The sequence below is a fragment of the Pseudochaenichthys georgianus genome, chromosome 3 (genome assembly GCF_902827115.2).
Source record: "Pseudochaenichthys georgianus chromosome 3, fPseGeo1.2, whole genome shotgun sequence".
Lineage (NCBI taxonomy): Eukaryota > Metazoa > Chordata > Actinopteri > Perciformes > Channichthyidae > Pseudochaenichthys > Pseudochaenichthys georgianus.
The window spans coordinates 26735283-26806947 of NC_047505.1; the positions used below are offsets into that span (position 1 = coordinate 26735283).

Here is a 71665-nt window from a genome sequence, read left to right on the forward strand (position 1 = left end):
ATATTTTTATAGACAATGAATTTTACACTGGATTTACAGCAAATGAGATCAACCATTCTAGCTATCTGAATACCTGTGAAGTGGATGGTCACACAGAGCGTGTATGCAGAGATCTAAATGGTTAGGAAGGATGTGGATCACAGAGTTGTCTATCACTGTTTTTGAAGCAGTCTCCTAGAGGCCTGCTTGCATTGATTTTTTTGATCAAACATCATTATATTTTGGCCACTTGTCCAACATCCTTATGCACAGACCCAGGGAACAGCTTTTTGTTCAAGGCTGGCTTCAGATTAGGATACTAATATATGTAAAAGATTGTTGCTTATTAAAAAAATCCTCTTTAAACAGTATATTGATACCATAACAGCGAAGCAAATGATGGTTAATAGGAAGTTATTGACCATGGTTATGTTTGTGTCTCTCTTATGACAGAATTGTACTCTCAATCAGGGGATTTGTTTGTTCCTTCTGATTCACATGTTGGTCTGAAGGCACGGGAAAAAAATAGAAACTATTCAATGAAAAATAAAATAATGTCAATTATAAATTTGCAGTCTTTTTCTTGCAGTGACCCAACTTCTGTCCTCCTACTTATTTTATATTTCTCTGTTTATGTTTGCGTTTTTTCATTAGCCTACAAAAGCCTTATACATATATTTTGTATTTGCTCTGAGTTTGTCTAGTTATTTAACTATGTTCACTCACTTTACTTCCTGAAGGTTCCTTGTTTTACTTTAACTATCTCAATATATTGTAAAATATGAAATAACTATAGGGCACATATGTATCAATAATTAAAGGATTTCCATTTTTTTCAACGAGGGATTCATTTTAGTGGGTATAAAAAATGAACACAATTAAATGATGTAGGATTCTCTGAGATAGCACAATTAATACATTGGAATATTTTTATTTTCCGTTTCAACACTGTCTGTCTGTAAACAAATATGTTTTCTACAGTAAAGCACAGAAGACTGCTTATTGTTTAAATGGATCAAGGGTACGTTTAACTTCCTATAACTTTTCTTTTTATAAAACCCAACCTGATAACATTTGGGAAATTAATTCCTGGGAAACAAGTCAATAATTCACACTCCTCTGTGAAGAGTACAGTTTTCTGGTGGAGCTGTTTGGAACAGGAATATCCTGCTTGAATTAATTGATTGTATGCTATTCAGTTGAAATGGGTAAGAATACTACTAAGTGGAAGTGTTATGCAAACCTATCATTAACACAGTATGTAAATCATGCCCCCATGGGGTCTCCCAATCAAGAAATGACAGAAGAAAGGTCTTGATGACATTGTAAAGTAATGCGGAATCCAAAGTGTGGGGGTTGTTGTCTGTGAAAAAAATAACTACTATTGCCAATAACTCTATTGATTGTGACTCAGGAAGAAATCAAGTTCTCAGATAAGGTCACGTATAACATCTTTATTCTAACTTTCCCTTATTAGTTACAATTATGCAAAACCAACCAAAATAAATATGTATTTTTTTGGCATACCTTTTTTGATTAAGGATGTGTCATGAATTGTATCCAAAATAATGATTTAATAGAAGATGATTTAAGTTTTTTTGTATAGCTGTCATGTGACCGTGTGATTCCAAATCCAAACCAGATATGGTACTTCAAGACAATTAGGACATAGGCATATTTGATTGTAGTGCTTCTTCTATGCTATGAATATTGTTATGAATATTAAGCAGTTTCTTAATTGAAAAGTCTATTACATTTATTATGTAATAGTTTTCATGTCAGACTTTGAAAAGACTAGAGATTGTTACTGCCCTGCTGAATAAATAACAGCTTGGACCAGTTAAAGATTCAAGCTGGTTGAAGCTGGTCTGCCAGCATGGCCCATGGACTCATTAGCCCGGCCTGACCTATTATACATCCATGGCCTGACCAGACTGAGTCACGTAACATGAAAACAGCTCCACTTCCGCTAGTCACACTTTGCGACAAGTCGTCAGAAGAAATCGACAGCCAGTCGAGACCTATGGCTCCCGTCGCCCAGCGTCAACTGTATTAAAAACTGTTTTAATTATACTACACATTTATTGGAGTGGTGCTATGTCTTCGGGGCTGACGGGACGCACACCGTAAGTTTTTGTTTGCTTTTTTAAATATATTGTGCAACTTGAGTAACACGAGATAACGCCGCACTGCCTATGTGTAGCAGTAAGCTAGCCAGCCAAGCTAGCTGCGTTGTTGAGGCCTGCTGTTAGCACACGGGCTATCACTTATGGGCGTAAAACTCAATACGAGTTGACTCTCAGGGTGTATGTTACAAGGTTACTCGAGCTCTACTGGCTTGAATATATTTATTTTTATTGCAAAAGTCCAAATAAACAGGATCGTAACTTGCTAACTGAGGTAGCTCAACCTTAGCATTAGTATCAGTTACAGCTAGCTAACTTTGGCTGTTGCTGGCTTATCTGAAAATAAACTGTTAAAAACACGCAACGCATGTTCATCTGGCGCAAAACACACACTTTGCTTTTAGCTTAATCAAACCGACAATTGGTTTACCACCAGGCTCCTTAAAACTCCACTATTTCCTATTTACCTTCGTCTGGAACTTTGTACCGCTTCAACCGCTATCATCACGTTACCAGACCTATGTTTTATCTGAGTACTCTCAATGGTGTAGCTTATTACCACTTAAAGATCCATAAGATCTTAAAGATTTAAATGGCAAATACATGTTCTGCTGTCCCCTTTTTTATGTCGTTTCCCTAAAAGGTTAAAACCATGTATTAAACATTATTACAAATATGGTTATTTCATTTTTTGTCCGTTGTTTTTTGGTCTCAGGTGCCTAACAAGCCGATGGGATATGACAGCCCAACCTAAACAGAGAAGCAGTGAAAATGCAACCCACTCGCTGTCTTTATCAGGAGTCGTCGGCACTGCTGGTTCAAACAGCTCAGCTTCCCCGTCACAACAAGCGGGAGAGAAGCCGGTGCCTCAGGGAGGAGTTGAGATGGCAGCAGCCATGGCTGCTAAAATAAATGCCATGTTGATGGCAAAAGGAAAGCTGTTGACTCCTCCACCATTGCTTGCAAAGGTGCTCATGATTTAGACATCTGTAGTAAATAACTGTCTTGTTTATTGCATCATTAGAAGGCTAACAGCTTCCCTTCTCAATTCTTACTTCTTTTAGACGCTTCGAAATATCCATGTGCCAAACACTACGGAAGAAATGGTGGTCACAGAGGTCGACATAAACGATGTACCAATAAATTGCAGGGAACTTCTTACTAAAGGCAAAACACAGGAAGAGGTAACTAGACAAAGAGCCCATGGTAACTTTGCAGATGTCACACAAGATACATTCAAAAGAAAATGGACAGGCAAAACATTAAGAAACTATAAATCCCTCTTAAATCTTAATCAGATATTCTATTCACTTTTCCAGATCCGACAGTTCAGTGGATCAGTCGTCTCAACAAAAGGCCATTACATGTCTGACGGGGAAAAGGGAAAAGCAGGGTCTGTATTTAGACACAGGATTTTTCTGATCCCAATTTAGACTATTTTAATACTTTACACATTGAAAAAATGATGTTTTCAATGACATTTCTGATTTGCTTACTTTCAGACAAAGGCCTTTGTATTTGCATGTCCAGGGGAAGAGCCAAGATCAAGTCAATAGTAAGTAGCACTTTTTTTAAAAATGTGCTCTATTTGCTGATTCTGGCATACTCTTCTCATGTAATTCACAAATGTTGTAAGCATTTTAATGCCTGTGGGTTATGACTGATGTCCAACACTTTACTGCAACCCCAGAGGCTGTGCTGAGGATAAAAGAGATCATCTCTGAAGACCTATTGAGGGCCTCGGCGGCATCAGGAGGACATCAGGTTCCTATAATGCCTCCGCTCACACTCTACCCTCAGCCTCCTCGGCCCGTCATTTCCCCATCTGCACCACGGATGCCAAACACCAACTCAGTGCCAGGACATCGGCCTGCAGCTCCTCATTCAGGGGTAGGCATATTGGACATATAATACAATAATATATTTAAATGTGGCCCTTTACAAACAACAGGGAAACAAGCTCAGGTCTATTGTATTGAATATTGATTGTCTGTGTCGTGTCATAGTGTCAGTCAGAACTTTTCAAATGGAGGTTAAGAAAGTGAGGCAAATGAAGACCATGTTGCCTTCACTGATACCCACCTCCCAGATAAAGTAGCAGAGAGAACGTCCCTGGTCTAAAGGGAAAAGCCTTGGATTTCTGCGCCTGCTTACAAATCTTTCTTACAATTATTCAAGCTTTTTTTAGATGTTTATAAAAAAACAGAATATGCAGGGCACATTAATTTATCCCATATTTCCCCACATCATCAGAGTTTTGTGCACACAAAGATTTTTGTGGGTCTGGACCAGGCGTGTCCCTCGTTCAACGTGAATGAAAAGGTGGAGGGTCCGGGAGGATCGTACCTGAGTCACATCCAGGCAGAGACGGGGGCTCGGGTCTTTCTCAGGGGGAAAAGTTCTGGCTACATCGAACAAGCATCCAAACGAGAGTCTTTTGAGCCTCTTTATGTCTACATCAGGTATGTTCTCACTATTCAAGCTAAAAGAAACAAGACCATGTTTATTCTGAAGGAAACCACACATAGATTAATTTAGTTTACTAACTTAAACATTTTCACTCAATAACAGACCATGACTTGACATCTTTGCTGAATTAAGAGATCAACCCACATTAAATCCATTATTTGTGTTTTACAGCCACCCAAATTCATCTGGATTGGAGTCAGCGAAGAAACTTACGGAGAGTCTGCTGGAAACTGTAAGTTCCTGATACTGTTGACACAAACAAAGGTGTGAGTTTAACTGAATGAGTGCCTAATGGGAGGTTAAAGAAGGTGAAACTATTAAAGCATATAGTTCTTACTGATACCCACCTCCTAAAGTAAAAGTGGTAGTGAGAACCACCTGATCTCCAGAGATAGATTACGAGTGCTCTGCACCTACCCACAATGCAACTGTTGAAATCAATCAATGCAGCCTTTGTTGATTGTTATCTCCCTCCTTCAATATATTTGTCTCTCTCTCTCCAGGTGAGACAGGAAAATGCCCGTATGGCGTCGATGTACAGCGCCACCAGTTCAACACAACGTGAGTATTCCTTTATTCCTCGTAACTAATTCCAACAGGGTGACCCAATGTCAGGTACTAGCTGCCTGCATCCATCTTGTTAATAATCATCGTGTGACATCTGTAGTGGCTGAATAAGTTAAAAATAGAACGTAACTGTCAAGAACACCGTTATTGGTTCATGTTATATATGCTATTAACTCCACGTTCTATACTTTCATTTCAGCATACGCACATGGATTTCAACCTAATAGCAATTACTCTAGCCAGGGGTCCTGGTATAACTACCCAGCAAATGGGTATGCTGGCGGCTATTCAGCGTACTCAGGAGCCAGTGGTTATTGGAGTAATGCAAATGGTCCCCCAAGTCATTCTAACATGTCGACAAACCCTCCATCTTCTCAGGCAATGGTTCAGTATCCTGTGTGTCCTAGGAAACCAAATCCCTATCTCGACCAGGTAATTGCTAAGGCTTCAGCAGCTGTGTATTTCTATATATTTTTGTATTATTTAACCTATAAAATGCTTGACTTTAAACCTGTACAGCCTTGAAAGGGTTGAATGCGTACTCAGGAGCCTCTATACCGTTGTGCACAGTTTTTTAAATCCTGTCACTGCAGCCGTGTGTATGTGTTGGTTTTTTCTCTACTGAAGGATGCTGGCAGCAGTGAGACAGTGGAGCCTGGAGGATCTTTAGATAACCCCCCCAACTCCGGAAGTCCCAGACGTCATTTCCAGGAGGGGGCTAAGGAGGAACAGGTTAGCTGATGAGTTACACCTCTACACATCGCTGACAGATGACATAAAATACAAAGACATAAAATGACACACTATTACGTTCCATGAAAAGTATCAATCACAGTTGGGTTATCCTACATGCACTCAGTCTCTGTTACTATGTTTTTCAGACTAGCTAAGTAGTGAGTCACATTATTGTTTCGTAAACATCCAACCACCGTTCCTAATACTGGCTGACTAACAAAGCTGAGCAGTGTGTTTTGAACACAGACATGGGATTAAGCTGCATCAATGTTAAACTCCTGGAAATTTCCAACATCCTCTATCAACCCTTACCCCCTAAACGCACCAGGAGCGGCTGCGACCTCCTCCTGCGACCTAACACACCAGGCGCGTTTCAAAACGTTGCGGAAGCGGAGCGTCGTGTGTGCAGCCTCGCAGTTGTTGTTGATTTTGGAATATTTCCTGGACATTTGTACTTCTACAAGTAGTAGGCTACGTAGTTAAATGGTTTATGTTTGTGTCTGTTTAAATCGGGTTTATTGTTGTTATTTCCTATGTTGTTGTGTTGTAGACTACAGACACAGTTAATAATAATTGTAATATTCCAGTTATAAATGACATGAATCAAAGATGTGTTGCTGTATTTTAGTGGTAAAAAAAATATGCATTCATCATCATAATTATTGTATATATATAATTGACAGTGCCTGTAAACCGGAGGAGAACGCTGGCATGTATTCTCCTACTTGAAAGACGGTGGGGGGGAGGAGAAGGAGCCGGTTTTGGGTGCACCCCCTCAACCACTTTTTACTTGGTCAATACATCGCGACCCAACATTTTGAAGCACTCAAATCTATTCAACAAAAAATCGTGCTGTAATATATACACTGTAGTACAGTGAAGTATAGTGCATATATCCCTTCACAGAACTAAAGTATGCTTTTAAAAAAGGTTTATGAGTTGATGGAATCAACGCTGAACTATATAAAAAGGCACACGTGCTGAAAACCCAACCCCAGCAGGGGGGGATTCTCCCCCAGGAGATTTTTTAGAAATACTAACATAAACTATGCATTCTGGTACACTCTGAGAAGAAAATAAATAGATGTATTACAACCCGACATATTAATAATATTTTATGCCATTGTTTGTTTTTCACTTTGTTCTGACATCTTGCTGCGAGAAGAGTAAAGAGGAGATAGTCTGTGTGACTTACTTTAAATTGTGGATAAGGGTAGATAGCTCCCATTGTTCTGTGACCTGTCAATCATCAAACCGGGGGTCATATTTCATTATGTGTTCATTTGTATCTGAAGTTGTACCCATGGATGTATAAAGAATAGTTCTACCGCAAAGTTATTCTCCGTGGGGACTTCCGGCAACAATCTTGATTCTGATTGGCCAGAAGACTCGAAAAAACATCAGCAAAGATGTTTTATTGAGTGGATGATCACTACGTGACAGAAGTTTTCAAAGCAGTTTATGGTCTCCGGTGCTTCCAGCCCAACGCCGACTGCATGCACAGCGTTAGAAAATCGGGCCTTAAAAATTAAAGTTTGACCCACCCCAAAAAAAAATTCCAATTTTTTCTTCTTCACTCACACATCCGCGACCCACTTGAAACGGGTCCCACCAGTTGAGCACCACTGCCTTAGAGCACTTCAGGCTCTCTCCAACCATTTCCCTGCCTGTCATGAGATGTATATCAAAGGTTCAAATTACCATCCGAATCAGGCCGTGGCCTTTTTATTCAGCTTCTCTGCCTTTCAAAGTACATTTTTCAAATAAGTGAGAAGGTTAAGTTTTGAAAAGGTTTTCATGTGTTGAACGATGTTTTTCCAACACTCTCTTATGTTTGTTTAGCCTTCCAGCAGATCTCCAGAGGGTCCTGTGAACCAAGAGGCGGCCCTTCCTGCCCCCAGTGTTGGAAAGGAGAAAGTAGTAGAAAGGTAGGTTAATTGATTACCTTTTCCTTGTTAAATTATTCTTCATGAACTTTGTGAGGTGTAGATATTGATGTCTTTCTCTCGACAGGATTCTGATGCCCCCTCCCCCACCTCTGTTTGTGGCCCCTGCCCCTGTTGCACGCAAAAGGCCGAGAGACACAGAAGACCCAGTCAGTCTGCCTGGCATCACCGCGTCTATGGGTATGCATTTCTTCATCTCAAATATCCTGAGGGTGATACCTCGGACATGTCTGTTGCATGTAGCTGCATCTCCCCCCATGGAGGAGTGGTGGAGGAGTGGAGACCTGTGTGACGCTCCCCACTGGCAGAACCCACTAACGCACTTCTCCTGTATATGTCTTTTGTCTTTCCCTCGTTTTCTCTCTCAACATGTGACCCTGGACGGCCTGTTATGGATGTGTGCTCTGCTGCCGTTTCATTTGGTATCTTCCCACCCCTGGCTGTGGATCAAACAAACCCAAAAACCAACGCTAACATGAGGCTCCTCAATGGGTTTCCTTTTCTCTTTTATCTCGCCACCCCCCTTCTCTCTCCTTTTCTCTGTCTCTTTTTTGATTGCGTTCTTACAGGTGTTCAAGATGAGATCGGCAAGAAGACGAAAGTGGACGACGATACGTCTGGGCTAGTCCCCTACGGAGGAGACTCCTCCGACGAAGAGGAGGAGAGGACGCGCAGCAGTAAGCCCGATCACTCATAACCCCTGCCCCCCCCCCCAGTCCAGGATACTCACAGACCCAAAGTCTCCATTCGGTTTACAACACAGTTCTCAAACCCCGGAAAGGAAAAATCCGCCCTTTCATTTTCATTGACTATTTTGCCTTTTTTTTTATTCTTTTTTTTTTTACTACAAAGAGGGAATGCATTGATTGCTGATCATTTTCCAAGTAGAGTTAACCATTTTAAAACTTGCAGAATGTTTGGTTTTTTTCATCTCCATGTGGCACTTCCGGAGAGGAACACCTGGCCCCACTTTATGTATCGCATCCTTTTTAAAAGGCAGGGGACCAAACTTTACACACCGACAGGTTGACAATCTTAATATATCATTATTTTATAGCACAGATGATTATTAGTAAACAGGCTGTAAATGAAAAAACAAATACTGGTATGGTCTTTGAATAATCACCATCTCCTGATGTTTGGTGCTTTCGTGGACTCTTAAGGAGGAAAGGTTTTTATTGAATGGTCTTGGTGTAGGTTTTGCCATGTGTACTTTTTCTCTGTTATATCACACAGGGTGTGAACCCGTTGGTTTCTCTATAGTATTGCACACCTAGATAGCAGTTGTAAATATAGAAAACCATGCCAACTATTTCATTGTGCATATTTTTATGGCCAAATGACTTATAAGCGCAGCACATCTTATGGCTTCATGCTCATTAGAGATTGTAATGGTTTTAGAAAATATAAGTCTTTCACCTTTGTTATCGCTGTCTTGATATAAACCTTTCTTTCTTACTCTTAAGTGTCTGACTCCAAAACGTCCACATACAATTATGAAAAGATGGGTCATTTTTTTGTAAAGATGTCACTATTAAACAAATGACTCCCTTTGATCAGTGTGAAAGTATTCAGGGTGGATTTTCCCTTTAAGAGGTGAATACTATTGTGTAACTACATGATATTTTTTCATTTCTTTAAACCATCTTTTTGCTCATCAAAACAAGCCCCTTTATTTCCTATTTTTTTAATTCAAACACTTGGTCTGCTGCAGTTACTGATGCTATAAATACATATTGTAAAATTCAGTGAAACTTTTTTTCTTATCTTGGAAAATGGTGTATGCCTGTTCCCATGGAATACTATAATAAAGAAACACTTATAAATAAATCTGCCTTATTGTCTTTGGATCCGGCATATGCTTTTATTTATTGGGACTCTCCCAGAACTTTGGTAAGTAAGAAAAACAAAGTTATTTCACGTCCTTCCAGCCCTTGGTTTTATTCCGTCATTCTGCTGTCAGATGAATGCGTACTCGGGAGCCTCGATGCCGTTGTGCACAGTAAGAGCTCCTGGGTTATCCAGGCCAAAGCAGGGCTGCACATACTTTGGGAAGTTACAGTGGAAAGTGTGTAGGTGTTGTTCCAGATCCACGTTGAAAAAGGACAGAGTCCCCCTCTCGTAGTCCAGAGCCACCCCGATCCGCACTGGGTTCACTGTGATCCTCAGGTCAGGACTGCAGCCGCCGTGCAGAAACTCAAATTTATGCCTAAAGAAAAAAGGGCATTTTGTCAGCCATTGTAATTCAATTTATTACCCGTTTTGTTTACACACCAAATGATGTTTCTTTGGTGTATTATTGTGCATAGATTGAACGAAAAAATGCAGTGAATCATATTTTAAAAACAGATGATGCTGTTGAATGAGTAATGTGAATAAATTGTTAAAATTATATTTATTACTATAAAGACGTTCACGACGTAAACCACATTCAGCCCTTGTGTGATCATTGCGCACTGCATGATTTACTCAATGTGACAATCCAAGTGTCCTGCTTTGAACCAAGATGAGTTGCCATGGCAACACTTATAAAGTGCCGTAACTGATATTCCACTGTCTTCTACAATCAATAGGCTTCGTTTTTGTGGGAGCGGATGCACCATTCTTTTGCTTAGGAAAGGGAAATCTGTGGCAAAAAATATATTTGTGGCCCAGATTCCATGTACTGCAATAGTAGACTCTCAGAGGATCAGCATGCTAATAGGATCAGATTGACTGAACATCTTTATCAACTTGGGAGGGAAAACATTCCCCAGCTTGTTTAATGGGGATCGGAATAACAAGTCAATCAAGGGACTGAGCAATCACTCAAAGATGGAGAAGTATGCTTATCTCATGGAATCTCTTACGTTTGAGGTCAGTTATATAGGAGGAATAAGGTTGTATACAAAGTTCTGTTGAGACAGAGTTTATGCAAATCTATATTATATAACCGTCTCAAACAGTAATTATAATATCCACAGTAATGCTTTTTTAACAGACATGATGCATTTACCTGGATGGAGTGAGAATGTGTCTCATACACCAGGAGGTGTTGTTGGCTCCGAGGTAGGAGTTCCTCTCTGTGTCCTCAGATGCAACTCCGATCCTAAACTCTGTCCCATCATCCACCTCAACTTCCCAGTAGTGCCTGCCTCGTACTGGGATCAGATCCCCCAGGACAGCAACACATCTGTACACACAGCCTTACTTTACAGATCTACACTCTTGGAAAGTCCCATTATCTTCAGTCACAAAAGACTATTGTATGTTTACCTGCTAAAGGTGTTGTTATCGTCTAAGGCCATAGCGCTGATTGGCAGCTCCTCGTCTCCATAGAAAATTGTGAAGCCGTCCTCAGAGATGGAAAGGCAAGAATGGGCAGTTTCCTCCAGGAGGTAGAAGAGTGTACCTGTACAGGTAAAAAGCAGAGATGGAACTTATCAAAGTGAACTCACTGAAGTATGGTTCCCAAATACAATTTTGACTACTTCTATTTTATGCTACATTATTCTTCCTAATTCACTACAATTATCAAGCCATCTATAGTAAGCTATTATACAGGTCAAGGTGTATAGAAAAACCTGATTCATACAAAGAGATGATGCATTTTTATAACTCAAACTACCAAACATAGACAGTTGTGTGACCATTAAAGAGGATTTCATCCTCAGATTCTATCTATCTATTCTACATGTTTTTGCAATGGTTCCCAACCTGGGAAACATGACCCATAAGGGGGTCAATAGATGAATCCAAGAGGACACCTGTGGCTGATATGGCAAGGCAAGTTTATTTATATAGCACCTTTCAACACAAGGCAATTCAAAGTGCTTTACAACAATGAAAGACATTAAGAGCATTAAGAAACATATTATGAAATGGCATTTAAAAACAGTCATTTAAAAGCAACGATAATAAATCATGAATAACAAAGGTACATGCATTTAAGTTACAGTGCAGTGTGAGATACACACATCTGAAATGTTAAGGTCTGACTCAATCATTGCTAACTTTTTAGCAAAAATCGTTTCACTTTTTTTCTACTTTATTTTCTAACTTATCCTTTAGTTATGTCAAGTGTTTAATGCTTAACGAACCCCTCTTTTTAAAATGTTAATCTACAATCCAATATTCAGAAAATTCAACGAATCTTGGGCATATTTGTGTAGCATATTAATTTGCTCCCAGACATTCGTGTGGCTTGCTAGCTATGAGTTATTTTACTTTAGACGCTCAAATTGAATTTTGTTGCTTTACTTCCGCTCTTCTTCTAAATGCAGAACCTTTACTTCTAACACCATTTTTTTATAAATCAGTACTGATACTTTGACTTCTTTCCCCCAATGTCTGAACAGCTGATAGTGATGCCTCTCACCTGTCGTGGAGACGGTGATCACTTCACTCCTGTCGCTGGGCCCACCGATGTTGACTGCTCTCACAGAGATGAGGTAACGGCGTCCTGTCTGCAGCTGGATCACACACTGACAGGTTGGCATGGCTACAATAGACCTGGACGATTAACCAATGGGACAGAAGGCTGATATCACTTACTATTTAAACAGTCTTAATGCACAATGATGACAACTTTTTGGATTGGCTTTTATTTCCATATCTTCAGCAGAGTATAAAGCCTTAAAATAACAACTTGTCTCACAACTTCTGAAATAGTAGGTGGATAAACGGGGTGTTTAACTAAGAACTTTCTCACATCTAAGCACCGATCCATTACAGTTAATACCATTTAGGTGCCTCTTTGCAAAAAAATGCAGAGACTATTCATTATAAAAAAGGTTTTCCTGTTCTCCAAAGAGATCAGATGAAAAATGAAAATGACCCCAAATGTGAGGACGGTATTCGAGCTGTGCTGCAGGAGCTGAGGCTAAGAATAGATTTTCTGGGACAGAGTGTCTTGATTCAGCAGCTCTATAACCATGGGACCTAAAAAATCCCAAGCAAGCACTAACAAGGGCTTTTTTATGGATGTATTGAAGCAAAAGCCTTATTAAAAGGACAGGGCTGTGAAGACCAATATCACAGGGGTGCTGCATCTTTGAAGCTCTGCAAATTCACTGGGGCATTTTTTTTTTTAACAGGGCTATTTTTAGATTACAAAAGAAAGCACAATTAAATCCTGAGCTTAGTACAGCAACCTTTGGTCACTGAGACAAATTATGTACGTCATTCCTCGAACCCGCACTCTTTGGAGTAAGCTAAACGTTTTCTCATCCCAGTGTGAGCTACATAGTCATTTATCACTTGATCTTTTTCATGGAATATTTCAGAAACAGTATTAAAAGGATTATTTCTAATGCACATGTACTGCTACTGATCATTTCTTTTTAAAGTAACTTGCTGTTCTTGTGGGTTTGTTCATTTATCTTAGACTATTTATTCTTCTCTGGCCATTGTAAAAAAGATTCTGCAATGGGAATATTCCTGTTAAAATATAGCTTAAATAATCAATAAACTGTGGGTTTAAGTTAATAACTAGTTCTTACTCAGTTATGGCATTCTCTGTTCCATCAGTGCCCATCTCACTGAGCTCCACCGTGTAGGAGTCCACAGGGTTGGTGTTCCCTGACTCCCAGCGGATCAGAGCAGCCTCTGGACAGCTGGTACACTCCCTCTGCTTTATCACTGGAGGCGATGGCACTACAGCGAGAGAGCAATCACGATTTACACTTAAGTCCCTCTAACATCAATCCTGTGAAGCTGGAGCCATTACAAAATAGATAACAGTGATTTTAGGAGACATCCTGAGACCACAGGACTATTATTTAAACTTTCACAAGTTTTATGAACCCTCGTGTTGTAGGAGTGTACCATTTATTACCTGTCATGTATAAGGCCTTCTCGCTCGCTGGGCTGATGCCTGTGGTGTTGGTGGCAGTCACCCAGAGTTCATACTGAGCGTTTGGCAGCAGATCTGCCACAGTGCAGTGGGTCTCCTTCACTTTCACCTTGCTGACTGAAAAGCAGGCAAATATTTAATTATGGCTGCACTGATTACCATCATACTGCCAGTATTCCTGAGAGACATTTCCAAATCAATGTTATTCCAACAGTAGATGGTGTTATCATGCAATCTGTAGTCCGTGTCTTATACCAGGTGGTGCACAGGAGCTGTCTGCTGGTGTGTCCTCCAGCACCGGCCTGTAGTAGAGCTCATAGTACTCCACCGTGTCGTCGGAGAACAGGCTCCAGCACACACGCAGGGACGTCTGGGAGGCCGAGTTGGGCATCTGTGGGTTGATTACCGGGGCTGAGGGAGCTGTTTATATATTGGAGAAACATTTTTTATTTGTTTTTGTTATCACGTCATATGATCAAAAGTACAACGGTGCAGGAGCGGTTTTGCATAAAATGCATTACGACTGCTTGCTGTAGTTTAATCTAAAAGCGGACAACTTTTTCTGGTTTGGCTTGTTGGGTTAATTGTTTATGTCCACAACGCTTTTCCACTTCCCTACATTCACAACTTGGATATGACCATATCTGACCAATGATTTGTTACTCAAGTAAAATCATCCCTAAAATGTACTTAAAATATCACTGTGATCCTATCATTTGCTTTTGTAGGCTTACTATGTACCACAGCTCCCATCATAGTGATAACCTCAAGGATGTTTAGGGAGACTTCCATCATCAACTGTACTTCCATCTCCTATCTGTATGATGGCTTGTGGATCAAATTCAATAGAAATATATTTCCAATCCCCACAGTCTCTTTCTCTGCTAAACCCAATAAATATTGTTGAACCCTCATCTCTTTGCTGTACTAATAATTAGTTATTGATTATTGGTAGCACTGTAGCTGATTTGGGGAAACTATTTGTAAATCAGACCTGGAACAACGTTGATGGAGTCCATCATGGTTTTAACATCCGACATGTCAGAGAGTGGTGTATTAAACTCCACACTTGTAGACAACGTGAGCTCAACCTCCTCTTTGGCAAAGTCCTCAATTCTTGTGTTGAACAAAAAAAAAAAAGTCTGAGTAATACAATACATTTAGGGTCAAGCAGCTTGTGTCATGCTGTTTGTTTGTATAACACTTATTAAATGTTCAAAAGGTGTCTATTTACATAATATAAGACTAAAGGCAAAAACATATTGTTAATCCATTGAAATCACACTGCAGTCAAGGTCAGAGTCACACTATCTGGCATGCTCACTGACAAGCTTCATAATTACCTTTTAATGGTGGGCATAACTGCCTGTCAATAAAGTCAAAGAAATCAATTGAATAAAGTAAATAGATGTAGAATTACAATACAATATTTCAGATCCACAATCACTATCAGCAGTGGTTTTAACATCGACAGTAACATCCTTCACTGGAGCTAATGTAATCTGCACTTGAACAAAAGCGTGGACACCTTGAGGAACAGCCTCTTGTCCTGGCTGCGGTACACCTTCTGGGCCGTCTCAATGAGCTCCTTGGAGGCGTCCATGGCTCGCCCACAGGCCAGCAGCTGCTTGTACAGCGCCTCCAGCTTGCCCTTCTTCTCCTCCTCCAGCCCCGCCGCCCTCTCGTCGTAACGCTGAGACAACGTCAGCAGCACATCGTTGTAGTGCTGCTCCAAGTGCTGCTCCTGACGGCCAAAATTCTCCTGCACATACATTTATATGACCACAGTTAAAAGAGATTTACACATGTGTTGCGCATTAAACTAACTATTAAAGGAAGAGAAATGAGGAGAGGATGATGGATAAAGGGAGGCAGTGAATGATATGGCCGTGTTTGACTTCTGAGTTAGGGACCTCCAGGAGACACACATCTACTTACAAAAATGAAATCTGACATATTGAACTTTCTTTTTGTCTTCGAGTTTAATAAAACTAAAATATTCGAAAATAAGTATTCCCAAAATGCTCACATAGCCATAAAATAATAAATCAATGTCAAAACACATTACCACAATCTGTTCCACTAAACGGAGAGTGTTTAGAGAATGACTTTACCTCCACAGTGAGAAAGATTTCTTCCAGATGACCTGCAAAGTTTTCCATTTCAGCAACTTTCCCTTGCAATCGATTCCTGACTGTGACGATCTCACCCTGAAAACAATTGAAAGTCAAATTGCCTTTTTTAATATAATCCAGTAACAAAATGTTTCAGCCTGTGTCGTCAGGACTTTCTGCTCATGTGACATTGTGTGTCTCGGTAACACAAGCTTTCATGGGGACAGCTCCATCTTCTGGGATACAAAGAAACCTGAAATGATAGATATGCATGTGGAACGTAATTGCCATATTAAGAAAAAAAGAAAAAGAATGGGCATGTTTTAATGGATTTAGCCATGGCATCTCTAGCAGGCAGATTCTGCATTTGTGCTGCTATGTTTACCAAGACCATTTTAATAATGTAAACCCAAACAAATAAAGGAAAAAAATGTAATGTTTCATTCATACATCATGGGCAAAATATGTGCCAATGTCTCACCTCAGTTTCTCCCTCTCTGAACACATTGTCATCATCCAGTTCATCTTCTGGTGGGGTGGGAGACGGAAGGCTGTCCTCACAGGGCTCAAAGTGAAGGGACTCGTTGGTGCCTACAGAAAACCTCTGGAAGGTGGACACACCTCGGGGGGGCCTCGCTTCTCTGTCTGCCATGATGGTTGAATCTCTGCTCAAATCCTGGTGCTCAGCTTCCTCTGCAATCACATCCAGTGTGCCTCCTCTGATCTCAAACAAGTCCATGGGGAGAGGGGCTGTGAGTTTTAAAAATATTTGTAAAGTTTCGGATAAAAGATCTATTTACTTCAATCCTTTATTGATCAAAAACATTTAAGAACAAAACATTCTGCATCAGATAACAGCTAAATAGAAACAACACACAAGAGAAGAACTAAAAACTACACTCTTCATTCATTAACCCACCAAGTTGTCTCTAATATAACAGTCTGCTAGTGATAAAAGGATGAATTGTGATTATATTATTTGATGCATGTTTACCTTGATAATTCAGCAAAACAGTCTGTTCTCAACGGCCATTTTAGGCCAACACTGGTGTCCGACAAGTCAGCTGTGAAGGCAGTCCAACCCTCACCAAGCAGCTGTGACAGAAATAGATGGTAGGCTACTCGGATTGCTCAAATATCACAGGAATGCCAAACACACATGCAGAAAGTTGGATATTTATTGAAAATAAGCTCACAACTAATAATAAACCTTAGTTTTGATAACACTGTGTATACTCATGTAACTTAAAACCAGTATCAGTTTTAATGTATTGCTACTAAGGAGGTGGAATTCCCCTAACATGTGATTCAAAGGTCGAAGTTGAAAACATTGCCAGGGATATTATGATGCCTTCCCTGCTCCTCGTTAATAACACAATTTGTTCTTTCAGTACCTTGGAAACGAACAAAAATAGCTAATAATGATGATTTAAAATCAAGCAATCCTGAACTTTTTTAACAATGCTATGTAATTTATTTTATTGAAAGTAGATGGGATAAATTGTATTTATCTATGGTTTAAAATGTTGTGCTCTAGTGAGATGGATAGTTCCGGATATGTCAAAGGTCTTTGAATGCGGCTTACGTCACACCAATGGCGGACGTTGTAAACAGAGCCAGTAGCTTCTCAGGGGCCGAAGTGAAACAGCTGTTTATAAGATGAATAACGTAGAAACTGAGCGTTTGGACAGTCTGGATGGGTGGGTGGCGGTGAAAAGTAACATATTTGAAGAACAGGAGACGTTTAAGCTGGGATTCATTGTACAATGGAGCGTCATCGAGTGTAAGTTCGCCGTCACCTGCCACAACAGGACGCTACAGCGACAGAAGCGCAGATCTGAGGGGGTCTTCGGGGACCCTCAGGTAAGCTGGGCCGGACTCTTCTCCGTCAGCGACCTCAAACACATCCACCTGCAGTTCACATGTGTGGCGGACATCTTGGCACACTGCTTCCCGGACTTATCAGAGTTTGAGCAAGGCAACATTTGGGACCTGCTCTTCCTGAGTCGCAGCAGGTCAGGAGGTCCCGGGGAGGATGATGATAAGGAGAGGGATACAGACACGCCGTGCAGGAAACTGGAGAAATACTTCAGCACTGCTATTGACGTGTGCGGAAGAAAGATAGTGCTCGACACGTTGTTCACGCAGGATGAGCGGGATGTTGAGGAGTACTTTGAAAATCTGCTGGAGTTCAAGAGGAAGAGCATGCAGGAGGAGATGTCGAGGGCCAAGGGTCACGTGCGACAGGTGAGGGGGGTGTGACAGGTGAGGGATCAATGAGCCACAGGTGCTTCACATCGATGGCAGGTAGCAGTATTCACAAGCCTGGCAAAGATAGACGGTCACGGCTCCCATCGAGCTGCCCTGTGATACACAGTCGGTGTGACTTAAACTCCGAATGAATGCATCATTGTATTTTATTGTACTGAACACGTAGGATTCGATTTAAGTGCTTCTATTTTTATTTGAATATTTTGTCGATGTTCTTTTTAATTTCTTTCAAGTCATGTTGACGATTGAATCCTAATCCATTACTGATATTATGACTGCGCTGGATGAATAAGACACACCTATTGTGTATTGGCTTCTCCCCTTTTTTCTTTGCAGATCACTTGCTTCGATATCATGTGGATTTTTGTCCACCTTCTATATCATATGACTGTTATTATTATAAAATGTGCCGTTTTCATTCCGAAGTTATTTTCTAGCTTTCATGTCATGAGACCCATTGACTCTGAATCAAGGCAGCATTGCAATTATACACTTAAAGAGTAGGACTTTTTCTTAAAGGAATATTTTTGCTTGACAATTCAGCACTTTTGTAGCGTGGAGCACATACTTTTTATTTTTAGGGCACCAACTATTTTTTATTAACAAGTTTTATTTAAAAAGTAAACACCTGTCATTTTATGCCGTTTTGCTCTTATAATATAGGATATAAATAGACTTCACTCTATTTCAGTTTCTCCATGTTTTCTTCTGCATTTATTGCCTCTGTACACCAAGGCAAACACGTGTAGAAGTATTAGAAGCTTTCTTTGAGGCTGTCAAAAATACATGTAGACAAGCCACACTGATATTATCTGAAGGAACGTTACATTTCTAAAAGTTATACTAAAAGAAAGAAGATTTTGTGAGGATTTATTGAAAGATTTAGTAAAAGAAACCTCTGAAAAGCTTGACTGTATTTCCATTAATGATTTTCTTATGAATATTTCTCTACAGGAGTAGCACAACACAGTGGTGTTACACGTCTACTATGACACAGCAAATATTTCCTGTTTGTGTGTATTCAAAGCTTAAGATGTTGCAACACCACCATCACTGTTTCTCTTTCAGACTGTGATTATTGACCCTTTAAGTGATTTGTCCACAGAAATGTAACTTGACCCACCCATCCTCACCCTTTTGTTTACTTAAGATAAGTACACAATCCAGTCAGCTACACAGGATCAGCAAAATCTCTACAACTAATGCTTTTAAAGATTGCATACAAAATAAACACTGATGCAGTTAAACCACCTTTTAGATCATATGATGCTTTGTTGACACTGTGCCAGAGAGCAGATCTGAGGTCATGGCTTGATGATGTTGGACTTTATTTGAACTTTATTTTACAGTTAAGTCTTATAATGTCGCCCTCTAGTGCATACACAAGTAGTGAATTATATTGCACAGGTTGAGTATCTTCAAAAAATCTGAGGAAATTACATGACCTTTAAAAAAAATAAAAATAAATCTATCTGTATTTCTACGTATTCCGTCATTCAAACCTACATTTTTGAACCGCGTTGTTTCGTTTACCTGACAACTTTTCAGTTATTGATCAACCTGACCTGGGTGAACACAAGGTCTCATCACTTGAAACCCTTGATATATGCTCTTGATAATGGTATCAGATTTGATGAGACACATTTGTTTGACTTCAATGTCTGAGAAATGACAACTGCCAACCTCTGACTTCTTAGCTCAACCTTAAGCCGTCACGGTTATGAAGGTGTATTCTCAAATGACTTGTATATTGACTGTTATATTATTATAATATACTTACAATGGGGCAAAAAGTATTTAGTCAGCCACCAATTGTGCAAGTTCTCCCACTTAAAAAGATGAGAGAGGCCTGTAATTTTCATCCTAGGTACACTTCAACTATGAGAGACAAAATGGGGGGAAAGAATCCAGGAAATCACATTGTAGGATTTTTAATGAATTAATTGGTAAATTCCTCGGTAACATAAGTATTTGGTCACCTACAAACAAACAAGATGTCTGGCTCTCACAGACCTGTAACTTTTTCTTTAAGAGCCTCCTCTGTCCTCCACTTGTTAACTGTATTAATGGCACCTGTTTGAACTCGTTATCAGTATAAAAGACACCTGTCCACAACCTCAAACAGTCACACTCCAAACTCCACTGTGGCCAAGACCAAAGAGCTGTCAAAGGACACCAGAAACAAGATTGTAGACCTGCACCAGGCTGGAAGACTGAATCTGCAATAGGTAAGCAGCTTGGTGTGAAGAAATCAACTGTGGGAGCAATTATTAGAAAATGGAAGACATACAAGACCACTGATAATCTCCCTCGATCTGGGGCTCCACGCAAGATCTCACCCCGTGGGGTCAAAATGATCACAAGAACGGTGAGCAAAAATCCCAGAACTACACGGGGGGACCGAGTCAATGACCTGCAGAGAGCTGGGACCAAAGTAACAAAGGCTACCATCAGTAACGCACTACGCCGCCAGGGACTCAAATCCTGCAGTGCCAGACGTGTCCCCCTGCTTAAGCCAGTACATGTCCAGGCCCGTCTGAAGTTTGCTAGAGAGCATTTAGATGATCCAGAAGAGGATTGGGAGAATGTCATATGGTCAGATGAAACCAAAATAGAACTTTTTGGTAAAAACTCAACTAGACGTGTTTGGAGGAGAAAGAATGCTGAGTTGCATCCAAAGAACACCATACCTACTGTGAAACATGGGGGTGTAAACATCATGCTTTGGGGCTGTTTTTCTGCAAAGGGACCAGGACGGCTGATCCGTGTAAAGGAAAGAATGAATGGGGCCATGTATCGTGAGATTTTGAGTGACAACCTCCTTCCATCAGCAAGGGCATTGAAGATGAAACGTGGCTGGGTCTTTCAGTATGACAATGATCCCAAACACACCGCCCGGGCAACAAAGGAGTGGCTTCGTAAGAAGCATTTCAAGGTCCTGGAGTGGCCTAGCCAGTCTCCAGATCTCAACCCCATAGAACATCTTTGGAGGGCCCCAAAACATCACTGCTCTAGAGGAGATCTGCATGGAGGAATGGGCCAAAATACCAGCAACAGTGTGTGAAAACCTTGTGAAGATTTACAGAAAACGTTTGACCTCTGTCATTGCCAACAAAGGGTATATAACAAAGTATTGAGATGAACTTTTGTTATTGACCAAATACTTATTTCCCACCATAATTTGCAAATAAATTCTTTAAAAATCAGACAATGTGATTTTCTGGATTTTTTTTTTTTTCATTTTGTCTCTCATAGTTGAGGTATACCTAGGATGAAAATTACAGGCCTCTCATCTTTTTAAGTGGGAGAACTTGCACAATTGGTGGCTGACTAAATACTTTTTTGCCCCACTGTATATACTGCTATACGAAAAGGCGCATAGAGCAAAGCTCGGCTGTGGGTTCAGAATAAACCCAGCTAATGGTGTTTATGTCTTCCATGTTGCAGCTCCTGCAGCGTCATGGCAGTGTAGACCGAATGGTGGCGCTGCTGTGTATCTACGAGGAAGAGGACGAGGCATACCAGGACCTGGTCACCGTGGCTACCACCTTCTTCCAGTACCTGCTGCAGCCTTTCAGGGACATGAGAGAGCTGGCCTGCCTCTACAAGATGGAGATCCTGGTAAATAAAGACATCTAGTTAGCAGCAATGCCTTTTTAGGATGTGGTAAATTCATATAGATGTGTTTTTTGTAAAACGAATGACTGAATATCTTATTAATTGAAGTGTTAACGCACATAAATGAAAGGTTTTTGGAACATCCTCAGCTCGAGGCAAAATATCTGCAGACAGCTTTTGCCAAATGTTATGCAAATACACCTTTATAGCCAAAGAACATTGTCAAACTTATGTAACTGCTTAAAGATGCCAGTACTTGTGGTATACGCTCACAGTTCCTCCCACTATTTGTATCACTGTGTAACCACTAATTTGCAGCCTTCTTTCTTTCCAAACACTTCCAATAACTCCAGACTGTGCACAGTCCACAAGTCAAGATATATTGAAAAAAGTTCATAAAGTAGTCCATTCCCAATATTGATTACATATAACAACATATTTAGATTAGATATATAAGAACAATATAGGGACATGTTTTAGCTTATACCTGGACATTATAACAGTCGACATTAGTTGTATTTTCCTAGATTTTCACGTTAATAAATGGTTATTAACAGTTGGAATCCCAGTACGGACTAGATTTCATTCAGTGATCACTGCAGTTCCCTTTCAGTCTTAGCTATGTGTAGCTGTGCTGGTGTAAGGATTGAGCGGCTTCATCTATCCCACTCTACATCGTGGTCTTGTCGTATAACTGTACACATGTGTTGGTGGAGTGATTGACATATTACATTATTTTTGTGTTGCATTCAAGCAGAATGTGTAAACAAACTTCAACAATAAACTTAAATTAAAGTGTCTGCCAGAAGCCTGCTTTGATTCCCAGAGTGTAAAACTGTCCAATGTCTTTCTGGCTCTGCAGAAGTCTTTAGAGTTTGAGGACTTGGGTCCTAAGAGAATTGAAGCTCTGGAGAAGGAGGCGGAGGAGTGGAGAACGAAAGCAGAAGACGCAGTCGCCTCGATTCAGGACATCACCGTCACCTACTTTGCACAGACTTCAAAAGCTCTGGCTGGTATAAGTTGCTATGTTTATTTCTCTTATTTATGTATGAATTTATGACTTTATGTGTCTTTCTTCAGCACAGGAAATGAAGTGCACTCAGAGTCCCTAGTTGCACTGCAACAGCAAACAACATATTTATGAGATTTTATAAAAGTTATCTCATATTGAAGTCCACACAAATACAGATTTTCATATTCATTTTAAAGGAAATAGGTCAGGGAATGTAGATTAGAAAACTCAAAACCGTATTTTATGGCTGCTGTAATTCTGTGTACACCTCCAATTGATTAGATTTTACTTTGTAAAAGTATCCATTTGGATTTGTAGCTGCTAATATAAGCTTGCTTTGTGCGATGCAGACATAACAGAGCTTTGTGATTTAATATCCAGGTATGTCAAAGCAGATGGAGGGGGACAAGGCTCGTTTTGGAGCGGCTGCCTGGGCATCTGCAGCTCCCAGACTGGAGCAACTGCGCTTCCTCTTGGCCAAAGAAACCCTGCAGCATATGAGAGCTAAAGAGATGTGCCTGAACCGCAAGAAAAACGGCATCAGAGAAATGGTACATTTTGTAAACAACCATAATCCCCAGGTTTTTTTTGTAATGGTTCTGGTAGCATCAGCATAATCCACAATGGTGTATCAGCTGGACAGTTGAAAGGCTTTATTTGTTATTCAGATCCATCTGTCATTTATCTCTTGTAACGGTATGTCTGTAGAGATGTGACACAGTGAATCTTCCACTTGGTATGCAAGTCTGATGTGAATATCTGTCCTTTGATCTATTTATAAAACACAGAATTGTCCCCTGATGCACCCCCAAAACCTGCATGCATGAATAAGTCAGTGCATCTGAGTCTATTTACATTCTCGAACGTGCCAGCTACTGTATCTGCATATCTGTGAGTTCAGGGGCCGTACTCTAATGTGAGGATCACATTATTTTGGGTAGACCACAACAAGCTACTTTCTACCGTAGGGTGTCATGCTGCATATTTTCACTTTTTGTAAAGAACACCTTCAGCAGCTTCACCTTAATGTGGCTGCATTATTCATCCATGTCAGCTCTTTGAAAGTCAGGATGCCGGCAGTATCTACCACAGTGAACTCACCAGGAGCCCTCACAGACACAGATGTGTGTGAGCATTGAAAAATTAGATCAGTACGCCACACCTATGGAAATACACCTACTTTTATTGTGCCTGCTCATTAACTACATGTCAGAAAACCTTAACATAACTCTCCTACCTTGGTTTCTGTGTGTTGCATCACGATGTGGATACAAAACTGTCTTGAAAGGTTATCAAGGTTATAGCAGAGATTATTTTTATAATGCCCTTGTTATCGAGTTTAAGGACACTCAAGCAATATTTTTATTATTATTTATTTTACCAGGCAGGAAGTCGCTTCAGAAATACTGTATGTTGTTTGAGGGAAACCCTGGCAGAGACAGCATAACAGTTAGTTTAAACATAAATTAAACACAACAGACAGGAAAAGCAACCATCAACACACAATGAAGAGAATATATCCGGCTCATTTAAAACACTTTTCCGTTTTACACGGCTTTAAATCTCAAGGCAAAAAATAACAAACGGAGATGTCTTGAATAAGATTATGTTTAAGATATTCTTTCACAAAATAGTTTAGAGTTGAGTCTAAAGTCAAATCCATTCAAGGTGTATTTCTTTTTTTTTGTAATTATCTTTTTATTTTTCATTCCTTACAGGTTAACAAACAGACATATACGTAGACAAGGAAAAAAAAGACAAAAGACATCACAACAGGGATGAGCTCTTTAACAGTCATTAAGCAATCCTCCTTTTTTTTAAGCTAAACAAAATCTGGCCTTGTGGGCCTCACCAGGTCACGCCATCGCTTCCACCTCTTCTCAAATGTTCCACTCTGTAGTCTCAGTGCATATGTCAACTTTTCCATTATATATATCTGATGAATCACGTCCATCCACTCTCCCTCTGTCGGGACCTCTTGGCTCATCCACTTCCTTGTTATAGATTTTTTGGTTGCCACCCTTAAAATGTTAAAAATGTACTTATTGTCGTTATCAAGGTGTATTTCAACGCACCAGTTTTATTTTAAAACAGCCCCTGCTTGCCACCTCCTCCACATCTCTCTTTGAGAGATAACCACCAAGTTTCAAGTCGCTTCAAGTTATTTGCTTACTAAAATGAATGAAAACCAGCAGCTAAATCATCCACAACTCATGATGTGACTTTAGAAAATGGTCAATAAGCAAGCATTTTAAGTTGTTATTAGTCTGTACAACACAGAGCAGCAAGTGTGATCCTCTGACCTGTGTGTGTTGTTGCGGTGCAGCTGGGCAGCCTGTCTGGCAGAGTCCAGAGCCACAGAACTGATCCCAGATCTGAGGACGGGCAGCAGCAGGACACAGTGGACCAGCTGGAGATAAGATTTTATGAAACCCAACTCGAACTGTACGACACCAAGTTTGAGATCCTGAAGAACGAGGAGCAGCTGCTGGTGGCTCAGATAGAGACGGTGCAGCGGCAGATTAAAGGTAGACGACACATGACATGAACACACAGGGGATCACAGGGATGTCCTATACAGTACTTCAGTTTACAACCCTTATCAAAAAAGTGTAATTTTGACAAGGGGGTATTTATTAAAACGTTTTCATTAAAGAAAACATAATGGCAGAAGCTTCAGCACAAGATACTGAGAGAAGGCTCAAGATGTTCTCACACTGTGAAACTGTAATTGGAAAAAGAAAACGGCCCTCACACAAACACACAAATGTCTCCATCTGTATTTAAATTCAAGGCAGTCAAAGAGTGGATGGCTGCACTCGAACAAGGTAATGCTTTGCAGTATGACAGCCCTACTCTAGCTGAAGGGTCACTCAACAACTGTTCCTGTTGTCACTGTACCCATGCATGTACAAACTATCACTGAAGTACTTAATACTGAAGTGAAGTTAAAATGTGATTACTCTCAGGCATGTATCAGATTAATAAAGTGAAGCAGCTCCTGGTTTCTGCAGGAGGTTTCTTTTGGGATTTATGGATGTTTATGCGTTTGTTTGATGTTTAAGCAGTTATGACTCTAAGAAGGCGGAGGAGCGTGTCAGTTTAAAAACCTGTAAGAGGGAAAACATTTTGATGTTGACATGAAATGCCACATCTCTGTGTTTTTTGTATATTTTTTCCTCACACCTTACAATATAATGTCGCACTACACTTTTGTGAGACATATTTATTACAGGACTGGATTATATTATGATGCACAGGGGTTCCTCGGTGTCTTGTACACTGGTTTTCTTCGGGGACATATTTTGTGCATGGAAATCATTTCCTAATTGCTCCTCCTGGGACATCTGTCGTTGGCTTCCAAGTTGTGTTCTGTGTCTTTTACTTCAACTTCAGTTTATTATCCCTACATAAAAGTGGCAAGGTGTCCTCTACCAGTTGCTCGGTAAACAAAGCTTCAGGACAGCTGACAGAAAATATGAGATGTTTGAATCCACGGAGGCTGCTGAATTTAACGAGCCTTTTAACGGAGTTTACACGGTAAATAAAATGCTCCTCAGTGGGCAAGGTGTTTTTTTCCAACTACTTGTTTGAAAATATGAATAATTAATAAGAAATCTTAGTTTTTCACAGCTAACGCAGATGACCTGTTTTTTTGTATGCATGTAAACATCGAAACCAAAATGAGCTGTACTTTCAGATTAACTTGAACATTACAAGTTATATGCAGCTCGTCAGTAATTAAATGAAGTAATTAAACTTCACTGAAATCAATCTGCAAGACCCTTTGAAACCTAGTCTAGGTGGATTATTCAAGCAGAGATCTACCTGCATTTATCAGGCTTTCATAACACCCTATAAATAAAATGATGTTTACTTCTTACTTGTTTCAGAAGTAAGTTTACCATCAAATCAGGAAAATGATCTGATTGTGATGTGCCTGTACAGTTTAACCTGCACGACTGTGGTTTACATCACAGCTTCTGAGCTTGTTGGCATATTGGTGTACAAAGTTTTAAATAGACGTAGCACATTTTGACATCACTGAGCATAATGTCATCTCTGTTTAAAACTATAGAAAGCAGTCGTGAAGGTGTCGGAGTTACACTTGAGTGAGTTTAAAGAGCAGCGGTTGAACAGGTTAACGGTGAGTCTTGAGTGATGGTATTTCCTTTGTTTTGTAGAGCTGAAGGACGAGGTGGTGTACTATGATGTGTGTGAGGATACAGAGGAGCTGCACAGCTTGTTCCACCCAGGTGTTCAACAGAAAGACCCCCCCGCTCTCACTCAGCTCAAACAACGGCTGCAGACCTTGGAGACCAAGAGAGGCGGCATCTGTTCCCGGAGAGCTTACCTCCGAAACAAAAAGGTGCGGGCAACGACCGAGTCAGATTTTTAAATAGCAGATAATACAATACATTTAAATGTTAATAAAATACGTTGGTGGCATGTTCCTCACTCCATCACGTCACAGCTCATTGCTTTAAATGTTTTATTTTCCTTACTGATTTATTTTTAGCAGAGTAATTGAAGCACAGTTGCTGCAATTGGCATTTTCTCTTGTTGCTGGCTTGGTGTCCGATTTAAAAAGACTAAAACATTTTATTGCTCAGAACAAAGTGTAAAGAATCCCCTGGTTAGTTAGAGGCTCCCAGGAAGCACCCACAGATATCAAAAGGCATGAATATTTCAAAAAGCAGCAAAAAAGAGCAACATTGTAATATTTCAAAAACCTTAATAACTGAGGCGTTATTTGCCCACTGTTATCAGTTTTACTGCAGTTAACTTCTTATACATTTAGATGTCAAACTGTAATTAAATAATCCTATGTACTTTTGAGTGTGGGATGTTTGTGTGTTGTTAGGATCAGTGCATGGAGGCCCAGGAGCGGAAGCAGCTTCCCGCCAAGCAGAGCTCATTACTCTTCAACCAGCATCATCATGTCCACATGGTACGTCCCCATGGCAACCAATCAATCAACAGAGCAGCTTGAAACGTTGGCAGAAAACGATGCAAATTACGCCTTTTTTTTCCTTATATCTCTCACTGTCTCCCTCTGTTGTCCGCAGAAACGAGAGAAGAGGAAAGAGGAGGACCAGAAGAGGAAAGAGTGGGTGGACGAGGAGCGAGAGAAAACTCTGAGCAGATTACGATCCTTCAGAGAGGTCAGGCTCTGTCATTGCCTCTGCTCAATGAAACCCCAGAGGCTTAAGACACGGTTTATCTCAAAATGTAGTTATTAGCTGCTCAACCCCAGTGCCTTGGTAGTAGGGCGTGGTATCGGTTCTCAATACATTTTTGGTATCAACCGAAATAACCTATTTCCAAATACAAACAATGAAGTAGAAAAAAAAGTATTCAATTAAATACATTTAAAAAAACCGTTTCAACAACAGTCAGCCAGTGTTTACAGTGCATGCCATGATGTTTAGTTCAGACTTTCATGATCACCTCAGGATGCCTTTTAATGACTTTGGCGTTCCTGAGGTTCCTCAAGCATCAGTGAGTAAAGAATATAACTTTCAGAGTTTTTTCAGTGCGTGCGTGTTTGCACAGTCTGTCATTTCAGTTTAAACTCAAGTCATTGTGAGAGCTATTTAAAACAGGAGAACATTACACTGCGTGTTGTTGTGCCGCTCTCAGAACATAAGACAACACAATGTCCTCTAAAAAACATTCTCCCTCTCTTCGTCTTTTTCAAGAGGCGACATGGCCAGTACATCCAGAAGACTCCTCAGTCCAGGATGTCTCCCACCGAGGGGCCGTGTTCCTCCCAGCCTCTGTCCATCATCAGCCTGGGCCCCCCCGAGGGCCCCCCCCCTGTCCGGCCTGCACCCAGACGCAATAAAACACCCAAGAAAAAGCAGCCTCAAGACATCCCTGTCCAAATCTTCGCTGCACCGCCACCTGCAGCGACTTCCCCCCCCACTGCACCTCCTCCTCCTCCTCCTCCTCCTCCACCTCCCCCTCCTCCACTTCCCCCCGCTTTCCTTCCTCCACTTGTCAAAGCTTCACCTTCCTCTGAAGACACACCGATGCCTCTCAGTGAAAAAGAGGACCATCCTTTTCAAGCCAAGATCACGCTCAAACAAAATTTAGGTGTGTGTGTGTGTGTGTGTGTGTGTGTGTGTGTGTGTGTGTGTGTGTGTGTGTGTGTGTGTGTGTGTGTGTGGTGTGTGTGTGTGTGTGTGTGTGTGTGTGTGGTGTGTGTGTGTGTGTGTGTGTGTGTGTGTGTGTGTGTGTGTGTGTGTGTGTGTGTGTGTGTGTGTGTGTGTGTGTGTGTGTGTGTGTGTGTGTGTGTGTGTGTGTGTGTGTGTGTGTGTGTGTGTGGTCCAACAGCACTTAATGTTTTCTAAGCCATTCAAGACGATGTTGTTTCTCCAAAAATCGCAGTGTAGTAAAGTCAAAATGTTCAGACGCAGAGACAGTACTTTATTCACGTCCAGCTTCTTCATTTATCATAAAGTATGTGTTTTCCTTTATTGCTGTATTACTGCAGGAACAATGGATGAAGTGTTGGCCTCATTGCAGCGTGGACAGATTCAGCTTAAAAAGGTCTCCTCTCCAAAGACAGCGTCCCCTGCTGGAGACACGAGGAGCACTCTGATGTCTTTCATCAGACTTGGAGTCACCCTGAAGAAGGTGAGATGTTTTGAAGAGCAGAGATCCACACTCAGCTAGGTTCACATCTCAGCCAGGCCAATATATTGACTGATCTCAGCCTGTTGCACAGATACTGTATGTATGGTCATCACAAGAACTCTGAAGGTTAGTTTTTCTTTAAAAAACTAGCATATAGTCCTGGGACGATGCAAACATTTAATTTCAAGATTACCCGAGCCATAATAATTCTGACTTTCGACATAATGCAAATAATCATTAAAGCATACTTAAAACATCCTCACCATAAATCACACTTTACCTTACATTTTGTCATGAAACACATTTTTTATTGCATGACGGACAACTTTATTTCTCATTGAAAGTCTTTCTTAGTTGTAAAACGTTAAATAAGGTAATAAGAAATCAATACAACAAAAAAATATATATATATTTTGTGTGTTTCTTAGAAGATAATTCCTGCATTCCATAAATCAGGCTCTCATTCTCTACCATTTATACAAGCTGTTTTGCCACTGGTGTTGGTATTCACAATTATCCTGCAGATTGAACTCACTCAACAAGTTATTGTGAGTGTTTTGTGTTGAGTTTTGTGATCAAATCCTATATTTTCCTATGCCGACTATCAAGTGTAAACGCTGACCTTTATATAGGCAGCAGCGGACACAGCAGTCGTAACGTTAATAACCGCTGGAATGTATGTAGCTGCATCAGATCAAAGCTATCTTCAATGTTATTTTTTACACCAGGGCTTTACCAATATGTCAAAATATCTTTTGCAGTAAAAAGTATATTGATTTCAGTTTTCAGAGATGTAAATGCTTGAACCACCAACTTGTTGTATTGTAGATGGTTCCTGCACATGGAGAAGTACCGACGAGCGAAGCGAACGAGCTGGAGCGCAGCATCAAAGCCGCCATGATGAGGATGAAGAAGGTTGCAGCCGACTCTGACTCTGACGACAGGGAAGACGAGACACAAAGCACTGACTGGGACAGCTGAACACACACACACACACACACACACACACACACACACACACACACACACACACACACACACACACACACACACACACACAGTTTTTCAACATTACCCCCTCTCTGTTTGCTTGATGGTTCTGAACTACAGCTTATGTTGCTGCCAAATGTTCACAGAAAAGCTTCCTCTTAGACACGGATGGGATTACGCCACTTTAACTTTAACATTGCACTTTTCAAAATAGCCCCGAGATGTTGTAATACATCCAGAATCGCTCACATCCAACCAAGCAGCTAGTGGCAGAATCAGGATTTAGTCTTCTTAAAAGCTGCAGGTTTGCAGAAATCCAGAACTGAGCAAATGAGGCGTTGTGTTTCAGCGCTCATTAAGGAGAAAAGCAGCGCAGTGTAGTACAGTGTGCAAAGGATTGAATTCCTCCCAAGTTGCCGCCTAAAGGCCTTGTGAGACGGCACACAGCAGTGGAAGCCTGTGCTTCACAAGTACACTGTCACAAATACTCAGTTTCCCACATTAAAGAGTCTAAACTAGGCTCATTTGAATTATTTTTGAATGTAATGAAATCTGAACAATTGTTTTTGTGTGTTACCAGACCCAAAAGGGCTGCAGCTAACTGAGCTTTGTAGTTTTTGCATATAACTAAACATATGAAGTGCAGCACTGTTAACTATTTACAGCCTTCATGTCTTTGTCGACGTCATTGTTTGTACCCAGGCTTTTGATGCACTTTTCTCTCATCTCTTTTTTTTAGAAATGTATGGGTTAATTTAAGTGAAATTGTAATGTCTTCCTCTTTGATGCCATAAGAAATATTGTGACCACAAGACTATACCTTTTTTAATAATCAATACATCCTCTAATTATACAAATTAGGTCATGTACAAGGCTCCGTCTATAAATTGTGGGGGAAACTTCTGTAGCAATGTAGTCGGGACTCAGAGGCACGAGGAGAGCTGGAGCTTTGATGGCAAACACTGACGGTTTATTTGGAGTTACGGCCGGAGAATTGACAAAACAGGTGCTGTGTCACGAGTTGACACAGCGGTTGCCAAACTAATTCTCAAGAACTCTTCTGCAGCTCGATGTTTTAACTAGTTCGGAGTGTAATAATCAACATTCTTCATCAGTGAGACTAAACAAATATGGACCCTGAATCTAACTAGAGCTCTCGTCCATAGGAATAAATGTGCGCCAGGGAACCTTCGTCCCTGAACAGTAAACTACCTCATGGCGGCTTGTGCTCTGTCAGACTGGCAACAACAATGCGCCCAAGCTGCTCCTCCTAAAGAGAGATAGCAGCAATACCCAAGGCCGTAGAACTATGCCATGGGAAAGGAGAAAATTATGAACTGTGTCGAAGGTTGAATACCTAAACAAATTATTCCCCAACAGTTAAATCTGCTGAGACATTTTTTAACCTTTTGAACCTTTGACACAGCACTTACCTGAAAAGACAAGCCTTTGATGTATTATGTACGCAACTTACAATACTGTAGGGCAAACAGTATTTCATGGTTTGCCGACAAAATGTTTAATCACTGCAAAGATATGAAACAGTGTGTAGCAGATGGGCTGATAAGGGCTGCGGCTGAACTTGTACTCCTGAGTTTCAAAAAATAAATGAGACACATTGGATCATAATCACAGACGGTTAGCGTTTCCTTTCCCATTGAAAATCTGTCTGCCTCAGATCTTATCCTGACGATGGTTCGCGGTGTTTCCTGATCTGCGCCTGCAGCGAAATGAAACCCGCCTTCTTTAAATGAGTCACACCATCTAAAAGGTGTCGTATGAACCTGTGCCGGTGAACCTCCGCTGAGTGTGCCCTGGCAGATTTGACGCCCACATGATGATGATGATGATGATGATGATGACTCATATTGTGATCCCGACAGCCGTCACTCCCATATCTCTCTCCTGCAGTGACAGCTCAGACACCCCAGCCAGTTGTGACGGCTTTATCCTTCTGTGAGTGCTTTAGAGAGCAGCTGCTGGCAGAGGGAGTAACGCTCTCTAACATCGTCATGGTTTCAGGGCTGCGGCCCCCTGCCGCGGCCATTTGTCCCCATCATCCAGGTGAGTCAGGTGGAAGACGGGTCATTCACCTTGTTGAAGACATACCTGGCGGGCACTCAGATGGAACCAGACCATCAACATGAAATTCCGCAGCCTGTAACCATGGCAACAGGAAAGTCTCTTTCTCTCAGACACATGTACAGAGCAGCACAGTCTCTTAATGATGTTTCACCAACTCGCCCACTCATCACCAGTCACACAATGAGCCGTGAGAGACAGACATGAACCACAGAGCTGCATCACTGCTTCTGTATTCATTTCAATGTGATTGATGATTTGATGTAAGACAAAGTTAGGGATATCATAGTTATTGATTTTCACCTATCTTTCATTTAATTAATTCATAGTCAATATAAAGTCTGAAAAGTGACATGATGCCTAGCCTACATGATGTTTTGTTTTACAACATTTCCAAAAATACAACCAAGGCCATATCATTCTCCTCGGGAGTTTGTGTTGCTGCTGTTAACATTACTCCTGATGCTGATTTAAAGTGTGCACCACAGGAATGCAGCATCGTGTTTTTTTGCCCACAATGACAATTATAACCCCAAGAGCAGTGCTTGAAGCTAAATCTAGCATGCTAACATGCTCACAATGAGCATGTCTTCTTGCTGATATTTAGCTCATAAGTCAGTCAACTGTCTTAGTTGAGGATGTTAAATTGTTATTAACGCTATAGGATTTAAGTTTGCAAATATTTAGCGACATTTCTTCGTTTTGTTTATTGTATTAATTTGATTTAATTCCGTTCACAGTATTAATGTGGTGTAAAGACTGAAGAGTGAAGCAGAACATTTTCTCAAAATTAAACAACACTTTTGATAACCACTCGGTTCTTTTACTTTCTGTGGCTCCAGTTTTAGTTAAATGATCTGGCTTTTTAGTTTTATATAATTGTAATGAAATAGCTTTAGATTCTGCACTAACAATTGATTGATAAAATAAAGATGAATAATTTAGGGTATAATTGCTTCCACATGCTACTTAATTGGTAAATGAACTGTATAATTTGATTCATCTTCCACCCAGATGTTTCTGTAATAGCCAGCTGATCTCTGAAGGCACATAAGGAAATGAAAGGCTAAACAGAGATCAAAATCCTCGAGTTTAGTTTGGATGGCGACTCTCTCGGGTAATTACAAATTAATTGTAGGAGGGCTGCCCTGGATCCATACTCATTGTCAATCATTCCCAACCAACAGGAGTGAGTGGGATTAAGTTGCCAGGGCAACATCTCCCCTCTGCAGGTATTTCCTTAGCGCTGCGATGACGTTGGGAGTTTAAAGGTTTCTCCTTCCCTCAAGTTTGTCAGTTTGCATTATTTGTCCTGATCTCTGAAAAATGCTATGTGTATTTCTGACTGTAATTACATCCCACTGCTGCTTTGGTTGTGTGGGTTTCTGTGAGGATTACAGCTATATTTACTGTGATTTAAATCAGCATCAGAGAAAGAGACCTGCAGTGACAGAGCTTCTGAACTGCTGCAGAGACTCGACAGGTTGCAGCCCTGGCAATGTAGATTCATCCCACCTCCTTCTCATACACAAAAAAACAACTTTAAATTTAAATAATGTAAGCAAATGTGTAAGCCTTAACAGAATCAAAGTCTCACACACAGTACAGCTCTGATTTGTGACTTAACCTCTTCTCTGCAGATCCCGCAAAGTATATTGATTTGAAAAGAAGACACTGAACACAGCATTGTATTTAAACTAAATTTTAACAATTGTCAGTTCTATTGTACATATTGAACAGGAGTCACAAAATGCACAAGAGGCATTGGTTCAAAAGGAAGGATCATACTTTGTATTCCAGGTTCAGGTGACTTATGAACAGTATAGTTAAACAGAGGGAAGTAAATGTTCCCTTCAAAGATCAAGACAGTGATGAAAAAATATAGACTTATAACATCATAGTATAACCCAGTAAATGTGCCATATCAACATATGCCTTTGATTTCACATGTACCATGTTTCAATATGTCTCAAAAGCAACTGCGAAACCATCTTGCAAACAAATCCTCAATTATTAAACCTTTTGACAGTTTGGTATATTTTATATATTATATATTATGGTACATATATAGAGACATCCGGTTAAGGTTGTATTAAGAATTTACTGGGTACTGTATGTTCTAGAAACACTAGTCGTAGAGAGGCACCAAAATAAATAAATATATGTAAAACAAAAACCAAGAATCTGACTAGCAGATGTTTTCAGTGAAGTACACTTTCACATTATCCACCCATCGAGCAGCACCAAGTCCCCTCACCTAAAGATAACCACCACCATAACAAAAACTAATGTGTGTAGGAAGAACATCAACAGCCTGGGAGACGTCTTGGTTTCACATAAGGACAACAATACTATTGCACACACAAAGTCCTCTGAACATTACACCACTCATGGGAAAATGGGGTTCCCATTTATATTTATTTTAAATGTTTCTGAAGTTAAGACGATAGAGCTCCTATATGTTAATATAAACAAAAGGAGTGTTTACTGAAAACACCAACAAGTGGGTTAATGACGTCCTGCTGCTGACCATCCTCAATATGGTTCTTTACCCGTTTAATCCTTTGTGTTTATCACAACATTAACACCCATTAATATTCCCTGGTACGGGCTTTTCTCATTTTATTTTATCTTTTTTATTTCTTACAAAAATCCTAAAGTTGTTATTATGGTGATGGTCATCACTTGGCCAGTTCTCCTTGCCAGGTATATTCAGACACCTGGAGGCACTTTGTGTCACGGCCGTTTGTCATGTATGTGCATAAAATCTAATGAGTACAAACTGTCTCCCAACACACCTGAGATAGAAGAGCGGCCACAGCAAGGACAGTTTGACGACATATTTCATCCCTAATTCTCTGAGGGGGCCACAAGGATTCACACCAATTATTACTTGAGTGATGCTGAACAGCGTTGTCATTGTGTGTTATTCGTTAAAGCCCTTTGAGTCTCCTCTTCCACTCTAAAGTTCAGACTGCCTGTGCAGCCTTCAGAAAAAAGACAGATGGACAGAACCTAAGAACCCTCCACCAGCTTTGTAAAGCAGTTCCCCCCCACAGAAACGGACGAGTAAGCTCAAAGTGTGACTCTTGATTTAGTTGCAGAATGCCAGCACACAAAATGGAGCCATTTGGTGGAGCATGCTGGCCTCCCTCCTGCCAGTCTCTCTCTCCCTCTCCGAAAACATCTCTTTCTCACATGGTAGTGTTTATTAGAAGCCAAAGCTGATAGAATCTGAGTGGACATCACCTTGGGGGAGAGGGTGCCACATAGTTCCTGCCCTGAAGACACACTGTAGTGAATCCTTGGTACCTGACCTCTGACCCTTTCAGCTCAGTGCCACTTTACTCAGTTATCAACGCCTAGCTTGGAGAGCCCCTGCCTGAACTCATGCAGCTCGTCTATTTTTCCATCCAGCATATCCATGAACTTCTTCAGCTCGCCCTTCATGTTGACCTGCTTTTGCTGACTGTCGTCCATGTCCAGCTGAAGACCATCTACCCTCCCCTCCAGCTCCTTGTTCCTGGACTCGGCAGTCTGGGGAAGGATGATAGGAAAAAACCGATTACATCACAGAACATAATGGATACAGGGAAGTCAAATGTACTCCTTATGAGGGATATCAGAGCAATTGAGGCATCAGTGCAGCTTTGTTCTTTAGCCTGCATTAGCAGAGAAGTCAAACCAAAGACAGAACTTATTACAGCTTTTGTCAAAAAGTTATATAAAAGCTTTTCACTGCTTTGAGTTCTGGGGAAATGTGTCAAAAATGATGTTAGAAATAAAAATCCATATTAACACAATCATCTGGACAAAAAACAAAACAATCCTGACATTAGTTGTGTCAATAAATAATAGTATCGAGGATAACTGTGATAACAAAATGAAATACTTGGTATGATATTAATTACTATACATACTATAATACTGTTTTAAAAAATCCAGCACTTTTACAAAATGTCCCTTATTTTCGTTCTTGCTTTGTCTGACACCCCCCACACACATAAGTGTAATTCATCTGCAAAAAAGAGACAACAAGGAACAAAGCTAAAGTTGAATATGACTGATAGCTTTATTATTATTTCACATTTTCTTTGGATAGCCCCATAATATATGTATGCAACTTCTTTATGCAATGATAACCACATAGTACAAATCATAACCAGAATTGGTTTTATTAGCAAGTAGCTTTACACATACAAGGAATTTTAAAAATCTGATATCATAACAGCCCTATGCTACATTTAGGACAGGCACATTTTTGTTCTGGGGATGGCAGGGTAAAGCGAGTCTTTTAGACTAGCAGGCGGCACAAGTGACACATTTATGCTGAAGAGACCATTGAAGGGAGGAGTTTAAAATAGTAGTGCTAAATGGGTGTTGCGCCTGCACGACTGTATCCCCCAGCTGACTCCTGAAACCTGACCTCCACATGGGGTGTCGTCTTTAAATAGAGAGGAGCCATGACCACCAACACAGAGGTAGAATAGGTGGATTCATGTATATGAAGCAGTCACCAAACTGTTAAACAACATGTACAAACTTGTATCTGAATGGGCTGTCTGAGTTTTCATTTTGGATAAACTGAGGTATTCGAGAAATCCCATTGTCTATGCTTCTGTTTGGATAAACTCCTGATCCTCCAGTTCTGTTGTCACTGTCGTTCATCCAGCTGGCTGTAGCAGAAACAAACCGGCCGTAGAGCTTTGTGAAGCACAAGAACTTCAGGCATGCCATTGTTGGTTTTATTCCTCCCTGCCTCCGCAGCACATGCATGACAGCATGAATGATACACTCTGAGTCAGTCAGAAAACAGGCTGAGATGAGTGTCACTACCAATTTAGCTTTTGTCAAGACTTGGCACTAACGAGCATACCGTCATTCCCTGAGCCTGACATATCTGGTTTTACAGAAAGTCGAGGAATCAGACCTGATGAACAGGTGCTCTTTGTTAGAAGGAAGACGGGAGGTGATAGGTGTGAATCTGTGTTGTCTTTGGCAACAGTATGTTCTCACACCCATGACAAATATGATCAGACTCCGTCATTAAAGCTCTCCAACTATTTCAGCTGTTTTTGTACTCGGCAATGGATTTAATCTCCACTGCGAGGAAACAAATTAGCCGTGACAAAACTGCAGTATCTCTGTTTTATACACGAGGAGGAATCCTTTGCAAAGAGGCAATAATCCACTCAGCATTGTACTGAGGACGGCCCTTTATTAATAGATACAGTAAGCACAATGTGCGTTAGTGAGACACGTGATGGGGATGTTGTGTCACCAACCCTCAGGCAGAATGGTGAATAGGAACTCTCTTTATCTACCTCCGTCTGAAAGTGCTGCGTACGCCTCGGAGCCTGCGTGTTCCCTCTCTGTGACAGACATCATGTACTCACGTGTGATGTAAGCTCGGGCTTTTATACTCCGCTGTGACTCACACCTGAGAGGAATGTGTGCTTTGTGGGATTCCTGTGTGCTTTGAACGTACCTGCAGTTTTGTGGTGATGCTCTCGCACTCCGCCATGAGCTGTGGGATTATCTCTGCCTGCTTCCTCAGGTTCTCCAGCTCCTGGGAAAAATACAGGGAAGAATCATTTAATAAAAAGCCCGAAAATATATTAGATTGGTTCTTTCTGTATTGTGTAAAAAAATATATGATATCTAAATAAACAATAGAATCCAAACATTGGGAAATCACTCATATTGGCTTGTTGTTCTCCAGTCGTTATGCTAAGCTAACCTGTCTCGTGGCTTCAGCTTTGCATTTAATTTACAAACATGAGACTGACCTATAAGCAACTTTTTCCACAAAATGTTATAATGTCAGTTCGAATTTAATTCAGAAACTTTGCGATCAAAAAGTAAGTGAAGACCAATACAAATATCGGTTTTATAATCTGTGCTACAGACACATTTTATAATTGATAAACAATGATGTCACGAACACAAAGTAAGGAACAATGAAAATCAAGGTAAAAGGGTAAAAAAAGAAAACAGACTAGAATGAATTCAGAAGCCTTGACTATGCTATTGTCTTGTGTCCACGTTGTTTTCTACTGAAATAAAACATCTATTACTGCTGTGAAAGTTGCATCCCTCTGCTGCTTAAAAGGCACATATAGTGTACGTACCATGTACACTTTCACTTACATTGAAAGCATCGCTCTAAGAACTTCCACACAGAGTATTAATTTGCAGCTTCTTTTAAGTCACCTGCTGATGCTTTGTTCTGTTAGCTCACTTCAGGTCAGCGCTGGGGTCAACACCACAGTGGTTGTTAATAATTCATCCACACTTTTTTTTTTTAATTGGAGGAGTGCATTTCCAGACACGGCTGAGTCACACAGCAGATAAGTCTTTGTGGGCCGTCGGCCGTATCAGCGCTGTGCAAACAATGATACTTCCCGCTGCAGGCCCCTCGGTCACTGCTAGAAGCGCTGGGGCTGATACACAGGACCCTGAAAACCCTGCAGCCCCCGAAGGACATGATTCTGTTTTTATAGTCTTTCAAAATCAGCTTCAGCTCTTTGAACTGCTTCCCTCCTATATTGTGTAAGACACACGGCTCTCCAAGGAAAGATTTATATGTTCTATAAATACTCAGGCTGCCAGGTGCTAAACTAGAATATCCCAGACACACTGTTTACCTCTGGGAAATAAAAGGGTCTTTACACATTAGAGCAGAGAAACGTCGTCATTCAAACTAAACACAAGATAAATTCAGTGATTAGAGAACCAAAGGAAGATTAGCCAACCACATTATTTGATCATCTGTTTTACTAATTACTTAAATTATTAATTGGTCCTCAAATATTTGCTAGTTCCTGCTTCTGAAATGTGTAAATGTGCAGCTTGTCTGTTTCAATGTTGACGGAAAGGGCTGATTTGATGATCAGAATAAACAAGCAATATGAGGAGTGGAGCTTAAAAATGTTTTTCTAAACAAAATATATATCTGCAGCAGTTACTTATAATTGTAAAATGCCAAAAAAAACAAAACCATTTTATACATTTTAGAGAGTGTAAAGCTTGATTTACTGCAGTGTCCACTTGTTTTACTTGCTGTTTCACACTATCTTTCGGGGATCAATCTAGAACATATCTTAAAAGGACTTAGCAGATATCCACTTTATACTTCGAAAGCCATTCTGGACAGGGATAAATACTAAATTATTTTCTTTTGCTTTTGACACAAATAGATAAAGACTCATCAACTTGTTCCTATATGTAACAGAATGTGTTTAATCTGTTCCTCATTTGGCTGATGTGCCTCCCTTTCATGACAGGGATAGGGAGACACAGTCACTATGGATGAATGGCAGCAAGACTCAGAGATTCCCAAAAGTGGGTCCTAATGTTTTGTCCACAGATAGAAACACCATTTAAACAGCAATGATCAAAGGTCAAAAGAGTGTGTGTCCTTGCAGGATTCATCCTCATTAGGCTCCACTGAGCTGACAGCTAGTTTGGATTATAGACGACGGATGCAGTAGACATAAGGCGATGCAGCTAATGGCATTTGTGCCAACATTCCCTGCTGCTCTGACTTCAGTCACAAAGTCAGTGGATGAATTCCCATTCCCTAGCCTGACTATCTTCACAGTGGGGGCAAATTGTACACAAACTTGACAAATATCTAGTAAAGGGCTACATAGAAGTAATATGAAATGAAAAACATTCAACAGTAGTAAGGTCTGGGTTTAGCTGGGGAGGCGAGCATTTCAATCCATACAAAAATCCAAGATTCCACAATAAAACTAAAATAATTTCCTACGGAGATATAATCACCTCCTGAGGGGGGGGAGCGGTGCTGAGTGAGAACAAGAGGGGATGGGCTGCTGTACACAGAAGAGACACAGGGACATTTTGGCGTGAGAGAGTAGATCAAACTTCAGTGTTGACATGGTTGAGAAGTGAATTATAGACTTTCAAGGTAAATGTTACCTCCAATACAAAAAAAAAAGAAATGTTGTTATACCAACCTTACAGACAAATCTGTTCTCAACAATGGCCCTCTCTGATTCAAACAGACGTCTCACCTGCTCTTTGTCGTGCAGCTCGGCCTCCAGCTCCTGCACTCGGACCGACAGCTGGGCGTTCCTCTGCTTCTCCTGATTGGCTTCATTACACTGTGCTTCTAGTTCTGCAATCTGCACACAAAGAAAAATAAGAAACATAATTTAAAGTAAATCAATGAGGACAACTACTTTAAGAACATAATTACATTTTGTTTACCCATCATACATCTGTTTATTTGTATAGTAAGCTGAATATGACAAGAATACTATAATGGACGTCATCTTGAAAATTGACACCAGTAATTCGAAAGCCTGGTACAAAATCAAAGGTATCATCAGAACCCCAGGCCAGCTGCAGAAACAGCCCACATTGATTATGAAACTAAAATTATTCTATTTGTAGTGGACTCTGGTGCAGGGAACACAGCAACTGATAAAACACACAGTACTGTGCATGCTCAAAGTGAAGAAATGTGCAATTTGATGAGGGATTTAATCATCCCACTATGCATATTTAAAGTAATATATTAATCTACCAAGGAAAGATATTGTACTCATTTTGAGACCGTTTCATATTGCACTTGTGTTCCTTTTATAGAAGAGGCAACAGTGTTTCTAACGCCTTATCTGTCGGTAGCATAGCTTTATTTATTTCCCAAAATGTATTACCTTTTCCCTGAGCGTGTCACTCTCCTCCTTGCAGGCACCAAGTTGTTTCTTCCAGCTTTCTACATTAGCAGAGGACTCCTGCAGTGCGTCCACCAGCCTGGCATTATTTTCTCTTAAAGTCTGCAGCTCTGTTTCCCATTTCTTGGCGCTGGTGTTGCTGTCAGACAGGAGAGACAGAGAGGCAGAGGGATCCAGGAGAATAGTTATTAATGGAGGAAACGCACACAGGTTAGTGCTGGAATGCCTGGGGCGTCTGCCCACTGACATGACACATAATGCTGACAAATCTTTGCAGTCATGACTTTTTAATTAGCTGTGATGTACATCACACTGTCAAGAGCTATTTAGATCATAAAAAAGTGGTAAAATTCTCAAAGATTTAATGAGCTGCAGACCTGAAATGTACCAACGTACAGTTTGTTATCTCTTCATACCACAGAGAGTGTTTCTGTCTCATCAATGAGGTCAGAGGGCTTGTGATGTATATTTAGTATGCATCGCTGTTCCCTTCCTTATGCATGGCCGGTTTGAAGTGTGCTGCTCTGCATCGAATGCAGACGGACCTGCACCGCAGCATTCTGCAGTCCTCGGCTGTTTCACTGCTGTGACATACTTCCACCAAGCGCAACATCTCAAGGCCTTGTGTATGCAGGAGAACAGACGGGGAGCAATGGGGGACCAAACTTTATTTCACAACCTCAACCTGACGAAGAAGTTTTGTTTTTCTAATGACACATTTCATTTACAGATCTGTGAATGCCTAATCATAGGGTGCTTCCTGGAAAGCACTTTTCAAGTGTAGTGCTAATTACGTCAAAATGTTATTTTTAATTGAACAGCTCAATGTTAACAAAAGTAAATAAATGTTATGTATATCTTCTGGGACAACCGGATACGAAGTGAAAATAACGTTGATTTACATAATTATACAATATAGTTTTGCAAAAAATATCAAGTATAACTGGGAAATAAAGTGTTACGTACGCCACTCATGCAGCATGCAGATGTTCATTTAACTATTATTGTCTTGTGTGCGTGAGGTCTTTATCATAGTTAGAAAAGGTCTGCTAATTGGTTATTGTGTTTTTACCTGAGGGCTTTTTATCCCATATGGACCAAATATGTCAATACTTGTTGTTGCTACCCAGGACTAATTCTGGCTAAATTAACTCACTGTAGTTGTAGTTGACTCGGACGCCCTTCGGTCATTATAATCCCATCTGGACCCACATCTGGTGTTTCATGCAATTACCGTTTATTCACTCGGCATCTGGATTATAAAGGCCATATAATCAAATGGTGGAGTAGGGCAGTGTCATTCTTTAGATTAGATATAATTATTCTTGAGCCCTTAAATGATAGAGTGGAGCGTACGAGCACAGTGGGGTGCTGGAGACACATTTAGATGCACGTCACCTCAGAAAGGGCCTCGTATGGGAAACCTTACCTTTGTTCTATGGCACTCTTGAGGTGTTCGTTCTCAGTCTGCAGCAAAGCCTCCTCTGGCTCAACGTGCAAGAACTTCTCATCATCCGTCCCGTTAATGCTGGATGCCCGGTTGCTTGAGGGTGTATCACGTCCAGACTCCTCCTGGAGAGACAGAATTGTGCCATAGTTTTTTATTCAGTCTGCCTTTATCCTTGAACAGGTCTGATGGGTAACAATCCATAAATGAGTCTCATGAATCTCGCTCTGGCAGTGGAATCTGGCCGTGGGCTTTTTCGGGGAAACACTGTAAACATCATCACGTCAGCTTTGACAGCGGAGTTGTGAGGTGTAACTGATGCCAGAATGTATCATGTCATATGGCCCAGCAGCTTTGTGGGTCTGGGTCCTGCCATCTGGAGTGAGTGCAGGCCAGACTGCTGCACCTCCATCCATGATGCTTACTCACGGACACAATTACCAGTTTAAGAATCATTTGTGATGAAATGAGAAAAAGGTTTATGGTTTTATTTCTCTCATTGGCTTCCCTGTCCCCTTAATGGCTGTGGTGCTTGACATAGTAGGTAATTAATTAGTATGACCATCGACCTTTCTTTTCAATTCCCACTGGTACATTAGTGATTACATGTTGTGTTGACATTTTAATATTCAACACAAGCTTTATAGGCCTTCATTAAGTTCATTTAAATATTTAAACTTCACTATTTTAACACTTTCTGATGCATTTCTAAACAGATAATCTGTAACCATTAGTGTTGAAGGAAAGTAAGCTAAACTGAATTGTTTAAATTGCTTTTTTGTTCACAGTGTTGATAGTTTTCTCTTCAGAGGACAACAGTGACTGTAAAGGACACAGTGGGACAGCAGAGGATTTAAATCCGACTTTCAGACAGCAGAGATATATAATTTACCTGGGAGTGATTACTCAACGTCTCCCCCTTGTCTTGAGATTTGTCCCTCGCCAGCTTGGCTGCTTCTTTTACCTCCTGGAACTTCTCAGAAAACTGAAAAAAAGACAGAGACGAGTTGATTAATGGCAATACCAGATTAAATCGATATACACAGTGTGGCTCATCTTACAAAGGGATCGTGAAGCCAATTATTTTGTATTAGTGATGATTTAAGAATAAGATTTCCCCTAAATCTTCTAATGGTTGTTTAATTTCTCCACCTGATGTTCAATTAATATCAAATTATGCAGCATCACATTCCAGTTTAAGAACAAATACAATTGTCTCCAAGCTTTACGATGCTCTTGTGATCGCAGTAGGTGCTGCACGAGTGTTTCCTCACCTTGGCCAGTTGCTGCTCTGAAGCGAAGCCCAGTCCGAACACAGTGTTGGCCCTGCTGTCCGCCCACTGGCCAAACTTTTGCGATGTCTTGGTGAACGTCATGTTGGGTGTGATGGTACTGTTAATGATCACCTGTTAGAATATATCAATTTAGGAATATCAAATTAGAGATTAAACCTAATCAGTACAGATGTGTCTCATGGCACTGCCTCATAAAGAAGCGTGAAATGGTGTCTTATTCAAGACATAATCAAGAAGGAGCTCCAGCAGCTGCATTCACATGCTGAAAAGTCCAATTTATTTTGTAAAGGACAATCATTTATTGTGGCTCTATTCATCCAGAGCAATCTGCTCTTCTGTGCCTACACTGACACAAGGAATTACCATCAGAATATTTGTATATGTTTTTCTTTTGATGGTCTACTTTTTGAGAGAATTAAAAGCTATTATGTATGCAAAGCTATCTTTGGAAGTAGTCAAAGAGCAACTGTTTTCTCTAACCTTCCTATAGTGGGAAACATGCTATACATTAAAAGCATAGAAATATGAAATAAATATAAATGTATGAGATGGAAATGGCGAGACGATAGTTCCTCAAAATGTCCTATACAACACATTAAAAACGCATATAAATCCATCAGCTCATTCATTTTAAGATATGTATCTATAGTGTATTCTACCTGCCATAATTGTTCACATTAAAACGGGCACATTAAGTCAAACAGGTGCCAGCTTAACTGACAGGGAAGCTTTCAAACCAAAGATGTGGGGGTGCTCCTCTGTTTTAAGACTTTTGGGGTTGAGCTTTTTTTGAAGCTGTAGTAGGAATTGTGAGCGGAAGGAGGAACCTATTGCGGTGAGCACGTTGCACGTTGTAACTTCCGGTTGTTGTTGTTTTCATCTCCGGGTATCCCGTGTGCCTGTTCTGTTGCTGATAGCTTATTAACTTAAACTTAATCGATCGTTTTAAAACTCTTGATCACGGCAACTGCCTGACGTTGTAATCACACGTTACTACAGCTTAAGCACTCACAACTCTCCTTCTCTTAGCGACTGTAACTCCACAGTTGCCTACACTCTTTTCGGGTTTGCTAACGGTAGCTACTTTAGCTTGATAGCTAGCCATGGCTCTTTCCCCACCTTCTGGTGCTATTTCCTGCTCTTCCTGTCTCATGTTTGGTTACTTCCCGGCCTCCCTTACTGGTAAGGATACATGTGTTAAATGTAGTATAGTTGTTAGGTTGGAGGCGGGAATCATAGCCATAGAAGCCCGGCTCCGCATCTTAGAAAGTAACTCAGTTAAAGTAAAGCCCATGTTAGCATGTGCGGACCGGCAAAATGTAGCTCCTCTTAGCCGTCCCCCGGCAACTCCCGAGCAGCAGGGAGGCTGGGTGACTGTTCAGAAGGGGCATAACGCGAAACCCGCAGGTCCCCACCAACCCGTTCACGTATCTAACAGATATTCCCCACTCAGCGAGACACCCGCTGAGAAGCCAACTCTGGTTATTGGTAGCTCTATTATGAGACACGTGAATTTAGAGACCGAAGCCTCCACAGTCACATGCATTCCGGGGGCCAGAGCGGGCGACGTTGAGGCGCATCTTAAACTGCTGGCTAAAGATAAACGTAAATACAGTAGGATTGTTATTCACGTCGGTGGTAATGATGTTCGTTTACGCCAATCAGAATGCACAAAACTTAATGTGGAGTCGGTGTGTAGTTATGCTAAAACAATGTCGGACACCGTAATCTTCTCTGGTCCCCTCCCCAATCTGATCAATGATGACATGTATAGCCGCATGTCATCATTTCAGCGCTGGTTGTCTTGGTGGTGCCCAGCAAACAATGTGGGCTTCGTAAATAATTGGACAGCCTTCTGGGGAAAACCTGGTCTGATTAAGAGAGACGGCATTCATCCTACTTTGAAAGGTGCAGATCTCATTTCGGCAAACATTTCAGGGCTTTGTGGACGTAATCCATGACAAACTGGAGTTGAGACCAGGAGGCAGAGTCGCAGTCTTACACGCTTCTCTGCGCTCTCTCCTAGGCAGTCACCCATAGGAATCCCGAACCCAATAAAATACCCAATATTAGCGGTGTGTGTGTCTGCCCAAGGACAATTTAAGGTAAAACCTAATAGAGGTGTCATACATAATAACCTAATAAAAGTAAATGTAACAACTACTACAGTGCAACAAAATAGGAAGATTAAATGTGGTCTCTTAAACATAAGATCTCTAGCATCTAAAGCAATATTGGTAAATGATTTAATATCAGATTATAATATTGATATATGCTGTCTCACTGAAACTTGGTTGAGACATGAAGAATATGTCAGCATAAATGAGGCCACTCCACCCAGCCATGTCAACACTCATATTGCTCGAGGCACGGGCCGAGGAGGTGGAGTTGCAGCAATCTTTGACTCAAGTTTACTTATCAATACTAAACCAAAATGTAATTATACCTCTTTTGAAAGCCTCGTTTTTAGTCTTACGCATCCGACCTGGAAAACTTTGCAGCCAATCTTATTTGTTACAGTGTATCGTGCACCAGGTCCTTATTCAGAATTCTTATCAGAATTCTCTGAGTTTTTATCAACTTTGGTTCTTAAAACAGACAAAGTAATTATCGTAGGTGACTTTAATATTCATGTTGACGATGATAAAAATAGCCTTACTGTTGCATTTAACTCTATATTAGATTCTGTTGGTTTCTGTCAGAGTGTAAATAAACCAACCCACTGTTATAATCACACTCTCGACCTTGTTCTGACTTATGGTATTGAAATTGAGCAACTATTAGTCGAACCGCATAATCCTGCTTTATCCGACCATTTCTTAGTAACTTTTGAAGTACTGTTACTAGACTACAAAGCATTAGTCAAAAGCTCTTGCAGCAGAAACCTATCTGTTAGTGCTATAGCCACATTTAAGGAAGAGATTCAACCAATACTTAACTCGATAGCATGTCTGCGTGTAGGGGAGGAAACTTATACAAAATGTACACCACCCCAAATTGATCATGTTGTTGATAGTGCTACAGATGCGCTGCGAATAAAATTAGATTCTGTTGCTCCTTTGAAAAAGAAGAAAATAAAACAACATAGATTAGCTCCATGGCATAATGCCGAAACCCGCAAAATAAAGCAAAAGTCTAGACAACTTGAAAGGATATGGCGTTCCACTAAACTTGAAGAATCTCGTTTAATTTGGCATATTACTCTCAATGAATATAAGAAAGCACTGCGTAAAGCGAGAGCAGCCTACTACTCTTCATTAATAGATGAGAATAAGAATAATGCAAGATTTCTTTTCAGCACTGTAGCCAGGCTGACAGAGAGCCACAGCTCGATTGAGCCTTCTATTCCCTTAGCACTCAGTAGTAATGATTTTATGTGCTTTTTTAACGATAAAATTGTTACTCTTAGAAACAAAATTAATGACCTCTTGCCTTCGACCAGTATAGTGTTATCAACAGCTCCCGGAATCGTAAGTTCTAATATTACACTAGATAGTAAACTAGAATGCTTTTCAGCCATTAACCTTGAACAATTACATTCAATGATTCTCTCTTCTAAACCATCAACGTGTATGTTAGACCCAATTCCAACTAAGCTGTTGAAGGAAGTTTTTCCATTAATTAGCACTTCTTTATTAAATATTATGAATATGTCTTTATTATCAGGCTATGTTCCACAATCATTCAAAGTAGCAGTGATAAAACCGCTTCTTAAAAAGCACAACCTCGATCCAGAGGTTTTAGCCAACTATAGACCTATTTCTAATCTTCCGTTCCTCTCAAAAATTCTTGAGAAAGCGGTCGCAAAACAGTTGTGTGATTACTTAAAAAACAATGATTTATTTGAAGATTTTCAGTCTGGCTTTAGAACACATCATAGCACAGAGACAGCTCTGGTTAAAGTCACAAATGATATTCTAATAGCCTCAGACAAGGGACTTGTCTCTATTCTTGTTTTGCTCGATCTTAGTGCTGCATTTGATACTATCGACCATGATATCCTATTGCAAAGACTAGAGCACTTAGTTGGCATACAGGGAACTGCTTTAGGCTGGTTCAGGTCCTATCTATCTGAACGCTCTCAGTTTGTACGTGTTAACGATGAATCTTCCACGCAAACCAAAGTTAGCCATGGAGTGCCACAGGGCTCAGTGCTCGGACCTATTTTGTTCACATTATATATGCTTCCGTTAGGCAATATTATAAGGAATCATTCTGTAAACTTTCATTGTTATGCGGATGATACTCAACTATATTTATCAATCAAGCCTGATGAAATTAATCATCTAAATAAAATTCAAGACTGCCTTAAGGACTTAAAAACGTGGATGACCTTAAACTTTTTGATGTTAAACACGACCAAAACTGAAGTTATTGTACTTGGCCCGAAGAATCTACGAAACAAATTATCTAAAGACATACTAACTATGGATGGCATTAATTTGGCCTCCAGTGAGACTGTAAGGAATCTTGGTGTTATATTTGATCAGGATTTATCCTTTAACGCCCACATAAAATCAATTTCAAGGACCGCCTACTTCCATCTACGTAACATTGCAAAAATCAGGCATATCTTGCCTCAAAACGATGCAGAGAAACTAGTCCATGCATTTGTTACTTCTAGGCTGGATTATTGTAACTCTTTATTATCAGGGAGTACCAAGAAGTCAATCAAGTCGCTTCAGCTGATTCAAAATGCTGCGGCTCGTGTACTAACCAGAGTTAGGAAAAGGGACCACATTACTCCTGTTCTGGCTGCCTTACACTGGCTCCCTATAGAACACAGGATAGAATTTAAAATTCTTCTTCTCGCCTACAAAGCCCTTAATGGGCAGGCGCCATCTTACCTTAAAGAACTCATTATACCCTACTGTCCTACTAGGGCATTGCGTTCCAAGAATGCAGGGTTGTTGGTTGTTCCTAGAATCTTTAAAAGTACAATGGGAGCCAGAGCCTTTTCTTATCAAGCTCCACATTTGTGGAATCAGCTTCCAGTTTGTGTTCGGGCGGCAGACACCCTATCCGTTTTTAAGAGTGCGCTTAAGACCTTCCTTTTTGATAAAGCTTATAGTTAGGGCTGATTAGATTCAGCCCCTAGTTTTGCTGATATAGGCTTAGTTTGTCGGGGGACATCTTACTTCTTCCTTCTCTCTGTCTATACCCGTGTACACTCATGTTCCGATTAACCCAGCTTCCCCAAATGTCTTTCTTTTTGGTGTCTATATACGCTGGGATCCGGAGTCATGGATGATCCTGCGGTCCTGTGTCCTGGATCGTGAGCGCTGGATCTTGAGTCGTGGCTGTGGTCCTGGATCATAGGTCCTGGATGGATATCCTCGTGGATTCATCTTCCTAATATACACACATGCATTTCCAAACATTTGGACTACCTATGTTGCAAATGTATTATCTTTTCAATTTACACACGGCATCTATTGCACGTCTGTCCGTCCTGGGAGAGGGATCCCTCCTCTGTTGCTCTCCCTGAGGTTTCTCCCATTTTTCCCTTTAAACTGGGTTTTCTTTGGAAGTTTTTCCTTGTACGATGTGAGGGTCTAAGGACAGAGGGTGTCGTATTGTCATACTGATATTCTGTACACACTGTGAAGACCACTGAGACAAATGTAACATTTGTGATATTGGGCTATATAAATAAACATTGAGTGTTGAATTGGCAGATAAGCCTATACCACACCAACACATTTAATCAAGTCAAAAACAACTTGCTTATGGAGATTGTACAGCTGTCATTACACAGACAGCAGCTGCATCACATTCTGGCTTACATATTTTCACCATATTATTTTTACTTGAGCTGTCAACTGCCCAAACTAATAATGCAAAATCTTCCACCTAGGATATTCGGTTACATGCAGCAGTTCAAATAAGGACTTGAACAGAACCATCATAAATAACATCATTTAGTTTATTTTAAATGAGTGGGAATCGGAGACCCCAAATGGGTATGTGTATGAGACATTTTGTTTCAAAGTTGCAAAAAGAAATGTGTTCACAAAAATGTAATAGTGGCAAAATAAATAAAAGATTCTCACAAAACGGAAAACATGCACTGATGACTGCTGACCCACTAACCTCTAAGTGGACACATTACAGTCTCCATATTTGTAACAGTACTCATTCACCTGTTCCAGCTATGCAGTGAATCAGCTGCTGAAAAACATATGCTGCTCTAAAAGTGTAACTAGTGCACAAGGGAGTGGCAGAAGACACCAATAGATGCTTAAAACATCTTATAATGTATTTTCTGTTTACTGCATCACTGTACATATTAATCACACATGATGAGGCGTGTGGCGCAGTGGATAGAGCCTTGGTGTTGGGATCAGGGGAGCACAGGTTCAAACCCCACTGCAGTCAGCATGTCGTTGTGTCCCTGGGCAAGACACTTCACCCCAAATTGCTCCTGTGGGGATTGCCCACAGTATTGAGTATGTAAGTCGCTTTGGATAAAAGCGTCTAACAAGTAAAAATGTAATGTAATGAACAGCTAGATGTGCATGTAAACATAGGTAGCTTTAAGTTACTTATGCCCACAAATCCAGTCTCACTTCCAAGATATAAGAACATTTAAAAGCACATGCAAACCACCACAACAATTAGGAAACAATAGAAGACACTTTAATCACAGCGCAGCCCTAGTTTCATAGAAACATGGCTCTGTTCACAGGACTCGAGAATTCAAATTGCTGACAAGCTTATGTCCTCTTCTACACCACCCACCCTCTCGCTCTTCATCTTTTCAGTGGCTGAGGTGTTAAAACATGTCACATCATTACTGGACACAGGGACCAACAAAAGCGGAGCTAACAGAATGAAGACATTAGCGCACAAAACCATTCAGAACAATACCAAAGAGAGGGATGGCTGCACATACAGAGAAAGATACCTTCATCAGTGTCATATACTGAAAAGATTACAGTCACAACCTCTCTTTCAAGGTGTTTTGCTGCATCTCCGGTTTATAAGGAGGGTGGCAAATTAGCAAGGTGTTAGTAATCAGATGTTCAAGTCATTATTCTTTCAGAGGGTTTAAGGAAACAAAGGTGACCTAATTTCCCCTGAAGAGAGTCCTGAGCTAACTAAAAGAGCAGCTGAGTGAATATTTAACAGATCTCAACAGAAGTGACCAGATAAACTTTAATGATCATTGTAAAGAAACTAGGCCAAGCACAACAATTAAAAAGGATGTGGTAACCAATGGTAAACATATGTAACCAACATTTAAACCTAACATGTCAAGAAGAATGGTATGAATCAAAACAGAATGATTTCTTTTTTTAAAAACAGACTCAGACTTCCCTCAAATGTATCATTTTTATCACATGTTTTCAATAAGTCAATTTAAGTCTACATTTATTCTCAGTTTTATCTCTTTTGTTTTGTCAGAAAGCTTCACATCATGTTCAGAACTGCAGCTGAAGTTGTAGCTCTTTAAACTGACTTCAAACTGATGTAGTTACCTTTCCCCATGTTGGTCTGATATGCCTGAGCTGCTTGATTTTATGACACAGAACTTATTTAAGTTAATCTTGATTTGAAATATAATATGGACATTTAGGAGTTGTGAAATTTCTCAAATTAGAGAATACCCAACGGTTTATTTAAATAACCTCTAGGTAAATTAACGTGAAAAAATAACCAGATTCTAATTGTAGTTTTTTTGTACACATTTGAAGGGTTGATTGATTTAGAGCTAAAACAGCTGAAGATAATTCTGTATGTACAGATCAATCAATGTGCACTGTCCCTGTCAAATAAATATATAAATTAATCAGAAATGACTGATTCCAGCTATTTCATTTTTAGGATTTGTTGTCTTTTAGGATTGTCAACTAAATAACTTTTTTAACTGCTGGTCAGACCAAACAAGCCAATATAAGGCACCTCTGTGTCCTTTAAGGAAATTGTGTGCCGTCACATTTTGAAATTTCGTAGATCCTCACTCAAGTTCAAATATATTTTACTATATTTTTGTTGCAACCAGGAATACCTGATATCTGTGGGCTCTGTGACTCTATGCTGGCATGTACGAGTATACGACTGAGTGAGCATGTGAGTGGGAGGGGGAGACGGGTGAGGGAGAGTGACGCTGGCAGCTGTGCCGGTGGAGAGCCGGGCTGCGGATCAAGTGGCACCGGCGCAGAGCGGAGCCAATGGCCTGGGGGTCAGTGAGAAACTCAGAAGCAGCCAGGAGGTTATAGGAGAAAACTTCCTCAGCTTATTATGTGTCTGCAGAGTGCACACAATCTGCAGAGTCATTGAAAAATACAGGAGATGTGGAACGTTGGAGACGAGTCTATGGGAGATAAAAAACTGTGATCGCTTATTAAAGATGATAAAAACGTAAATGTCTTGTTAATTAGAGAGTCAAAACTCTTGCTTAATTTGTGACACTACATATCTTAAAAAGGTTTTTGTCTACAAGGGGAAAAAAAGAAATATCCTGAGAAACAAAAACTCACTCACTGAGGTCAACAGACTTCAGGGAGTTTTTAAGGGGTATATTGTGTACTTCAAAAAAGGCGGAAAATGGGCTGCAGTGATGTTCGTGATTATGATGAACAGGCGGAGCTGGCAGTTGTGTTACTATTTAAAAACACAGCTAAAGAAAGATGACAGCTAAATGGCAAAATGGCTCATCGTACAGAGGTGTGTGAAGATGAAGTGATATTAAATATATTAGTATATCTGCCAATTCTTCAATGACCTGATACATTCTGTCATTTCTTAAGGACTGCAGAAACGTGCTGTTCTCTGGTGGCAATGAGGCAGATTGGGTCTCTGAACGAAGGAGGGGGGGGGTTCACTTAGTTGGAGTCGGGGGTGCACCAACACATTAAAAACTCAGTTACTCAAACGTCAAGGTGATGTATTTTAAATATCTTGTTTTGTCAGTATAAACACATAGATGTTAAAATAATATGATATAAAATAGGATGAATATTTGTTTTAATGATTATTAAAGTATGTGCAATTATTTTCTGTCAATCAACTCCTTGTTTCAGATCTATAAGGCTGATGAACAGCAACCTATTTCTTCAAGAAATTCATAACATAAAGACATGCTTGACTTTATCATGATTCAAAGCTATGAAATATTGTTTAAAAGACAGAGCCTCCTGATGTTGGAGAGGGACATTAGCTCATACCAGGATGATTGTTTTGGGACTTTTTTCAACCCAGAAAATTCTCTCATCACGATGGCTTGATGATTTTTAATGATTTACCCTTACTCTGAAATTGGATTGATTGAACCTAAAATTGTGTGAAGCAAATCATGGAGTCTGAAGCTCAATGAGGAAATGTCTCTTTCATCCCCAGTGGATAGCACGCTTATTCTTGTTGAAAAAAATAAATTACATCTCTTAAAATTTGAAAACCTTTATGATTTTACTTTGAGTGCAGCCACCATTTCAAAAGGGAGCAGCAGATTACACAGGGAACTTGGCTTTTGGTTGTAATGTATTTACATTAAACCAGGTTACAAAAAATAACATCGGGCACACCTACCAGCCACAAACCCATTTAAAAGCTTACTTAAATTTGAGTTCCTAATCCTGGCTGGCACCAGTCTTTGAGCTCACCAGGCTTCGGCAAATAAGACTAAATATTAATTTTGCTGTTGGAGAAGTAGTAAGAAATACAAAAAAGGTAGTTAAAGAGAAAGAAGGATGTGGGAGAGAAATATAGGAGGCATAAAAGCAAAGAAAATATTCAAAAAGAGCTGAGTGTTTATTTTGGGTTAGCTTGGAAAGTAATCACTTTTGGAATAATTCATAAAGTACAGCAAGACTATGTTTCACTGTGTTGTCATGGTGGTGCATTGCTGAATGAGAAGTGCGATTCAGGAAAAAGGGAGAGTCAAAAGTGCTGATATGGTCCTCTACTTTCCCCATCACCATCGGTGAGTTGCCCCGCCATCACGGATGGGCGAATACGAGCTGACGGTCTGTCAAAGTTGGTGCGTTCAGCAGCGCTGACTATTCTTCTGGACAGACCTGTCCCTCGCAGCCAGTGTGCATAATACAAGCTATATTTAACATTCATTTTACCTGACTCAACATTTCCTCCCTTTCAGTTACTTTGCTCACACCGACATGATCACTTTGTCTTACCTAGATTAACTGGAAACAAGGATCAATTTAGGTCTTGACATAACACTTTATGAGAAATGTTAATCATATAGCTCACATGTAGCTGCTGCGTGCAGACGCTGTATGACACACACTGCTCTGTAACTCAAGGTTACAGGAGAGGAGAGACAAGGTCCGGAGCAGGAGCGCAGAGAGAGGACTTCTGGCCTTCAGGATATAGAGGACATGTTTGTCTCTTTATCCTGAAGGTGTATACAACGAGAAATAAAGTGGATTTCAAATATACGTCTTGCAAAGATATCTGAATTGTATGATAAAGATTAAACAGGCGAGTTGCTTTGTCAGTGCTGTAGCTGCTGCTTGTTGACATAACAGATTAGAGTCGTGCTCGCTGGTTTCTAGCTGGAGGAAGATCACCATTTTGAAGCCAATATATTTTGACTCAACAATGCTATGCTGTATAAGACAATTGTATTTTAAACTAACTTATCTTGCACAGGAAAACGTGTTCAATCAGAAACAATTCCTGATACTGTATGTCATTTGAATGAATTGGTCGTCAGTTTTGTCACAACTACTTGCTGTGACAAAACTCAACATTCAGATTCAACATATTTCCATGTTGAGTTCACGTGAGAGAGACCAACCCTTCAGGAATCCTCAAACTGAACTCAACAAGTCGTTCAGACAGAGAGGGGCCAGGTGAAAAGACGAACTATGAGGAGGCAAACCGATCTTGAAGGTAACCCGCGTGATTTAGGATCGTGCGAGAGGTGATTGCCTGACAGTGTCCGCAGAGGGATAGTGCGGTCATAACTCCTCCAGTCTTCACACAGAGAGTAGTCTCTGATCGCCATGGAAACACATAATCTACTCTTTTAGATAGTGGAGGAAGAAGGTGTGAATATGGTACATAGGCACACTCTTACGGTGTCCGTTATCACATCCATGACTAAATCTCAACATCGTTCTCTTGAGAAGACAGGTCCAAATCACTTTGAATAATAAGCAGCAAGTTAAACAACCAAGTGATTCCTTGTCTTTTAACACAAGGGTGAAACATAAAACCAGTTCACAAAAATATCAATGCAGAGGCATTTGACTGGAAACACAACTGATCAAATGTGACTAGTGAAAAAGCTCCTGGAAAAATGACTTATGTGGGCCGTTGGTCGATGAAAGTAAATTGCAGATCATTTAGTTAAATTGCAACTCAACAGGTGTGCACCGCTTGTCTGCTGATGTGTTAAAGGCATAGACTGGTCAAAGGGGATGTTTGCTTGTTCGGACTTGGATTCTATGCACGTTACATTTCTGTGCTGAAAAAATAATAAAAGTTTGTGATCTGTTGGAGGCTGTGGCTCAGTGGGTGGTGTGCTGGACTTCGAGTCAGGGGATAGCAAGTTAGAGTCCCACTGCAGTCAGCATGTCGTTGTGTCCCTGGGCAAGACACTTCACCCCAAATTGCTCCTGTGGGGATTGTCCACAGTCGCTTTGGATAAAAGCGTCTAACAAATGATATGTAATGTAATGTAATGAAATGATCCTTTTAAATATGCTTGTATCTAGGATCTATATTTACCAGTTGTGCTCTTTTGATACATTTTGCAGGTGCTCACAATAAATAAAGTATGTTTATTCTTTGTGGGCTTTTCTGCTCTAACATTTATCTTTATCTAATAAACAATGAACCTAGGGCTGAGGGATAATGTTACGATATTTAGCGGTCACATTGATGACCGAATAGAATTATCATTCTACACATTTCTGTTTAAAAGATTAGGCCATTAATCAATAACTCAATACAATGAATTGTAGTTGTGTTAAACAAATACAAACTAAATGTAAAACAATTTAGGTCGTTGATAAATAATTTGAAATGTATCCAAAATGTATGCTAAGCCTACATTCAAAATGTTTAAATAAAAAGGAACAAATGTAGATTGACACATATGAAGAGGTTGGTCTATATGCATTATGATTGGACACAGTTATTGCTTTGCTTTTACAGTATACCAATGATAGAAAACGTCCCTTTAAGTTGATATTGATTTAATTAAATGTATCCCGAAATGTTCTAAAGAGTCAGAGAAACGGGCAGCCATAAATGGCTTTCCTAAAATCAGCAGCAGCAGAGCACATAAATAATAAGTTGAGTTGTTGCTGATGAAGGATGAAGATGTAACATTAAATAGCTTTCCAAATCATTTTGTTGGATTCTGGCTTTTAATGCTCTCAGCCTCAGCGGTCTCCCCTGAGAACAGTTAAAAGGTTTCCCATCATCTCTTTCTCACACAGATACACACAGTCACTCAGTATGCACACATACCTTGGATCCATCCACACTGATGATGCGGTAGCTGTTGCGTGTGCTGTCGTAAAAGTAGGAGACGGTGACGGCCTGCTTGCTGGCAGGGACCCAGTTCTTCTTTGTGGTTGGGTCGATCTGGAAGACATGGGCCCTGGTGGTGTAGATCGGCTGCTCCCTGGGGGGCAGAGGGAAGAGGAGAGGGACCTTAATGAGGGGAGCATCACTGCAGATAGGACACACAATGTAACTATCAGGAGAGGGGCACTGAGCCGGGGCTCCAGAGCAGCAGAGTCTCAACAAGCAGGTGATAATGTAACACAAACACTACATCTTTCCAGCAGACTCAAGCCGGTGGCACATCAACACCCTCCCCTCTCAGAGGCCACAGTAACACATGCCTAGTTGTTTGTGTGAGACTGTGCACGTGTACGAATCTGTATGCACTTGCATGTATTTCCCCTGTACACATTTGAGAAAAGTATCTACGTGTGGTAATACAGTCGAACGAGAGAGGAATCACTGTCGTCTTATAAAAGAGGAAAACAAATATATTGATGTTGTCTGTCAGAATCATAAACAATTTGCAGGACTGTCTGTGTGGACGATGTGCTCAAAGTTTCCCAACATTTGAATAAATGTTCTTATTACCATAATGTTTAATCATTTTAGCCAAATCACCCAGCCATATTACACACATATCACTCTACAACAGCGGACTATTTTACATTGGAAGCACTCATTAAGAATGAATGCATGTTTCACAACGCTTTACCGCAAATCAATTAAAAGTCAAATAAAGCCTACGATAAAAGCCTGCGATAAAAGCCTGCGATAAAAGCCTGCGATAAACCGGCTCTAAAGAGCATTATGTTGACCTGACTTCAAACCCTCATGAAAAAAATACGTAAATAATGATGCTGCTTAGCCGTCACCAATTCAACAATGATAGAAATGAAAAATCGTAACATCATGTCATCTATTTTAGAGGACGTAGTAATCTGCTACCATAGAAATCAGTACATGGTCTGTGTGATTCAATAGTACAAGATTATCAACATCAAATGTTGTGAAATATGCATATAGGCAAAAAGCATACTATATACAATATGGATACCCTACCTACACAAAAGGAGAAAAAAAAGCCACAAGCTGTTTCCTTTACACACTATTGTTGGTTTTATTAAAACAATTAAATACAGAAACAAAATATATTTAGGCTGTACTACAACTGAACCTTTTAAGTGTCATAATAATGTGTCATGTCAAAGGCTAGTTTTCTTCCACTCCATGTTGACATTTTTGAGTCAAGTGCAGCTTGAGGTAAAAGGGGATCATACCTGCATGCGGTATATGCATATTCTCCATTTCATACTAATTGTCTGTGCACTTGACATCCAAAAAACAAGCACCTTGTGATGGTAGTGCTTTACAGGGACTGGACCCAGCAGGTGGTTGTGATGCTGCTCTATTAAGTCCCAAGTGTGGGAATAATTAAGTGGAGTGGCTGAATGAGAGAGATCAGAGGACACCTTAACAACTAATGGATGCAGATGAAGAATATGGGGCGGACAGATGGTACTTATCCTTTCTGAAGTCAAAATGTGAAGTGAATGTGCCTTTAGTCAGGGTGAAGTTTACTAGGCACTTCACTTTTTAAAGCCTATACTCTGCATTTCTGTCTCAGTGTTTATCTCCATCTTCTTTTATTTAATTTGTTCTGCATGGCATCTTCTGCAATTCCAGTTGCCATTACATTTTTTTTTACTGAAGATACGGTATGTTCTTCATCGTGTTCTTTATTAGTGCAATGTCACATTATAAACTGTCAAGGGAAAATGTATTCATTCTTGCAATGCGTCACAAAGAAATTGAATGTAAGGTGATGTTTACATTCATGGTTTCGTACCAGAACACATTTTATGCATCCTTAAATTCTAACAAACAAGTGAACTTTAAGTAAAAGGACTGAACATTTCATTTGTTGTGGTGAGTGAATCCACTCATCACAGTGATTCTATGTCACTGATGTTTGTCTGAAATGTTCATTTAAACAGCCTTTAAGGGTCAGAATGTTTTCTTCTTTCTAGGTAATAGGTGTCTTCTATGATTTTATATTGGATACATTATTTTTCACTTCTAACTGATTTTAGTAGACTCAGGTTCAGGTTATTTATTTGCACCCGTAGGTAGATTCTGTTTGCAGATAAAAAGACAAGGGTTCCATCCTGACACTAAAAACAAACAACAGACACATCTCTAATAAAAGGACTAGTAAAAGTACAAGTATACCCTGCTCAACCAAATCTCAAAATATTTAAATCATTCTCCATACAGTCTGTTACATGCTTCAGTTTGGGGGCTACTGGAATTATTTTAGACCTGATAACAGAGAAGAGCTTTTCAAGCAATCTTTCTACATCCTTTTTGTGTTGCAAGGGCGCTGAACGGGACGCAGTGGCATCATGTGCAATACAAATGTAATTGATGAACAACAAAGAACATTACAAATATTGCATGGGGGCGAGTTAAAAAAATAAATAAGCCTAAATCCAAATCATCTGATACCTCATTCACACCAACGCAACTCCGGTTCAAGCTCCGTGCTAGAGCTTTTCAGGTTCAGAACCGGTTCTTCGGTTTAGCTCCGGCTCTTTTCACACCGCCCAGAGTCCGACTGGTGCTGCGTCATTGCGTCATAGTTTGCGTGCCTGCTTCATAAAGCCAAACCACGCAGAAACCCCTCACAGCTGACACCGACAACAACAACAATGGCCGATTGTGCTCCAGCTTCCTCTGTACCTCTTCGGAAGACCAGATTCCCAGTAGGTAGCTGGTCTCTTCAGTGGACCACTGCTGCTTGTTAAGTTTCTCCATCGTTGTGTACAAGCTGGATAAAACGCGGGCTTCTTGTTGTTGTTCAGGAGTTGATCCCGCCCCTGCCCTGCCTCGACGTAAGCCTGACGTATGCGGTGCTTTTGCTCTAGCCGGACAATTTTTGGGTGCTTGAAACGAACCGGATTCCGGAGCTAAGAGGCTGCGGTGTGAACAGGCCCTGAAACACCGTTGGTGTGAATGAGGTATCAGGCATGTCCTTAATAAATCACTACATTTATTCCAAAGAAAGATACTTTAATGCACTTCAGCGAGGTCCCAGGTGAAAATAATGTCAGGCACGCAGAATTCATGAGCTAATAAAGGTTTTACTTCTCACAGAAATGAAAGCCTAATAAATGCACTGTCCTTTTAAAGCCTAATCTCAGTATTCATCTGCCCTGGGAACAACAAAACCCATTATACAGATCACTGTTGTTGATACACACACACACACACACACACACACACACACACACACACACACACACACACACACACACACACACACACACACACACACACACACACACACACACACACACACACACACACACACACACACACACACACACACACACACACACACACACACACACACACACACACACACACACACACACACACACACACACACACACACACACACACACACACACACACACACACACACACACACACACACACACACACACACACACACACACACACACACTGCAGCGGCAGTGTCTGGAGCCAGCTCACACTGGCAGGGGAAGAGGAGTGAAAGGCCATTAGGCCAATGCCGAACACATGGATGCACTCAAACAACTGTTGGTGAAATCCAGTGATCTGCTTTTCCCAGAAAAAAACATTATGTTGATTTAACTGGATAAAAGATGGAGAAGACATTTGGGACTTTGGGACCGTTTCATTCATTTTTCCGGTGACTGTCGGGTTGCTCTGTCCCCATCTGTTGCTTTAAATAATTTACAGGTGTGTGTGCGTGTGTGTTGGATGTGGCAGCTTTGAGTAAGTATTGCACTGTCAATGCCTACATACACCTACACACTCACCTCAGGCACCTCTGTACTGATGATACAGCAATACTGTTGTGTACCAGCAAGATAATACATTAAAAACAAAGCAATGTGCTTACAGCTGGACCTAAAGATGAAGTCAAACTAAATGTACCTAAATAGGACAACGTTTTTATTTTATTTAATGAATCTATGTCCCGGAAATGTACGATGAAACCCAACAACTACAGATTCAATTCGAGAAACTGCTGTGTTAGTGTGCTAAATAATTGCACGATACCTCCGCGCAGCAATATTGTGAGTGAAGCACCACTAAGCCTGCCTCCCTCTTGTCCCTCCTTTAAAATGTTAGCTTGATCACTACCTATGGTTTACCCAAACACTGCTCTCTCCAGAGTTTGAGTGAAGTATGCTGAGAGAGGGATAATCCTGCTGCCTAAAGACGACATTTTAAGATGATGCAGAATGACACTGGGCCCTGACAAAGTGTGAAAACAGCAGGCGGCTTCTACCTTTAACTAGGAGTTTGGGATGGTGATTTTAATGTGAGGTGTAGCAGCAATGTTTCATGTCAGGTATGTTTTTCCACCAAGTAAGAAAAACAGGCTCTTCCAGCTTCCTGACTTTAAACAATTCACTCCGGGTTCATTCCTAAATCAAACTTTCCCCTTTCAATCACAGTAATTGACATCTGTCCGAACAAGTGACACATGTCAACTTATTAGAGTATTGATAACCGATTTGTGAAACTGAGGACACACACTGAACAGGCTTTGTAGCCTGTTTGACAGATATCAGCACTCTCAGCAGCTTCAGATACATGCACTGCAACATTCCTCACGTTCCTACAAAGAGCAAACATAATGTGACTTTACCAGCTCCCGAAATCACACAACCCACCAGAAGCAGCAGATATAACTTCACAAACAGAAAGTGATATTTGAAGGTATAGAGTCTCGCGCTTAATGGGTCCGCAGAGGGACAGTATAAACACACAATATCAGCGTTTCACATCATGTTTGGAGTGTGTAATAGGCCGAGGCAGAATAAATAGTGAACAGTATACTCAGGAACCATTGTGTGGAGTGGAGACCCACGGGCACAATGATATGAATGAGCCTGTGACACTTTAAAAGGATCTCTTCATTAGCGAGACAACATCTCTCGGCCACCGGGACTTCATGAGATCATTGGCCTGTTTATAGACATGTTTTCCACCTTTGAATCCTCCAGAGACAACACAAACCTTGACAGCGTATTAACAAAGGACACAACTTTAGGAGCATTAGAAATCACACTTCCAGTGCTGAAGTGTGGAATTCAGGACGGAGAATTGTCCAGGCTCTAAAGCAGGACACTCACCAGGCTTCATCAATTACTTGGGATCATTATATTACAAGCAGAATATTCATAAAATGCGCTCCTCGAAGCTAAAAGTGGTCTGACTAATAGGAACATTTTGCATTTCTTTCTTTTCAAAGAACTTGAGGGGTGAACGATGCATTACTCACTAGTCATTAGTCAAACACCACAAGTACGGGAGGAGAACACGGAGTAAGAGCACTTATAACTCCTCACTTTCTTCTGCGGGTGCTGCGGAAAATAAACGTTACAATTGGCTTTTCTGTAGCACCAAGTAATAAAAGAACATCTTCTCCCAAAACTCTAAGAGAGGCAAAATGACAAACTAATTTTACATCGTTGGGTTAGGGTGCACAGATCTGGTGACTCCCGCTTTAGGAAAATTGCAAATTAGAAAATAAATGTGCGTCGTTTATTCGTGAACATTAAAAAAATACATCTAATAACTTGGATTCTCATTAGCCGGTGTAATATTATGAATTTTCAGACGTGTAATTTGTACCTGCAAGGTCTGCTGGAGAGCAAAACCTTTGTCTGAATGAATGAGCAACGTACGCATGCAGGAGAGTAAAGATCTGAGTAATCACCACCACAACGCCACCTGGGCTTTTAATGCAACAAACATGGAGCTCTAGTAGTAATGATGTCAAAGAAGAACAGCCTGCAGATACAGTAGCGTGCGTTCAAACATTCTCAACAAGAGATAAGCAGGCTTACACTCTCGGCTGTGTCATACTAGTCAGCAATTGTTGGAGATATTTATTGGGAAGTTTCACTGATACGTTGATGCATATGTTAAAGTCTTCAAAGGATTTACAGGTGTTATGCAACTAATTATTATATGCAGAAACTTAAGGAAGGCATGGATGTATGTTGTACCTTGTGTGGGGAACTCAGAGGAAAGCTGGTGCATTTGTTTTGGTCTTGCTCACATACAAAAACAGCTGTGGGGAAAACTGAAAGGAGCTGTTGCAGATCATATCTACACTGCTTATGGAACATATTTAGTTTGGATGTACTGAATATGACAGGGATCTCTCTATTCACAGTTTTATTTGATTCAACTCAAATGCCTCCTGTTTACCAAATGGTATGTGCTTAACCCAGACCAAGCTGTTGAGCAAAAAAGGCAAACTGTATAAAGCTGTCTGTCCATAAAAGAAATGTACAAACACAAAACTATTTAACTTTATTTTGTATGTGTTTATATTGCTTACGATCATTTGTCCTTCTGGATATTTTATAATGATATACTGCTGATAAATACAATTGAACTGCTTGTTGTATAATTGTCTATGATCAGGTTCAGAGCCCTGAAGAGGTAAATACAGTACAAATAATAGATATTTCTGGAAAAACAAATGATCTAATCATAATCAAAATACATATCCAATGTTGGTATTATACTGTAAGTAATATACCGTCCATTTTTCAAATAATTTGGTGTCGTCCTATTTAATATTAAAAGGTGACCATCATCATTGCTCCCAGTTTGTTGGCATCGTACAGCATAGTGAACTGTGCCTCATCCCCATTAAACTGGTGAGAGATGGACAGCATCCCATGCAAAAAAGGCAGCAGGCCAGAATCAAACCAGCAACCACAGCAGGTCCTCGCCACCATACTGAGACTATAGGATGCAGAGCCCAACTTAATCTAAGAGCTCGGGGAAAAGGGAGTGAGGAAGTCTCCACAGAAGCACAGCATGGCAGCAGATGGCCTCCTAGGCCTCAACCATCTGGTGAGGAGACGTCCAATCCACCATCACTATGTCTCCTTTCATTTACCCATGATTCCTCAACAGCGAGACCTGCTTTTACTCCTCTACTACATCTCTTCAAGCTTCCCCTCTGGCCTTCAAACACAGACAGGAAACACACAGTCCGATTAGGCTTACGGTCCACTCTCCTGGCCGAGCAGCCAAGAGACCCACTGCCACGTCACACAGCCTAATCAATGAGTGTTAATCCTTTAGCCGTCACTCTGTGGCCAGCCAGGAGATTATCATCTGTCCCTGTGTTAGCGCTCCCAGCATAAACGCTGGGAGCAGTATGCTGATTGCATTGCTGTCTCTGTGACCGCTTATTTAGTGAGAAGGGGCTTTCAGGCAATCTGAGACGCAGAGGTTAAGCTGCAAAACAACTTACAAATACAATTACCATCACTTTCATTCCCACTGTTGAGGTCAGCATTTCCTCACCCTCTTTAAAATCAGCAATCTTGAATTAGAAATATGTAATGTACTGGGCACACTGCACATAGGCCTATTATAAATTGGATTAGTATTGTGCTTAAGTCAAAATGTGGTGATCAATGTAAAAACAAGAAATGTAGCAAGTTCAAGAGGGCACAGATTGGTCCCAGGACCAAAGAGCTATGGCAGGAAGGAGACAAGTGGAGATCGATACCGAGGGTGGTTGGTGTGTGTGTGTGTGTGTGTGTGTGTGTGTGTGTGTGTGTGTGTGTGTGTGTGTGTGTGTGTGTGTGTGTGGTGTGTGTGTGTGTGGTGTGTGTGTGTGTGTGTGTGTGTGTGTGTGTGTGTGTGTGTGTGTGTGTGTGTGTGTGTGTGTGTGTGTGTGTGTGTGTGTGTGTGTGTGTGTGTGTGTGTGTGTGTGTGTGTGTGTGTGTGTGTGTGTGTGTGTGTGTGTGTGTGTGTGTGTGTGTGTGTGTGTGTGTGTGTGTGTGTGTGTGTGTGTGTGTGTGTGTGTGCAAACTTCCCTGCTTTGGAACGCCCCCCAGACAGTCCAGAGATAGTTACCGGACGCACCCCTCACACTGTAACATTAGTCACGCGCAGCCGGTCATAAACAGAGTCAGACTTTCAGCGAGTGAACGGGTCGTTGTGTGTTCCGCGTTGTGCGTGTATGAAACTGTAAGTGTTGTTACTGTGGCATAAGCACCTGTTTGTATCTATATGTTTGCATTTCGTATGTAAATAACAGTTTACAGACAATAATCGGCGTAGTATTGTTTACAGTAGGCCTACTTGTTTGCCGTAAGTGTCACTGCCTGTTAAATATTCAGTAGTTTCACTTTCTGTCCGCTATGACTGTAGATATAATTATATTTGGTATGTACGATCGCCATATATGTCCAGTCTCGTGCTATTGCGGTGAGCTGTGTATACCTTTATGCCTCTGTCAGCCGCCATTACCGCATTCACAACGTTATCCCCCTGTAAGCCGCCATTATCACGTGTTAAAACAAGTGAGCCCTCTTGCGGGCATTTCTGGTATTGTTTACCATGCAGCTGACTGTTCCAGTACTTATGTGTATGTACTAGAGATGTTAAGATTCACCGATTCGCATCGGTGCACCGGCATAAACGTTCAAGATGCAAGTGCACCGGTTGAAAGAGTGCACATCGGCTACAGTTTGGGTTGAACCGGGTTGAACCGGGTTGAACTCGCGATGAATCGATTGCGTAGCGTCTTTGCATCGGTAAAAAACCGATTCAAAATCCCCTCATCTTGTCAACGCTCAGCAGAGACGATCTTTGATATTTGGTTCGCCACTACGGAGGCCGAGAGTCTCAGTTATTAACACACGGAAGTTGAGGAGAAAGAGAAACACAGCGCACCGAAAAAAACCTACAAATCAAACGTTTGGCAACACTTCGGATTGTTCAAGAAAGACGGTGTAATAGTCCTTTATGCTATATAGTTGACCGCAGGTCATGGAGAGTAATAAGGTATCCGTAGACCTTTGTATGAGGTATCTTTATTACTCAACAGGTCTACAGCCATGATACAATAGCCGCGTTCACACTGCGGTACTTTTCCCACAAAGGTTCATGCGAACTTAGTTCATGATCGCGTTCACACCAAAAAGAGCCGGTACTAAAAGTAGTTCATGCGAACCTTTTTACCCCCTCGAAAGTCCCTGCTAGAGAGCAGGGACTTTCGAGCGGCTCTTTTTTGAGAAAAGAGCTATATTTCTGATTGGCTGGGCGGATTGCAAACCACGCCCCGTAAAACTCCCAAAAAGTTTTGTGAAGCCGCCATTTTCTTATCCTCGCATTAGCATTATTAGCATTAGCATTAGCCCAGCGCAGAAACGCAGAGAGACTAACTTCTGGCAACACAAAATAAAACATGGGAGCGGTGGAGATGAGGAGGTGTTGGCGTTCTGGCGATTTACTCGGAAGGTAGAAGCTGCTGGGAGTCCCAGCAGCTTCAACTGAAGCCAGTCCCCAACTCCGGGGACTTCCGGCCGGGGACTTTGGGCTGCAGTATACGCCGTGAAGTGGTTTGCAGCCTGCCAGTAAACCCAAAGCAGAAGAAGAAGAAGTGACGTCAGCGGCTTCATTTGCCTAATCCACCCCCAGGGACTTTTTCTGGTGTGAACGCGATCTGTACTTAGTTCATGCGAACTAAAGAGTTCGCATGAACTAAGTTCGCGAAAGTTGTGAAAGGTTATTTGTATTCTTTATTGTTCCTATAGAACCCACTGCTTTCTGCTCACTGGTGAGTTAGCCTATGAATGAGTGTTAAGCACATCAGGCTGGCAGCTGTATGGGCATGGCACCATGGTAGCTGTTATTTGCACATTGTTAATCATGAGCAATGCATCCTTACATTGTTTAACTGTGAGGTGTTATACAATTGTACTGTAGCCTACTCTGGAGAGCTTTTTAAGGTAAAAAAATAAACGGCATGATGGGATGTGCAGTACCAAATATGTAAAGCACTTTTTTGTTAATGTATGATTTGACGCATATCAGGAATACAACTAAAATCCTCTGTCGTACCATATTGAAGTATCATTATTTTCGCATCATGTTGAATCGCATCGTATCGCACCGAATCGCACCGAATCGCATAATGTTGAATCAAATCGTATCGAACTGTATCGCAACAGGGGTGAATAGTATCGTATCGCATCGCCTGTGAGTTATCCGACCAGCCCACCTCGGTACCGCTAGTAAATTGTCGCCGGAGGGGGGGGGGGGGGCGGGGGGGGTGCTAGTGACTTATCCGACTGGCCCACATCGTCCGACCGGCCCACTTCAGTACCGGCCCATCGGGAATCGCCACTGCCAGCATATGACGAGTCGCCCAGCCAAGGAGGACATGTCGGTTACCCTGTAGCAGCACATCACCCTGTTGGCACTCCAGATCACAACTGGCAATGATTAGAGGCACGCTGGCAGACGATTAGCAGGCAGATGCAAGAGCTAGAATCTGAAATGGACAAGGTAAAGATCATCTCACATCCACAAAGTGCCCTGGCTTACCCTTCATACCACTCACAACAGTTTACTGCATACCAGAGTCGCTACAGCAGCCTCCCTCAACTGGAGCTGTGTTGTCCCACAAACCAACGTATGGAAGAAACAGGTATACTCTCATATCCTCAAGCTCATCCTGCTCCTCTCCAAACATCTCCTTCAACGTCTCCACCTCAAACACAGGCGGCTCCTCCTGCACCGCAGACACCGCAGACTTCCCCCGCGGCGTCAGTTACTTCTGCTGAACAGATGCAGCCCGCACCTCCTATGGCTCCAAGAGCTTCTTCAACAGAGATGCATTCTGCACCCACTGCTTCGCTGATGCAGCCTGCGTCACCTGTCACTTCTCCTGTTGTGGTACAGCCAGAACCTCCTGCCTTGTTAATACATCCAGGTGTTATTCCTGCTCCTGTTGCATACCCGCAGTCTGCGCCAGCTCCACCGGAACAGCCATATAATGCACATCACCGGTACTGGCAGACCACTCCACAGCCATATCAGCCTATGCAGTATGCTGCACCACCTCCAGTACATCACCCCTACATGGTGCAGCCTCCTAACATACCCAGTATGATGGAGATGGTGATTGCATCATCATATGGTATCCCAAAGCCAAGATTAACCATCTTCAGCTCAGGAAAAGAAACTGATTTTCTTATGCTCAAAAAGGGATTGGACAGCGTGCTTGGCCCTCACCAACACCTGTCCGAGGATTATAAATACCAAATCCTCCTCGATCACCTCACCTTTCCATCTGCACTCCAGGTAGCTAAGAGGTACATAAACAGCCCGACTCCATACACAAGTGCCATGCAAACCCTGACCCAACGCTATGGTCAGCCAAGACAACTGGTTCAGGGAGAGCTTAAAGCCATCTTGAACGCTCCAGCAGTGAAAACTGGTGATTATCAAGCGATTGAAGATTTTGCAGCATCAGTTGGCACTCTGGTGGGAATGCTAAACACCATGGAAGGCCCCTCATCATCCAAGCTGAGATGTGGGTCTCATGTTGACACCTTACTCAGCGAACTCCCTCCTCACTTCAGAGACTCGTTCGCTGAATACTGCTTCAACAGAGGAATAATCCAGAGTGGTAGTAACCTCACATATACTTTCCCTGACCTAGCTGCGTGGCTCGAGAGGAAAGTACAGACATTACAGATTTCACATTGAATAACTGTCACATGTCCAGAGCCTGCACACACAGACAGTAAGGAGTGAAGAGTGGCTAAGCCACAGAGAGTCAGACCTGCTACTATACTGCTTGGTAGCCAGCAGGGAGCCCAACACTCTAATTCATCACCTGCTGCTAGTACTCCTGCCCAGCTAAATAAACATGAACGTTTTAAGCCCTTCTGCCCTTATTGTAAGAACCAGGAGCACTACCTCAACGCCTGTGCCGACTTTGCTAAACTCACTAACACCGAAAAGGCAAGCTGGATAAAGGATAACAGAAATGTTGGAGGTGTGGGCACACGCCCGAAAACTGCACCTTAAAGAAGCCATGTGCAACCTGTGGACAACAACATCTTATCATACTGCACGATGTGGCCCTCACAATGACTGTACTGACTGTAACTGCTTCCTCCAGTGTGGTCTTCACAAATCAAGTGAGCCGGTCAGGCAAAGTAATGCTTAAGGTTGTCCCTTGTCCGACTACAGAATGGAAAGAAAACCCTGGACACGTACGCTGTACTGGATGATGGCTCTGAAAGAACCATCATACTACCAGCTGCTGCCCGCCATCTCGGCCTCCTCGGACAGGAAGAGGTAATATCCCTCAGGACAATTAGGCAAGAAATAGTGCAGGTGAAAGGAGCTACTGTGTCATTCAAAGTGTCAGCCATGACGAAGAAAGGTGCGAAACACAATATCAGTCAGGCCTTTACAGCTGCCGAGCTGAATCTGGCAGAGCAGTCGCGTGCAGCTGAGTCCCTGAAGCAAAAATACAAACATCTTAGGGACATCCCACTGCCGTCCTTTAATAAGATCAAGCCCATGCTGCTCATCGGGTCAGATAACACATCTGATCATCCCCAAACAGCCTGTGCGCACAGGCCCAACAGACTGCCCAGTGGCTGTATGCACGGCACTCGGATGACCATCCAGTTTCCATCAGCAGTCAGCAGGTGAGAGCAACTGTCTCCATTTATCCGTCCTCTCCCCTTCAGAGGAGCTGCATCAGAACGTGGAGAAACTTTGGCAGCTCGACACACTCCCCTTCAGGAGCATCAATGAAGTGACCCGCTCTGGTGAGGATAAAGCAGCCATTGAACTACTGGAGGACAAGACTGTACGTGTCAAAGTTGACGATGTGTCTCGCTACGCCACTCCACCACTGCGTAAGCAAAGTGCCCCCTCTCTGCATGCACCTCCTACTGCAACAATGGCTCTCCTAAGAGCTACAGAACGTCGTCTGTCTAACAACCCTAAGCTATCTGCAGTCTACAATGAGGAGATCCATAAGCTGGAAAAGGCTGGTTATGCAGTGAAGATAAGCTCTGAAGAAGTGAGCAACTCCAAGGAGTCATGCTTTATTCCCCACCATCTTGTACAACACAATGGTAAACACAGAGTCGTCTTCAACTGCTCCTTTAACTACCAACAAGCCTCTCTTAATGACAATCTGCTTCGTGGACCGATCCTGGGCTCAGCTCTGCTTGGTGTGCTGCTGAGGTCTAGAGAGTATTCTGTAGCCATCAGCGGAGACATACGTGGCATGTTTCATCAAGTGCGTCTCCTCCCTGAAGACCAACCACTGCTCCGCTTCCTGTGACGAGACGGGGAGACAGATCGCAGTCCAGATGTCTACGAGTGGCGTGTGCTGCCCTTCGGGACCACCTGTAGCCCATGCTGTGCTACATATGCCCTGCAGTGCCACGTGAACGACCACAGCAAAGACAATGAAGAGGTAGTTAAATCTGTGATGCACTCATTCTATGTGGATAACTGTCTCCAGTCTCTGCAGTCCCAGGACCAGGCCAGAAACCTCATTGACAAGCTGAGATCAGTCCTTGCCAGCGGAGGCTTCGAAATAAGACAGTGGGCCAGCAACATGCCAGACGTTATCTCACACATCACTACAGAAGCCAAATCAGCTGAGTGTGAGCTATGGCTAAATGCTAATAAGACCGACCCCCAAGAGTCTGCGCTCGGTCTCCTGTGATGCTGTTTTACCGATACACTGGGATACTAGCACCGTGCTATTCCTTCACCCAGGGGCGGACTGGGACTAAAATTCAGCCCTGGAAACTGACCCAGTCCGGCCACATGAAATCCACTGTTTATTATTTAAAGTTTTACGTCCGATTCACTCCTTTTTTCCTCTCTGTACACAGCTCCAGTTTGATCATTGGCCTGTCATCAGATTTCATTTGTAGTTGCTGCTGTAGTGGAAGTTTAGTAAAATTATTTTTGATGAAAATCAAATCTCCACCCTCCATAATTGCACTGGCTTCAGTTGCTTGCTACTTTTTAAGGGCAGTGATGACAGTTACAGTACGAACTGATTGGATTGTGAGGCATGACGTGAGCCTCATCTGATTGGTCAATCCCTCAATTTTTTTTCACCAAGGGAAGACAATTTCGGCTGGCCTCCTCTCGCAAACAGAGAGTGCAATCTACTGTTTCACCATAACATCTAGAGGGGCGCTGTTTCACTCTTTGTAAAATACTCAGAGAATGGGGGAGAGACGGGCCGGCAGAATAATTACCTAAACTAAACGAAGTGTTTTTATTTATTTATTAATATTATAACTACAATGCAAAAAAACAGGGGAAGCCTGGCTCCCCTTGGCCTCCAGGAGAAAACGCCACTGAGTTCAAGGGATCATTCTCACCCACCTCTTGCTCTTGCCCTGCACTTGTATGTGCCAGTTGAGCTGGTTCTTCCAGCAGCTCAACTCTGTCCCTCATCATGAACGCAGGAGGCTGGCTGTATATATCTGAACTCGCGCCCTCATCATGAACGCAGGAGGCTGGCTGTATCTGAACTCGCGCCCTCATCATGAACGCAGGAGGCTGGCTGTATCTGAACTCGCGCCCACATCATTCTCTTCATCATCTTGCACTTGTTCTAAGCTGCTGATGATAGTGCTTGTAGCAGCGCTGCTGCCAAAAAGGTCTGTCAATTTGCAACATGTATGCTTCACCTGCGAGTGACATCACCTTTTTTTCTCTTGCCTTCTCGGCTCCACCTTTTTCTTTTCGTTTTCTTTGATTTTTAACCATGTTTTTTCATTCTCCCTGTCTGCCGCGGCGTCTAATCCCTCTTTTTTCTTCTTCGTGTGTGATTATTTGGCATAAGAACCACACAACTGCATTAGCGGCCGCTGTCGCCCTCTGTCGGCCGTCAGCGCAATTTAAATGATGACGTTAAACCTTTTTTTTTTTTTAAAGTGCCGGCCGTCAACGGCCCTTGACGACCGGCCGTTCTGTGGTTCTCCAGATTCTACAGATGGCCAGTCCGCCCCTGCCTTCAGCTGAACCCACCTTGAGGTACGTGTACCGAGTACTGGCCAGCCAATATGACCCTCTCGGCTACATCATCCCCTTTACCACACGAGCCAAAGTCATAGTTCAAGCCCTCTGGAAGAAGGAAAGTGGATGGGATGCACCACTGCCAGACGAACTTCTCCCTGTGTGGCAGGCCTGGGATAGAGAGCTGCCAAATCTCCGGAAAATCAGCCTGCCACAGTGCTACACTTCTGATGTTCCCGACATTACCCCCGCCGACCTACACATCTTCTCTGACGCCTCTGAGAGAGCATACGGCTCCGTCTCCTACCTGAGGATAGAAGACGACAGAGGTAGAGTGCAGGTGTCATTCGTGATGGCAAGATCACGTGTAGTAGAGATGGGTCCTGATTCATCCGGATCATTAACCCGGATCCTAGAAATGAGCTGGTCGTGACGAGTCTCCCCTCT

General features: G+C 41.4%; 4 protein-coding genes and 1 non-coding gene across 6 annotated transcripts in view; 3 read left to right on the top strand and 2 right to left on the bottom strand.

Moving 5' to 3' along the window:
* The first annotated feature begins 1942 nt into the window (after positions 1–1942).
* LOC117465283 (KH homology domain-containing protein 4-like) lies at positions 1943–9652 on the top strand. Its single transcript, XM_034108210.1, has 14 exons — positions 1943–2105; positions 2821–3073; positions 3170–3289; positions 3425–3498; positions 3608–3660; positions 3796–3995; positions 4359–4567; positions 4746–4806; positions 5078–5135; positions 5341–5573; positions 5769–5873; positions 7719–7804; positions 7890–8002; positions 8392–9652. Exons 1-14 carry the CDS (start codon positions 2077–2079, stop codon positions 8517–8519), a joined length of 1722 nt encoding a protein of 573 aa, XP_033964101.1. The 5' UTR covers positions 1943–2076; the 3' UTR covers positions 8520–9652.
* LOC117444650 (small nucleolar RNA SNORA47) lies at positions 4133–4264 on the top strand. The gene has a single exon (XR_004551837.1). It is a non-coding gene; the product is annotated as a small nucleolar RNA SNORA47 (small nucleolar RNA).
* An 82-nt stretch (positions 9653–9734) lies between the features above and the next one.
* LOC117465267 (fibronectin type III and SPRY domain-containing protein 2) lies at positions 9735–16871 on the bottom strand. The gene is made up of 13 exons (XM_034108209.2): positions 16764–16871; positions 16251–16519; positions 15770–15865; positions 15184–15417; positions 14999–15021; positions 14650–14771; positions 13911–14075; positions 13638–13772; positions 13303–13456; positions 12180–12313; positions 11078–11213; positions 10818–10994; positions 9735–10031 (listed from the first exon to the last, which is right to left on the bottom strand). The coding sequence occupies exons 2-13, from the start codon at positions 16506–16508 to the stop codon at positions 9782–9784; spliced, it is 1884 nt and encodes a 627-aa protein (XP_033964100.1). The 5' UTR covers positions 16509–16519; positions 16764–16871; the 3' UTR covers positions 9735–9781.
* A 463-nt stretch (positions 16872–17334) lies between these two features.
* LOC117465299 (WASP homolog-associated protein with actin, membranes and microtubules) lies at positions 17335–33219 on the top strand. Its single transcript, XM_034108211.2, has 11 exons — positions 17335–18016; positions 21488–21661; positions 22521–22671; positions 23052–23221; positions 24997–25198; positions 26855–27039; positions 27535–27621; positions 27740–27835; positions 28373–28769; positions 29170–29312; positions 30141–33219. The coding sequence occupies exons 1-11, from the start codon at positions 17429–17431 to the stop codon at positions 30291–30293; spliced, it is 2346 nt and encodes a 781-aa protein (XP_033964102.1). The 5' UTR covers positions 17335–17428; the 3' UTR covers positions 30294–33219.
* Positions 33220–34070: 851 nt separating this feature from the next.
* homer2 (homer scaffold protein 2) overlaps positions 34071–71665 on the bottom strand; it is a 45660-nt gene continuing 8065 nt past the window's right edge. For both annotated transcript variants that reach the window (XM_034108213.1, XM_034108212.2), the window contains 8 exons: positions 56276–56432; positions 43811–43942; positions 43429–43521; positions 42519–42661; positions 41072–41228; positions 40424–40534; positions 37873–37953; positions 34071–35921 (listed from right to left, as the gene is read on the bottom strand). In XM_034108213.1, coding sequence (XP_033964104.1) covers positions 35733–35921; positions 37873–37953; positions 40424–40534; positions 41072–41228; positions 42519–42661; positions 43429–43521; positions 43811–43942; positions 56276–56432 — 1063 coding nt within the window. In that variant the 3' untranslated portion in view covers positions 34071–35732. The remainder of the gene's footprint in view (positions 35922–37872; positions 37954–40423; positions 40535–41071; positions 41229–42518; positions 42662–43428; positions 43522–43810; positions 43943–56275; positions 56433–71665) is intronic.

Bases quoted from the DNA above. Each gene is read 5' to 3' on its own strand.
- LOC117465299 (XM_034108211.2), top strand. From the start codon at position 17,429: ATGAATAACGTAGAAACTGAGCGTTTGGACAGTCTGGATGGGTGGGTG. The intron at 23,222-24,996 runs GTACATTTTGTA...GTTGCGGTGCAG, and splicing joins AAAACGGCATCAGAGAAATG to CTGGGCAGCCTGTCTGGCAG. The intron at 28,770-29,169 runs GTGTGTGTGTGT...GTATTACTGCAG, and splicing joins CACGCTCAAACAAAATTTAG to GAACAATGGATGAAGTGTTG.
- LOC117465283 (XM_034108210.1), top strand. From the start codon at position 2,077: ATGTCTTCGGGGCTGACGGGACGCACACC. The intron at 4,568-4,745 runs GTATGTTCTCAC...TGTGTTTTACAG, and splicing joins CCTCTTTATGTCTACATCAG to CCACCCAAATTCATCTGGAT. The intron at 5,136-5,340 runs GTGAGTATTCCT...CTTTCATTTCAG, and splicing joins CGCCACCAGTTCAACACAAC to CATACGCACATGGATTTCAA.
- LOC117465267 (XM_034108209.2), bottom strand. From the start codon at position 16,508: ATGGACTTGTTTGAGATCAGAGGAGGCACACTGGATGTGATTGCAGAG. The intron at 13,457-13,637 runs GTAATAAATGGT...CTCTCGCTGTAG, and splicing joins GAAGGCCTTATACATGACAG to TGCCATCGCCTCCAGTGATA. The intron at 10,995-11,077 runs GTAAACATACAA...CTGTGTGTACAG, and splicing joins GATAACAACACCTTTAGCAG to ATGTGTTGCTGTCCTGGGGG.